The following is a 57,788-nucleotide window of genomic DNA, read 5'->3' as shown; positions in this document are numbered from 1 at the left end:
GAGACTCAACTGGGAGGTAACCCCAATATTTGACATTCATCAGAAGCTTATGAGAGCAGGTCTCTTTCCAACCTCCTCAAATAAAGGGACTGGTCTTGTGTTCCACAATATGAGGAGTTTTTTGTTTGTTTGTTTGTTTTTGAGGATTTAAAAAGTGTAGGATAAATGAATGGTGAATTTGAATATTAGAGTAACAGAGCACATTCCTCCATGAAGATTCTCATTAAAAGAGAATGTTTTCAGTAGTTCATTATCATTTTGTGCATATATTCCCTGTTCACTTTTTAATGTAACATGAAAAAATCATTTTATGTTGAACAAAAGATTATTTTTTACTGAATTAGAAGAAACCCATGCTTCTAATATTGGAACGGCTGTAATTATTCAGGGTAGAAAAAAAATCGCTAGTTATATTTCACAAACATCCTTCTAAACATTGCCTAATAGACTGCTAATTTTGGCTAGATTTTAAATAAAGCAGACTTCAATGAAATGATATTAAAAGCATATTCCCAGGGATTAGACACAGTCTCCAAGACTAGCACTCTTAATGCTGTTTTACTGTGTTGTGGAGGACTGTTACAGATATCGTCATCATGATTATTATTCTTATCTTTTAAGAAAGGGAGAGAGGCAGGGAGGGGCAGAGAGAGATGGAGAAAGAATCCCAAGCAGGCTCCACACCCAGCTTGGAGCCCGACACAGGGTTTGGGTCTCACAACCCTGAGATCCTGTCCTGACCCGAAATCAAGAGTCTATCGCTTAACTAACTGAGCCACCCAGGTGCCCTGGAAATTTCTCTTTTTTAAAAAAACTATTTATTTAGACTTAAGCAGACTCTGCCCCAAGCAAGGGTTCGGTCTCACAACTCTCAATCATGACTTGAGCTAAACCAAGAGTAAGGACGCTTAACTGACTTCACCCACCAGGCACCCCTGGAAATTTCTTAATTTGATGACCGTCATGCATAGCCAGTTAGTACTGCAATGTAGATTATTCAATTTACAACGTATTTCAACGATTAAGACACTTGTATCCTCCCTTTAAATTAAATAAAATAATGCCCCCCCCCCCACCACCAGTTTACACAAGGAATCCCTGTGTAATCCCTTCCCCCTGAGGCCAGGGGGCCCTATTCCCACCTCTCACCTCGACCTCACTGCTTCTCACCCTCCTGTTCCCAGACTGGCTGTTCAGGTAAGCTTTGATTATTTGCATCTATCATTTGAGAATTAATGACAGAATGCTGACAGAAAGGGAGGTGCTGGGGTCATTAGTAAACCTTTGTTATCATTCTTACTCATGAAAGCTTGGAAGGACCCCAAAACCTCACATCATCCCGGCCTATAGCCGGCTCACTGCTTCCCAGGGCCTATTATTGAGGAACCTTCTGGGCTGCCCTAGCACCCTTCCCTTCTGTGTTTGCTCACCCAGACACCATCTTTCCCAGGGAGATGGAAGGGTGTATCAAAGCAAGGGAGAGCGTCAGTGGCTCTTTCCTCCCCTTCTCTCTTGGGTGAGTATTGTTTTGGCATCTTGCATACACCCATATTAATTAATTCTGAAGTGTATGGCTTGCAAGGCAGCTCTTTGCCTTCTGCAGGAGACTTTTTTTTTTTTTTTTTTTTAGGGGAATAGCATTGTGAAATTAACGTGGTGATTAATAAGCAAAGCAAGCCCGCAGTGTCTTGTACCGACTACCAGTGCTTACTTGTGAAAGGAAGAGTCTAAATTCATTTCCAAAAATGCCATGGACAGCTCATCTGGGCCATTACCGCTTGCCCTCTGCCCTCTTTACAAGTTATAAGCCACTTTGTGTATTTGCCTCAGAGAACAATCGGGCCCCACCCTGGCGATTCTCCAACGATTAACTAATTGAAACGTTTGCCAATAAGGCAGGCAGGCTTCCTCCAGAACCTCAGTCTTTCTCAGAGCATCTGCTCTTTAGGTGTCAAGGTGCTCCTGAGGCCCTAAGACAACCCAAATAAAGAGAATTTTCATAAAACTTGGTTGAAAGGCACTTTCTTTTACTGCAGTGTCTTATATTTGAGGTAAGGGCCGAGTGAGGCAAGAAGATTGAATCAGGGATAATGACCTGGAGCTGTAGGGTTATGAGAGTTGAATGATTTTTTGGAGGAAAGCAGGATACTCGTGTTGAAATGCATTTCCACAGGAAGATATGCATAGATCAGAATATCACAACCCCATACAATCCAACAGTTTGATTCGGTGAATGTTTATGGAATTCACCAAGGCAGAGTACTTAATTTAGGATCCGGGACCATTGATGACATTCAGGATTTTTCTTTTTTTTAATTTCAATTCAGTTAGCCAACACACAGTACCTCAGCAGTTTCAGATGTAGAGTTCAGTTATTTATCAGTTTCAAACAACACCCAGTGCTCACCACATCACGTGCCCTCCTTAATACCCATCACCCAGTTACCCCATCCCCCTACCTGCCTCCCCACCAGCGACCCTGTTTGCTTCCTACAGCTAAGGGTCCCTCATGGTTTGTCTCCCTCTCTGGTGACTTCCCTTTCAGTTTTCCCTCCCTTCTTCTATGATCCTCTGCGCCATTTCTTATATTCCACGTAACCATAACCATGTAATTATCCTTCCTGATTGACTCCCTTCATTCAGCCTAAAATCCTCTAGTTCCATCCATGTCGATGTAAATGGTAAGATCTCATCCTTTTTGATGGGTGAATAATAATTAGGATGTTTTTTAAAAATACATACTCCTGGGACCCACTCCAGACCTATTGAAATAATCTCCCAGGGGAGAAGCTGGACTTCTGCCTTTAAGTAGACTTTCTGGGTGAATCTTAATCTTTCTTCTTCTTCTTCTCCTTCTCCTTCTTCTTTTCTTCTTCTTCTTCTTCTTCTTCTTCTTCTTCTTCTTCTTCTTCTTCTTCTTCTTCGTCTTCTTCTTCTAAGAAAGAGGGGTAAAGAGAGAGCTGGGTAGGCAGGGAAGGGGGAGAGGGAGAGAATCCTAAGTGAGCTCCATGCCCAGGGTAGAGCCCAAGATGGGGCTTGATCTCACAACCCTGGATTGTGTCCTGAGCCAACATCAAAGGTTGGATGCTCAACTGCCTGAGCCATTTCTGGGTGATTCTTAAGCACACTCAAGTTTAAAGACACCAGAGACCTTTGTCAGTTTTATTCATTGATGTATCTGAGTGCCTAGAACAGCAATTGACACAGCTTAATAAATACCTGTTGAATGAATGAAGGCCTTAAGCGTTCGAGGCACTTGGAGGCTCCAATTATGGTCATCTTCCGTACCATCTAATCCACAACACTGTCACAGAGCAAGTATAATGTCACACTCCACAAGGGATCTTCCTAGCTAGGCTGTGGGGCGGGGAAAGCTCTCCCATCCCTGCTCAACAGCGTCAGCAAATTGTCTCCGCCCTAAAAGGTGCCTCGATAGGTGCCACCCTGCCTATATTTAACTGCAAAAGCTGTAACAGAGACCAGCCTCATGACTTCGCATCCGTAAAAAACAAAAATGGGAAGAGAAAGGGAATAAAAACAATTATGACATAAGTAGGACCCCAGACCCAGCATGTAAGTCTCTCTCCATTTATCTCCCCTAAATGAAGCTAGGCAAACTTCTAAAAGCCATAGTCTTATTTGTAAGCAGAACAGCCAAGGAATCAAGTTTCCTTCCTAATCATTCAAACCACAGGAAAGACAAGACAGGGGAAATGCAATCTTGTGTTTGTATATACAAAGTGCTAAGACTATATTTAATGATTTATTAAGGAACCACTGCATCTTTAGCAGGTAGGTGGATAAAGAAATTGGGACATCTATACAACAGAACATTACTCAGCAATAAAAACTATTGCTACACACACCACATGAATCTCAAATGCATTATGCAAATGGAAAAGAGCTAACCTCAAAAGATTATGTACTATATGATATTCTTTACAGGACTCTCAGGAAAAGGCAAGACTATAGGGAGGAGGCAGGGAACAGTGGTTGCCCAATTACGGTTAGGAGTGGGGGGCAAGTTTAACTACAAAAGGACAGCACAGGGATGCCTGGGTGGCTCAGTGGTTGAGCGTCTGCCTTCAGCCCAGGGCGTGATCCTGGGGTCCGGGGATCAAGTCCCATGTCAGGCTCCCTGCGAGGAGCCTGCTTCTCCCTGTCTTTGTTTCTGCCTCTCTGTGTGTCTCTCCTGAATAAATAAATAAATACATCTTTTAAAGAAAAACAACAAAAGGACAGCACAAGGGATTTTTTGGGGTGATGGAACCATTCTGTATCCTGACTGTCCACCTGACTGTGGTGGTAATTACAGGAATCTATGCATGTGTTAAAACCCGTGTAACTGTACACCAAACAAAGTTAACTTACTGTATATAAACTGTATTTAAAAAAAAAAACCCATTGCACAAACAGCATACACTCATTAGGTCCCTGAGACACTTCTCCTTCCCTGGATCAGTTTATCCAGGTGGGAAACACGAACAACTGGTCTTGGAGTATATATGACAGTGAGGGAACACTGCTATACCCTATGGTTTATACCAAGTGCATCAGATCTGGTGCCAAATTCAGCATTTTATCCACTGGAAACCATTTTGTAGAAAATTCCTTTATTATAGTGCAAATAACTTTCAGCAGTGACATAATAATGTAAGAACACATTTAGCAACATTTTACACCACGCAGTAAATAAGAAAGTGTTTCTTTGAAAATATGTCATCATAAGAACATTATTTCTATGTTAATGCCGGAAAATGCGAAGGCTGTTTCTCTCAAGGCAACAGGGCTCCCTCCCTCTTTTTGGATATTTTCTTTTTAATAGAAACGAAAGGATTTGCCATTTTAATAAGTCGCTATCATTTCCAAGAGTCATTTTCTTAGGGGGCTCTGAACTGAGGTTGGCAAGATTTGAAATGGGGTATCAGATTTTAAAAAAATAATAACTTTAAGACAATTCTGGGACAGCCCAGAAAGTAGAAGTCACTTCTATTAATTTTTAAGTAGATATATACATTCACTCCAATTTTGATGCAGAAGTGGACAGATTGTCTAAAGCCTGCCTTTCATTCCCCCAGAGCCTGATTGTTATTTATACTCCTTGGTTTTGGTCATATTGCAAAATTAGGGCTCTGGACAGAAATAACTCCTTACATACCCAAACGCTTTCCCGTGAAGCTTAAAATTGCACTTTCCACCCTGAATTCCCACCTTAGACCTCACATGCCAATGAGAGTCAAGAACACAGTCTCCAGTTAATGATTAACACAGCCCCCCTGCTAATGTGGCTCTACCTGGATCAAACCATCCCATCAGTTAGATTAATTCCAGTGGGCTTACCCAAGAGGTTCTCACCAGCCTCCCAGAGAAAGGAGGGGTTAACAGTGTCTCTTTACACTAAGCTGCCTAAGGGCTTGGCGGCTAAGCAGGTAGCTGATGGGTAGAGAGAACAGTGTCACTTCCAATCAGCCACAAGCCTAGCTCCTCTGGTTTCTGCTGAATTATGCAGTTGCATGGGGATGGACAGCCACTCAGAGGAAACCTCCCCATGGGGGTCTTCCACCAAACCCCTACAAATATAGTTCAGGGTGCCCTTGAAGTGTCTGCACAGACACTCCTCAAAATCTAGTGGCTTTCTAAGTCACGAGAAGTTAATCCCAGGCTTGAAAATACCTGAAGCCACAGAACAGCCCTCTTGGCTGAATATGGCTGATTAAGTCAGCTAGTACATAAAGCTTTTCAAGGCTCAGCCCGTCTTGTTGGATAGAGTATCTCCTTATGTAACACAATTGAACTGTGCTAAGTAGTTCCAAAGTTGAGAAGAACCCAAATATATCACCTATAAAAAAATTCACAATTTTCGTTTGCTTTTTCTTAGACTTTGGTACTGAAACACTGTCTACATTCTCGACACGTGAAAATGACGTGGCCACTTCCGTGCCTCTGCATGTTGTGTAAAAAAACTCAAAAGCAAAGCAGGACAAGGACATGTCATAACATGATGCAGTACGCTATACAAACAAAACCTAAATTATATATAAATACACCCCCACCCCAGCACCCCTCTGTCCCCTCGCTACTACCTGACCAAAGCAATGCCAAGGGTCCTTCTCTCCAGGGCCAGTGCAGTTTGTGGAGTCCAGCACCCAGGACTCCAGCCATCCCTTGTTGCCGGAAGGTGCAACTCCTGGAGATGCTGCTCCTGGAGATGAAGGTGCTGCTCCTGGAGATGCCCTGCTGTGGGATCAGCTCCACAAGCACAGGGAAACAAACTCTTACAGCTTAATTTGACATTCACACTACTGGCTGGGCTCAAGAGATGTGGAGTTCTGGGAGTTAACCTTCCAGATAAACTAACTGGATCATTTCCTAATCTGCATCTCTCCCTTATCCTAATGTCTCAGCACAGCTAACACAGTAGGAAGCATCCTCTCCTCTGAAGCTCCAAAGGCATTGCTTAGGGATATTGGTGAGGGTCACATAATAAAACTAATACAATGAGCTAACAGCTTAAGTTGATATAAATTATTTCCAAGTTAAGTTATTTGGGGCCATTTGCTTCTGTTTACACTGCATTCCAGAGTCATTTTCATAACATACTTTGAAAAGTTTATGTAATAGTTATTTTAAAAATTGTCTATGCAATCACCTCTTACATGTTTTCAATTAGCTTAATAACAACTTAATGAGCTGTTATAAAGACCTAGGGAAAAGTAATTAGTCTTAAGGAAGCCAATACTGTGCCAATTCACAGGAAGGAGAAAAAGTGATATCAATAGAACTTATGTAATCGTCAATTACCTGAAAAGCAGTTTTATCGAACGGTTGCAAAGTTTTCCCAAAAGCACTTACAGAAATTTGTATCAAGAGATCCTAAGTTTAGGGGTATGGAAGATACAATTCTTTTATGATTATAATATGTAATTTTCCCCTTCGGACCCAAGATATCTGTACATTCAAAAGTTCATAGCTTGCTGTTTTTGAGACATTAATCATTCTCTAATACATACACTGAGTATAAATAAATAACTACGAGAAAGCTTTAAAAATCTGAATTAACGTTATGCTGTGCAAAAACAAAAACAAAAAAAACAAGAAAAAAACCAAAAGAACAAAACCAACCAAATCTTGAACAACCTACATTCTATGTAAATACCCTGACTAAAATGTTGGTTGTGCTACACACTCCCACTTCAGTGCAGAAACGAGTTGATTTCGGTGTACCGTCTTTGTTGGTGGTGGTGTTTTAAGTCTTTAGCACTTTTGTTTCTAAGTATCACCTTGCTTTGAAAAGATGAATAACTTGCTACCAAATCACAAATGATCACAAATCCATGTCAGTTTAGTCTGAATAAAATCCAGCATAAATGTATTACTTTGTTCTGGAAATAATGGCTCGGTGTCTTTGTTCTGACAGCTTCCTAAGGGCAAACCACAGTTTGAGGTTGTCATTTTGGGTTTAAACTGCACAGAAGGAAGAGACAGTGAAGCTTGCCTTTTGTTTTTTTCTTTTTCAGTGTCCAGATCTTGCTAGGACACTCCTTCCAGACCAACAGTCCGAGAGTTGTGGCACCTGATCCTATTTGAAATAGAGGTGGTTTAGACAGTATCAGCCAAGCTTAGTGATCTGGAGGTCCCCATTTATCTTTATGGTGTCGATTGCAGATAACGTTTGAATGCGGTGGTAAAAATCAAAAAGTTGGTGTCCATCCACAAACACTCTGAAACGGGGGTGCTCACAAAGAATTTCCACCTGGAAGAAACAAAATCATAATCTCATTTCACAATTTCCATGAACCCTGCTTGGGGAAAACAAACCAACAATACTTTGTTTTAGAGAAAGGCAACATCTTCAGGGGCTCTCAAACACGGGAGTCATACAGAAGGCCGGTTGCGACACAGACTGCTAGACCCCACCCCCCAAATTTTCGATTTAGTAGGTCTAGGGTAAGATCTAAGAATCCGCATTTCCATCAGGTTCCAACATGTTGCTGATGCTGCTGGAATGAAGAACACACTTTGTGAACTCCTGCTCTACACTCTTCAATATCCTTTGAAGAATTTATTTGTTCATGCTTGAACACTTCTCCCTTCTCCGTGTACTCTGGAAAGTGATGTGAAGCAGCATAGATTTGGTTATATGGCATTTAGGGTCCTCCCCTGAACCATTTGGTGCCACCCTCAGAGGAGACCCTCACAAACGTAAACTGGCACCCACTTGGTGGCATGTAATAACAGTCTAGGCAGTCAAACATGGTAAACACTGAAGCAGAGAAAAGGTTACACAGTAATTACCACTGGCGCAAGGACGTATAATTAACAAGGCTTTGTTAGGCCAAACAGAAATGCTGATTCCATAGGGTAAAAGCTTTTTCTTCCTCTTTTCCTTAAATAATTCAGCATAGATTTTTTAAAAAAATTTTTTTAAAGATTTTATTTATTCATAAGAGAGAGAGAGAGAGAGAGCAAGCGCGCGGCAGAGACTCAGGCAGAGGGAGAAGCAGGCTCCATGCAGGGAGCCTGATGCGGGACTCGATTCGGGGTCTCCAGGATCATGCCCTGTACTGAAGGCAGGTGTTAAACCACTGAGCCACCCAGGGATCCCCAATTCACCATAGATTTTAATCACTGGTTTTGCGCTATGTATTTATTAAAAGCATTGGTGGCCACCACGTAAGAAGAGCTTCATATGCGGTATTAGTCATATTTAATTCGTATTATTACTAAAATTATATCACCAAGAAGGGCTGATTTCATTTCAATTTGGTTGTTGGGGAGCATTATATTCCTCTCGGAAAACGGAAGCTCTGGTTACTCATACTCATGAGCGACGCATTAAGATTCATCATTAAGAAACTGTCACAGTCAAAAATAAATAAGTAAAAGAAAGAAAGAAACTGTCAGAGTCAAGAGGAGCCTAAGGGGCCATTACTATTCTAGAGAAGGGGGAGGGGACTATGACGAGACTATGACAAGACTATGACGAGAAGGGCAGCAATCTCAATTCTATCACTGACGTCAAAGTCATGGATTCTTATTCCCCCACCAGATGGTAAGATGAGAAGAAAAATGATTACTTCTTTGTAAGGCCCCCGTAAATTTCTAGATGAAGAGCAACAACGGGTTAAGGGTCGCTGTGCTTTATCAGACGCATATGCGACATGGAGCTTTTAACTGAGCTGTGATCATTGTGACATATGTTAACAAGGTGTAATACAGGCTTCATCACCAGGCCCAACATTTCAGTAAATCCTTTCCTAACACGTTACCCACATTATTTGCATCTCTTACTCGGCATTTGTCCTTCACAGAGAAAGATGCTACTAATATTGATCGGTTGGATAGGAAGTTTGGCTTATGCTTCCTGCCCACTAGATGGTGGAGAGCCAAGTTATACCCATCCAGGCCCAAGGGAAGGAATTTGTTAGCCACACAGCCTGTGACAGTAAAACAGACCGAGGTTACTTAACCCAGAGGGAGAAACAAGGACCAGACCTCACTGGCAAAAGTAACAAGAGAAAATGAAAAGATTATTACTGTTATTCTTTAAAAAAGTCACAATTCATAAGGTTTAGAACTCCTTAAAGGTTGAAAAAAAGTGAGGAAAATTCTAGCACTTGTTATTATTTATTAATCAGTTGGGATATTTTGGGACAGGCACAGATTATGTGGCTGGTACTAGGTTGAGTACTACATGGAAAAGTATTTATTCTTAACAATCTGGACACGGGTTTATTATTTAACTGTATTGGCTAAACAGAGCCAAGAGCTACTATGACCTTAGTTTCTATCAGCAAACAGGACTCTTTTGATCTTGTTTCTTTTTTTCACCATCAGGTGACAAATTTCCTAGACATGCAAAAATTCTGGCTGCTTAAAGCTTTCTTGGCAATCGCAGGAGGAACAGAGCATCATCACCCTGCCAGCGGTTAGAGTTGAAGCACTCGAGGTACTTACCCTGAATGGCTGGTCTGGGATGAATGGAAAGTAAGGGATTGCAGACTGTTCTTCACCTCTTTCGCCAGATATACAAGAATTTCTGAGTAACTGCCGGTCTGTGAACACAGCTTTGAGTTCAATGGCCACATCGGCAGGAGGGTCTTCTGAGTCACCACAGGTCAGGCTGATCGCAAAGCTGGAAAGAAAATCATCTCATTTATTCTGAGCCACTATCAGCAACCCAGGCTCCCAGAGTTCCTCCTCCTTCTTGGGGTTTGTCTGCTCTGAATGGGCCACTATTCTTTACACAGCAGATTAGACTATGCATGGAGAAAGAGGATTACAATCAAGCCGGGGATTTTAATACCTAAAGGAGGCTCTGGTAAAAACTTTGGTGGAGTTGAACATGGCTAACATTAGGGATTTCAGAAAGCCAAAACCACCGACACATGTGTGTCTTAACCCATTTCAGATTTCTCAAAAAAACCAGCCCCAGAAATTGACCAGGGGAAATAATATCTTGTAATGTTTGCTTGTCATTTATACTGATAGATCTCGCTCCGAGCACCATGTTTAAAAACCCTTAAGAGAAAACTGTTTGGCCTCTCTAAGGGTCAAAGAGAAAATGATGTGGGCCTATATTTATCATCTCTGATATAAATAGCTGTCTGGAGAAATGATGGCTGGGATTCATACACATTCTTTTCATGGGAACATGGTACTTTCTTGGCACTTCCAACTAGCAACACTGGCCACAGGGACAGGAGGAGGAGGAGCAGCAGCAATAAGCCACAACAAGAGTGGGCAGGGCCTTGTAACTGCCAGATAATAAGCCTTGGGGTGACAAGCACCGTCTTACCTCTCTGGGTTGAGGTCTACGATGCCCATCACCAACACCTTCTTGCCCGGTCTCATGCCACCTTTAATGTGCCCACAAAACGGAACTATCTGCAAAGGATGACAGGAGACACAGGGCGTTTACAGCCTGTCCGGCAAGAGCCAAGTCCTCCAGATCCCCAGGACCTGACCCGCTAGAAAATGCAATTAGAAAGGAAAAGCGGGCGGGCGGAGAAGAGCCCAGAACTCAATCACTTACCAGTCGTGGGAAGTACACGTCGGCTTGAACTGGAGAGCCCAAGGAGTTGTTTAAATGCCCATCATCTAGTTTCTAAAAATAGAAGCACACAGATTGGCTTTCCAAAGGCTCTAGGTTTTTCTTTTTTGGGGGGGGGGTGTCGGGAGGGGCAGGGGAGGGAGTGGAGCAGCACCTATACGAATCCGGCTGAATCCAGCAGCCCGCACAGGGCACAGGCAGCGTCTGCAGAAGCCGCCGCCTCCCAGCCCCGGGACGAACCCCGTCCTGTCCCCCGAGGCCGGTGGCCGAGCTTCTGCAGCTCCCAGCCCTGCGGATCTAGACCAAGCTCCAGGTGGAGGCGCGCCCGGAGGGGAGGGGGGAGGCCAGGCCCCTCCTCGACCGCAGACGCGCCCAGGCCCGGCCTGCAGGACGCCGCGGGGGTGCAGGGCCGCGCTCAACTTCCTCGGGGCCCCCACCCCGGCCCCAGCCGCTTCCCGCGGGGAGTCCCCGGGACGCCGGCCGCGGGGCGCGCGCCCCGGGCACACTCACTCACACGCGCGCACACGCACACGTGCCCCGGGCACACACCTGGCCGCCGGCTCGCCCCCCGCGCTCCCCCCGCTGCACCCCGGGCGCCCCGCCTGCAGCCCCCCGCCCCCCGCCAACAGGTCCCCGGCGCCGTCCCACGCGGGGGCGCCGGGCTGGGCCTCGGCCTCGGGCACAGCCGGGCGGGCGGCGGCGGGCCCCGGGGGCACCCCTGCCCCGCGCTCACCCCCGCCGCATCGCTGTCGGCCACCGATCCCGCCATCTTCCTGCACCGCGGCGCCCGGGGGTGCGCGGCTGGCGGCGGCGGCGGGGACGTGGGACGCGGCGCGCGGGCGGGATCCCGGGGCGGTGCTGCGCCGCGCGGGGGCGCGGGTCCGAGGCTGGCGGGGCGCGCACACACACGGGGGCGCGCGCGCACGCCTGGGGCCCGGCGCCGGCCGGCGGGCAGCGAGGGCAGGGGGAGGGGAGCGGGGGTGCGGGGGCGCAGGGGAGGTGCAGGGGGGGGTGCAGGGGTGCAGGGGAAGTGCAGGGGGGGTGCGGGGGGTGCAGGGGTGCAGGGGAAGTGCAGGGGGGGTGCGGGGGGTGCAGGGGTGCAAGGGAAGTGCAGGGGGGGTGCAGGGGAGGTCCAGGGGAGGTGCGGGGGGTGCAGGGGGGTGCAGGGGGTGCAGGGGAGGTGCGGGGGGTGCAGGGGGTGCAGGGGAGGTGCGGGGGGTGCAGGGGAGGTGCAGGGGGTGCAGGGGAGGTGCGGGGGGTGCAGGGGAGGTGCAGGGGGTGCAGGGGAGGTGCGGGGGGGTGCGCCCGCGGGGTCGCAGGTGGCCGCCGCTGCCCGGGCCCGGCTCCGAGTCGCGGCCGCTTCCTTCCTCGGGTGCTGCTGTCGCCTCCCGAGGGGGGAAGGTGGCGCGGGCCGCGTCGCGCTGGCCCAGGGCGGCATTTAAAGGGAACAGGGCGGGGACCCGGCCGGGCCGCCGCGGCTCGCTCGGCCGGCCCTGCCCCTCGGCCGCCGGGAGGTGGCGGCGGGCGGGGGGGGGGGGGGGGGGGGGGGGGGGAGGGGCGGGCCCGCGCCGTCGGGGTGCGGCGGGGCGGGGGCCCGGGGCTGCGGGGTGGCAGGTGCCGTGACCCCTTCGCCCCCCCGCAGCCGGCCCCTGGGTGGGGGCTGCCGGGGCGCCGGTGCCTTTCAGAAAAAGTCCAGCCCGGCGGAGGAGAAGATCCTTTGGGCCTTCCAGGGCGGAAAGCTAATGACAGGACTCGGACTCCAGGCTTGTGGGAATAAATATCTGGCCCGAAAGCGGGAGGCTGAGAGGACTCGTGGGAGGGACTTTTCCAAATGCCAGGGGGTTAGGGGCCTGGCCCTGTCCCCCGAGTGGAACCGCCCAAGCGCATCCCTAGCGCTGCCCCCAGCCCTTGGCACCTGTGGGTGTGAGGTCACTAATTTCTCACTGGGAAACTCCTTGTATCGTTTGTGGAGTGATTCCTGGGGTACACCCCTTTTATTCCAAGGCAGGAATTCCTCTTTGGCCTTTCCGCACTAGGATGATTATGTAACTTCTCAGATAAAGCTGTATCAACATACCCTCCATTAAGTGGCATCTGGGCTTAAACATTCCATTGTGTGAATCACCAGGGTGTTTTACACTAATAAGCAGGGAGCATGTGTGGCGGTCCCAGAGGAGCCCTCGGAGGCTCCCTTCCAGCCAGTGCTGTGGGCTGTGTGGCCTGGAACATCACTGCGGCTTTTGTGTCTTTTGCCCTCCCTTTATGGACCAGAGCTAATCGTGGTCATCTCAGTCCAGGAGGGATGATTACCTGCACACGTCTGTATGCACACGCCCGCTCCTTTGTGTGCTCTGAATTAGAGACCCAAGTGCAACACAGTTGTGGTTCACAGTTTTGATCTTGTTTACGCGTCTTAGCTCAAAATCACACACCTTAGCGGTTGTTTAAAATAGTAGGCAGTTATAGGAAACTATTGACATTTTGAAAGCACATTGGGATATATCTCAGTTTCTGAGAGTCTCTGGTATGGGGGAAAAAACCATCGAAGTAATTTTTCGTCATTAGGTAAGCGTGGCACAATTACATCTCGGTGGTTAAAGAAACTGTGCCCTGGGTTCAAATCCTGACTCTACAATTTACTAGCTGAGTGATCTTGGACGAGTTTCTAAGCTTCTCTGTGCCTTAATTTCTTCATCTGTGAACCAGAGATGACAGTGATGAGGATAGTGGCGTCTTTGTGGGAAGATTAAGTAAATTGGTTCTTTTTTTTTTTCTTAAGATTTTATTTATTTATTCATGAGACACACACAGAGAGAGGGAGGCAGACACAGGCAGAGGGAGAAACAGGCTCCATGCAAGGAGCCCGATGCAGGACTCGATTCCAGGACCCCAGGATCAGATCCCAAGCCAAAGGCAGACATTCAACTGCTGAGCCACCCAGGCGTCCCAAGTCGATGGGTTCTTGTACCTTCCTTAGAATAGTATCTGGCACATAGTAGCTTTACCCTGCAAAAATACTCAGTGTCTGCCATGTACCAGGCACTGAAGATCCAGCAGGTATTTTTTTTTTTCTGTCCATCTTCTAGTGAGGAAAGGCAGTCAGAAACAAATAAATATATGTCAGATAGTAAAAATGTTAGAAACAATAGGAAAGAAAGTGAGGTGCGCGAGACATAGGACGTGAAGGACGTAAAGTGGTGTTATTTACAGAGGGGTCGTCAGGGAAGCCACTTCTAGTAAAGTAGGTTTGAGGAAACCCCTGAGAAAGGGAGGGAGGGAGGAAGTCTTTTGGAAGAAGAGGTTTCTGGTGGAGGGAACTGCAAGGGAAAGGTCTCATGTGAAGTATGTGAAGAGTGTTGGGTGCTTTGACAGAAAAGAAAAATAATTAGGCCACACAGACCATGGGAGGATGATCGGCTTTTACTTGAGAGAGGTGGGAAGACGTTGGAAGTTTCTGAGCAAAAGAGGGACATTTGTAGATGCATCCCTTGTAGATGCCTCCTTCTGGCTGGAGTGGCCTTTGTGGGGAGGGTAGTGCCCAGGAGGGAGGGTAGAGGCAGGACTCCGGCACCAGGCCGGCAGGACATAAAGGCAGCTGAGACACAGTGAAGTGATAAAGATGTGAGAAGCCACAGGCCTTTGGTAAGTCCCAGCTGTTATCATTAAGCAGCTTGGAGAATTCCTATCGACTTCTGAGCCTATTTCCTCACCTGCAAAATTAAGGGGTTGGGGCTCATTCGTCATTCCTCCTTAGCTCTTAGAAAGTTCTTCTGGTTCCTGAAAAGCTGAATAAATACCATCCGAATTTGGATGAGATTCCAGAGTAAGTGCTGCTGAATGAAAGCAATCTTGGGTTGAATCTTGGCTTGATAAGTGGTTTTATAGGGTAAAGAATAATCCTTTGATTTGTTTTGTAAGTGGAGTTGGAGCTATTTGGATTGCTTGAGATGTGTTTCTTACATTTTGGGAATTTAAAGAATAGGAAGGTACTGAACCATCTTAGAATACTTGTAACATGAAAAATTGCCTTTTATTCCAAAAATGCTTGATTCATTCTCAGTCTACAGGATGACTCATTTTAAATATGAAGAGGAAGGAGAAAGCCTAAATGAATTTTTTATTACGATCAAAGCTGAGCAGAGTCAAACTACTTTTTACAGGGAAAAGCTACTAGCAAATTAATGAATTAGAGAGCATTAATTTATTGTTATTTTTAGTTGTGCAAGTGAAGGATAGGCAGACAACCCTGCGCTTGGATTTCAGGCATTTGTGTCTAAAACAACTTTAATCAAGACTGTGACCCTTTTATGAGACGCAGCAGTGAAATTTCAAGATGACCTGCATCCCTACTGGAAACCGCTAGAAAGCCTAAAGAAGAGGGGAAGGCAGTCAAACAGATGGTGAACATCAAAAAAGAAGTATAAACAGGCCTTTGAAGATAGATTTTGCTAAATGATCTTTCCAGATGAAACCAGTAGATTGCTTGCTTCCTTTTTTCCTTCCATTTAAATGTCTTTTATTCACATGTGTGCGTGGGGCATTTCTAATATTGGGAGGAGACTACAGCATTGATGTCAACTCAACAACTCTTTTATGGGTATTGTTTTGTTTTATGATATCATGGATCAAAGAGAAGATTTGAAAAGGCCCAAGTCTTGTCTTCGAGGAGCTTACAGCCCGCTCTGGGAGCCAATGGCAGAAAGGTGCGGTTGGTAAGATAATAAAGGCCGCGGACCTACAGCCTCAGCACCCAGGGGGGAGACTCACGCTCACCTGGAGGATTGAGGCGGCTTTTCTGGAGGGGATGGCAAATTTCTGACCAAATGTGTACAGCGGCTCCCACGGTCCCACAAAAGCACGTCCTCAAATAGGCACATCGCAGCTCCATTTATGGCCCGAGCTCTAACTCCTCTCTTCCCTCTGCTCAGGCAACTACCCACCCCTGTCTCCGGAGGCTGCGTTGTGTCTCCTGCCCTGGTACAGGTGCACACGTGCCTCCTTCCCCTGCGCTGGGCCTGCCCCGTAGGCGTTCTGGGGGCCCCGGTGCCCTAAGGCTTGACTTTGACCGCTCGCCTGCGTGTGCACATACACCCTGACTGGAGCAGGGTTTCCTAACCTCGGCACTGTCGACATTTTAGGCTGAGAAATTCTTCGTTGGGGGGGGGGGGGGGCCGTGCTGTGCATTGTCGGATGTGGAGCACGAGATGCCAGTGGAGCACCCCCCACTCCAAGCTGTGATGACCAGAAACGTCCTGACGTTGACAGATGCACCCCATGGGTGCGGGTGGGGAGTGCAAAGTTGCCCCCGGTTCAGAACCTGTCATCTAGAAGGGGCTTTCAGATTTCCATTATTCATATTTTTATACACGATATGAAATTTATCCAATCTAATCTAGAGTAGAAACTTGCACGCCAGGAACACCTTCCTTTGGACTTGGCAAGTCATCGCCTCCTGACACTACTAAGAGCGCTTGGCGAGTGGTTCTCCAAAGAAGGCCTGCGATGGGGGAGGCCCTCTGAGAGCCCCGGAGATGCCACTCCCAGCTCCAAATGTCTCGGTAATATTGGGAAATTTGCATTCTGTTTTTATTATATTGCCTTGTCTGTTTTTGGTATAAACCTAATGTGTTCCCTACACCCTTAAACACAGTAAAATTGGAGCATCCCAAATGTATACCTTGTTTTATCCCGTGGCTTCATGCCCTCCTCACCCCAGGCCCCAAAGGTGGTTGCAGCCTATTTTGAGGAATAAGACACTGCACAGCTTTATAGGAGCGCCAAGCTTTCAACTCTCTGAACTCGTTTTTATCAGGCCAGTCTCTGCTCATGATAAATATGTACGTAAGGGGAAAAACATACAAAGTCAGTGTTCTTTTGTTTACCTAGTTAGGTAGGAGGGCAAACGTTTATCAAGCTATTTTTCTCTATTCCAATACATGGTTAAAGTTCTTAATTATTGGAAGAACTGTGGTCGCCGTTATCAAATAATTATTTTAGACATGCGCACATTGGTGTTGCCCCAAAGTAATTAGGGGACAGCCATAAAACTTGGCAGTCGATGGCAGCTCCTAACATTTCATTATTTTCGGTTTATTTATGAGGAAACCTAGAACCAGCCTCCTGCTCGTGTTTTAATTACTCAGCACGGGAAGGATTGATTTCCGAAAACCTCCCCGCTGCAGAAGGTAATGATGAGCCCATTGCCCTGAGGCGCTCAGGGCCTCAGAGGTAGGCAGCTTCCCCCCGGGATGTCACTGCAGGCCCTTTAGTGTGTCCCAGAGTCCCTGGAGTGTACCCTGTCCTGAGAGCTCACGTGGAAGCATTCTACGGAGGAAAACAGAGAGAACACTGCTTCCAGCGTTTGGACCTGGCAGCCTCAATGAAAGGTAATTAAAAAAAAAATTATTTATTTATTTATTCATGAGAGACACAGAGAGAAAGAGAGGCAGAGACACAGGCAGAGGGAGAAGCAGGCTCCATCCAGGGAGCCCAACGTGGGACTCGATCCCAGGACCCCAGGATCACACCCTGGGCCAGAGGCAGCGCTAAACCCCTGAGCCACCCAGGGGTCCCCAATGAGGGGTCTTTTAAGCTGCTTCTTTCCAAGCATGGCATTGGGCGTGTCCTGAGATCCCGGGGTGGCTCCTGCGCCTTCCCCCAGCCTCACCTTTGGGCCCTTCCAGGAGGCCAATCTGGTGTGAGCCAGTCTTTTCTTTTTCCAACAAAGAATGGGACAGGCCCCGGGCCTCAGTCACTCTCCTCATCACGTCTCACGTTTCTGTTTTCTTTCTTTCTTTTTTTTTTTAATTTATTTTTTATTGGTGTTCAAATTTGCCAACATATAGAATAACACCCAGTGCTCATCCCATCAAGTGCCCCCCTCAGTGCCCATCACCCCGTCACCCCCACCCTCCGCCCACCTCCCCTTCCACCACTCCTAGTTCGTTTCCCAGAGTTAGGAGTCTCTCATGTCCTGTCTCCCTTTCTGATATTTCCCACTCATTTTCTCTCCTTTCCCCTTTATTCCCTTTCATTATTTTTTATATTCCCCAAATGAATGAGACCATATAATGTTTGTCCTTCTCCGATTGACTTACTTCACTCAGCATCATACCCTCCAGTTCCATCCACGTTGAAGCAAATGGTGGGTATTTGTCGTTTCTGATGGCTGAGGAATATTCCATTGTATACATAGACCACATCTTCTTTATCCATCATCTTTCGATGGACACTGAGGCTCCTTCCAGAGTTTGGCTATTGTGGACATTGCTGCTATAAACATCGGGGTGCAGGTGTCCCGGTGTTTCACTGCACCTGTATCTTTGGGGTAAATCCCCAGCAGTGCAATTGCTGGTCGTAGGGCAGGTCTATTTTTAACTCTTTGAGGAACCTCCACACGGTTTTCCAGAGTGGCTGTTTCTGTTCTCCTTCGCTGGTTGCCCTCCCTCTTAGGGCCTCTGCGATCTCACTTTCCTGTTGTCAGCTGCCATAAAGGGCCTCTCCTCTTCGTGGTTTCATGGAAACTCGGTGGCTCGGCCGGTGGGGGAGAGCGAGGGTCCGAGTCCGCAGGCCCAGGGAGAGGCCACCCGGTGGGGAGGGAGCCTCAGGAGGCCTGCCCGTGGCCATTCAGTTTCTGGAGGAGATGAGTTTGGGTAACACAGACTTCTGGGTTTCTTAGAAGGTCAACTGCACGGAGTAGGGGGTCAACACAGCACAGCATCAGCCAGGGGAGAAATTTCAACTTGGCATCCAAACTTGACCTACCCAAGAGATTCAGAGAAAACAGACTACATTTATCTATTCATTCTCTATTATTTACTTATTATTCTTTATCAAGCTAGGCTACATTTTGGTTGTCATTATGATGATTTTTGACTTTCAAAAAAAAAAAAAAAAGAAGAAGAAAAACAACGATACACATGCTTGTGCTTACCATACTCAGCCTCATCTTTCGTGTCTTTCTCAGGAAATCTGTGGTCTCCTCAGATTGTAGATTCCTCCCCTGTACGTTGCCTCTTCCATCTGAAAATATTCAGAATGGGTCTAAGAGCTCCCTGCCAACCTGGCAATATAGCCCAGGAAATATAAATAAAAGGTTTTGAATCCAGAGGCTGGTTACATTCCACTTCCAATCAGCTAACACATTTTCTATCTAAATTTAGATTATCTGCTCCATGTTTATTTTCGGTCCGAATTGTTCCAATGATTAATTTATCTCACAGAAAAAGATTAAATGAAGAGTTGAAGGAATGTTTTAAATGGCAGAAGTTCATGTTGGTCGTCTACGCTGATGAAACTCATCACATTTCGTTCATTCACAGCCTTGTCCTGGGTTGGCTCGGTGTTGCTCCTACACCTAAGAATTACTTGGAACTCTGTAAATTCAGCAGGCTTGGACTAGGCATGACTTTTCAAGATTGCTGGTGTCTGCATGCTTGTGTGTGTGTGAAGGTTGGGTTGAATGGGGAGGGAGGGAAGTTTTCAACTTTTCTTAAAAACCAATCCTCAGGCAGCCCCGGTGGCTCCTTGGTTTAGTGCTGCCTTCAGTCCAGGGCGTCCCAGGATCCTGGAGTCCCAGGATCGAGTCCCGCGTCGGGCTCCCTGCATGGAGCCTGCTTCTCCCCCTGCCTGTGTCTCTGCCTCTGTCTCTCTCTCACTCTCTCTGTGTCTCTCATAAATAAATAAATAAAATCTTAAAAAAAAAAAAAGCCAATCCTCGTTTTAATTACCAGGAATCAACACAAATAAGTCAGGGAGAGGAAATGGAGCTGCCTGTGCTTCGTCGAAACTCCTGCTTTAAAAAAAAGTTGGATGTTTTTGTTTTGTTTTGTTATGTTTTGTTTTGTTTTGTTTTTGAAATGAGTGAGGCAGGGACACAAGTATTAAATTTGTATCTTTTAGGGGCACCTGGGGGGCTCAGTGGTTGAGCGTCTGCCTTTGGCTCAGGGCATGACCCTGGGGTCCTGGGATCGAGTCCCACATCAGGCTCCCCGCAGGGAGCCTGCTTCACCCTCTGCTTGTGTCTCTGCACCTCTCTCTGTGTCTCTCATGAATAAATAAATAAAATCTTAAAAAAAAATTGATATCCTTTGAAGCTTTCTCTGTTAACCAGTGTTCTCTGTAACACTAATCCGGAATCTGCCCTCACACAAGTGGATTCTTGGCCAGTTGTGTCCACCTCACACGTCGGTTGTATGGCCACTTCGTGATGCAAAATAGCTCATTTCCCTGGTCACCCCAGCTTCTCCCCTGGACAGGTCGGCCCACTTCCTTCCTGGCCTTTCAGGTTCCTCCCTACTCCTCCTGGGCTCTCCTGGGCAGGTACTTCCTCCACTTGTCTTCAATGATAGGTTCTCAGCCTGAAAGAAAATTAAGAACAAACACATCCTGTTTACATCCAGTCCTTCCTTGGAAGCAGAAGTCCCTGTCTTTCAGGAGGCCAGGACTCACCCTATTCTCTCTCTCTCTCTCTCTGGCAGATAAAGGTTTGTTTTATCCAATAGCTGATCTGTGTTACTGCTGAGGCCACTAGGTACAGACCAAAGAGAGGGAGTTTTATTTCTTGCTTTCTTCCTCCTTGGACGGTCTCGATGATTTCCTCCTTCTTGGCCTGGAGCCGCTCTTCACAGCCCTCGTGTGCTTCCTCGGTCTTAGATCTGCGGGCCTCAGCCTGGGCAGCCAGAAGCTTCTGGGGTGCCTTGTCTGCCTTCAGCTTGTAGTTGTGTTCCACAATAATCCACTTGTTTTTGAACACGTAACCCTTTGCTTTCCAGTACAGGCCATGACACATGTGGAGGGCAACCTTTGGCACAGAATTCTCATCCTCCTCATCCAGGTTACCTTCTCAGGCATCCTGGCATTAGCAGTACCTGTTCCCTTACCAGCGCCCTTCTGGCGGGCCAAGGTGTGGGCATTGAGCTTGGGAATGGACCGTCACCGGCTTCCAGAAGGGCAGCCCGTCTTTGATTAGTTTCTGGATCTACTGACGGGAGCTGGGGTTGGCGATTTCATTGGTCTCCTTGGGGTTGACCAGACCTTCTTTTGGCAGAGGACGCTGGAGGCAAGCCTCTTCTAAAGCCTGAGCATACATGGCTGTAGCCACCGAAGGAAAGCCATCCTTTTTAATTTTAATTAATCACTGTTGACAGACTGATGCCCTAGTCAGGACAGGCCAAAAACTGAGGATCATCCCATTTCAAGCCAAAGTGATAGAGCTAACAATTATTCTGCAGAAGTTACAACCAAGGATTGGCTCTAGGTGATGTTTACAGACAAGCCAATGCCAGGTGATATGCTATAAATGGAAATAAGGAATGGGCTTCGTGAGGACAGGTGATGGGCGCAGTGTCTGAGTCTAGGCAGGTCTAGTGATGGTTTTCATCTAGAACGTTGTTCGTTCTCAGCGGCCTCCTAGTGGCACATAAAATAGTCGCTGGTTAACCGAAAAGCCCTCTGAAATAATTACGCAATGCCAAAATAGAGCATCACCCAGGAATCAGGAGAAGCCATATCTTTTAGTAAATTGTAGCTCAGCTCCCTTCTTTAATGTTGAGCTGGGGTTTAGTCGGGATGGTCTTTTAAAAAATAAGTTGTATCACATCAACCCTCCTTAAGATCACTTGGTGGGTTCTCAAGGTATTTAGAATGAAAGCTAATCCCTTTCGTGGCTTTTAAGGCCTACAGGATCTGGCCCTATGTCTCCAACCTCACCTGGCGGGGCCACACGCTCCCCTGCTCTGCTGCTCTTTGGTCAAAACTGGCCCTCCTGGGGTTCTCCCAACTGCCAAGTGCACTTATTCCTCAGTCTTTTCATTTGCTGTTCCCCCCTGCCCGGAATGTGCTTCCCTGAAGCACTTTTCTGATTTGTCTCCTTAAATTCTTAAGTGTCACCTCCCATGAGAGGCCTTCCCTAATTTAGGCCCTGGCCAGGGCTCTTTGCTGTATCCTCATCTCCACGGGATTTAACCTCCATCTTTGTCTTGTTTAGGAGTTGGTGTGGCCTTTCCACGGCAGAGGGTAAGGGCCTTGAGAGCAGGGTGTTTTCTTTCTTCTTCATGAAGTGAAACTGGGCACAACCATAGATCCAGAGATGAAATATCCCTTCAGAGCTGTTGAGGACTCCAGGGGACCAAGGCCAGAGCCCGCTCGCCTCCCTCCTGAGAACAAGCCGCCCTGGGTTGTTGCAATGAGGACACCGAGATGTCCTTCCCTCCCCTGAGAAGTCTTGATTCTAGAAGCCATACGAGTGATACTTAAATTCATTTAGCCACGAGGAAACTTGTTGAACCTAAATTTAAAAACGTCGCAAAATACCCTTGTGAGCACTAGAAAATTGAGTCGATCAGATCAGGCACAGAAGAGAGCAGTGAAAAAAAACTCCTAAAGCATAAGCGTAGCAATACAGTAGTTACTGCTAGTGGTTTTGTTTCCTCATCCCGACTGGGGAGACTCTCAGGCTCTTTAAAGTAACCCGATAGTGACCACTAATTATAACCTCTTCCCTAAGAGGGGTGAGCCGTGAAGGTGTTGCCTTTCCAGATTCCTCACTGGCTTTTATTTAACAAGCCCTTGCCTGGTGCTCACTGTGCTCCGGGGACTCCTCTACGTACCGACAAATGCCATCTCAGGTTGTGGTCTCTGGAAGCAATAGTTGAGACAGAGTCTGGGGTGTGAGTCGCTTATTAGCAATTAACACCTTGGAAGAGAAGAGGAGAAAGCAGGACGATGTCAAACTGCAAAGGCAGGCTCGACAGAAGCTCGGCCAACCCGGCGGGGAGCTTGGGGCCAGGGCTATTGGCCTGCGTCAGACGGAATGGCCTGCCTCTACACCCCCGCCTCCCTTCCTCACCAAACCTGGGCTCCCCCAGGAAGGGCAGGGCCTCGGGCAAGTCTCTGCACCGGCCCAGCAAGTTCTCCCTTGAAGGGGGATCTGGGCAGTGCATCTCTGTGTCTGTTCGAACATGAACTCATTTCACCCTCGGGCAACCCTAGGAGGTAGGTCCTTTAGTTATTCCCATCTTACAGAGGAGGAAACTGAGGCATGGAGAAATTAGCTTGCCCAGCGAGGTAGCAGAGCTGAGATCTGACCCAGGCAGTGTGGGTCCAGGGGTCCAAGGTCAGAGCTCTTAGCTACTCAGCTCTGCTGTCTGAGCTGTTACTCCATAGAAGGTTGAAGAGAGCTTAAAAATAGTAACAGTAGCAATATTGCTAGTTATTAGTTCTTTCTAAGGTCCCGTGAGCCTGCCTCTGTGTGTGTGTGTGTATGTGTGTGCGCGTGCACGCTTGCCTGATACCAGAGAATCTATTAAGAACAACATCAAAAGAATGATAATTTTGGGTTGCCTACTACATTTGAATATTAAATCTTGCCTGTAAAAATCTAAGCATCCCGACTAGATGCCGAGGGGCAATGACTGGGCTTGAGGTCCAGAACAAGATGCCACGTGCGAAGCTTCTCGTGTTGGCCTGGGAGAAGGAAGGGCGCTTTGGAGTTTAGGGCAAGAGGGTGAGTAGGTAGGAGAAAGGCACTACAGTGCAGGGCGAGGCCAGCGCTGGGCCCTGCCAGTCACAGGAGTGAGGAGTTGGCTAAAAGCACCCCAAGGAAAAGCAGGTGCCCCATGGGAAGAGGGTAAAGGAAGGAGAGTGAGGTTCAGCAGGCGTGAGCACGGTGGGCCCTGGGTGCTGGGCCCTTGTAAGGGGTGTGAGACAGTGCAGCACGAGGACCAGAGGGCATCGGGGGTGGGGGTGGGGGTCAGAGACAAGGGTCTGGGCTGCTCCTCAGAGGGGCAGTGTGTGGACTCAGGGGAGGAGAGAAAAGAAAAAATCCAGTAGAACTTTTTTTATCCATCACCATTTTTGGCATCGCACATACACATATTCCTTTAAAGACATTTTTAAATCTTTTCCTATATCATGGGATTAGGCTTCTTATTTCTAGAGAGTAGGCTTAGGTAAGGGAGAGATCTCCCCCTGTGTGCGACTCTCTCTCTGTCCAGAAGAGCTCACAAAGTAGCAGTCATTATCCATTTTTTTAAAATGATTTTTTAAAAAGATTTTATTTATTTATTCATGAGAGAGAGAGAGAGAGAGAGAGGCAGAGACACAGGCAGAGGGAGAAGCAGGCTCCATGCAGGGAGCCTGACGTAGGACTCGATCCCGAGACTCCAGGATCAGGCCCCGGGCCGGAGGCAGGGGCTAAACCGCTGAGCCACTGGGACTGCCCAACAGTCATTATCCTTAAGACTTTTAGCTCCAGGAGGATTTACTGGCTTCGCCTTCCTTTTTCTGGAGTTTGGTAAAATCCTCTCTTAGAGCCTAATAGAGAAACTCTGTTTTAATCCCTCTCTACCTTTATTTATATGTGAAATCCTGGTCCAAAAGTCTGGAACAAAACTTGGTGGTAAGTGCTCTTTGCGAAAATAGTCATCAGGAATAACATTCAGCAACGTGCCGTGTAAACTTCCCCGCAGACCAAAAGTGTTCTCTGAGCCAGGCGGATTAAAGGATTCTGCTTGGAATCTGAATAAAGGTCATTCTTGATACCGAACTGACTCGATCACCATCATTGAGCCTTAAGTTATAGCAGGTTCTTTTCTTTCTCGCAAACTCTGTCCTGTTCTCTCGTGGATACATCAACAAGATTTCTCCATTTTCATGACACATAAAGCTGCCTTCGAAAACGTACCCTACAGCTCGCAGCTTCACAGGGCCCTAAAGACTTCACAAAGCAAAGCGAGGATGTAGATGTTAAAAAGTCGTTTACAACCGCAGGAGAAACTCTGCGTGCCAAGTACAGATCTTACTTTGAGTAGATACTCAAACTCCCTTATGACACTGAGCCAAACTGGGAGAACATAAAGAGATATGTCCGTGTTGTCTGGAGCACAGTGTGTCTCTAATGTCATCCTCTTGAAAACGAGCATGGTGTTAGAGAAACACAGCTCTTTCCTGGAGCAAATGGTTTGTATTAGGGATGGGGGACAAATAATCTCTTCCTGAACTCTAGGGTTTTGTTGAAGAATGTATCCCAAAGCCTATAGGACTTATGAAGGCAGAAGCAGGAATAAGTCTGGAGGGTCATCATCTAGCAGGAGAGGTTGAGCGATGGTGGAAGGGAGAGGAGGAGATATCTTGAAATCCTCATGGTCTCCATTTCTCTTTGATGGTTCTGAACTGCCTTTGTGCAGTCACTGCTCAGCTGCGCGTAGTGCATGGGACTCAATGAAAATGAGCCCAATGCCAGGTGGTGCTCAAAAGGTGGGCTGTTTCAGGATTTGAGATGCCTATATTTAGTCTTAGGTGCTGTTCTTGGAAGCTGCTTCTGCTTCTAGAACGTTTGTCTCTCCCAAGAGCTGTATTTCGTATGAAAAAAGTGAACTGCTTTTGGGGTGCCTGGGTGGTGCAGTCAGTTAAGCCTCCAAGTCTTGGTTTGGGCTCAGGTCCTGGCCTCAGGGTTGCAAGCTTGAGGCCTAAGTCAGGCTCCATGCTCAGTGAGGAGTCTGCTTGACATTGCCTCTTCTTCTGCATCCACCTCCCCCCCCTCCCCAAAGTCAATAAATAAATCTTTTTTTTTTCTTTTGAAGTGAACTGCTTCATTGAATGCTATTCTCACAAGCAAGATCAGGATACGTTCTTGTGAAAAATCTAAGCATTGGCCCATTTAGAGATGAAATTGCTGGATCATAGGAAGTCACATCTGATCGTTTTGTGAATGCTCCTAGGTTTCCATCCAGCATGGTTGTGTCAACTAAATACATTTTCTACTCCCCTGTGGGATGCGTCTCCACTCAGCTGAACCACCCTGAGGACAAATTCATTAGCCCCCTTCTAAAAGACAAAGACAAACGTAACGTGCAGGTCACCAACATTCAGTTTCTGAAAGATATTTGTTGGATCTAAAATGAATTTGATGGCATCCGATGTGGACCCGGCGCCGTGTGCCTCTCCCCGTGCTGCAGGCCTCATACTCATACTCAGACTCATACTCTCCAGCCCGGTGTTGTCTTAGAATTAGCTGCACGCTTCTTTCATGCGATGACATTCAAGCCACAAAAAGACAGCAAGGTCAGCGAGGGCTGGAAGAGAAAGTGAGTGTAGCTCATAAAACCAAGAGGCACTTAAGACTGAACAAGATTAACAAGTGCTGTTGAAAAGACCTACTCGGCCAGAGTCACAGAGGGGAGAAGGGCGCCAGCTCAATTCTCTTGGCTTTGCTGTCACACCAGTGGAAAGCACCCGAGTGCCTTGCATGAGACTGCAAGAAAGCTCTTTGGAAAATGCCTGCGTCTTTCATGGCTATTTCTCTGAGACCTTTGCAGAAGGAACCAGGGGATCTTTGTCGCTGTCCCAGTTATCTGCTGTGGACGTCCTGTTGTCTGCCTGGTGGGAATGGTTATGTCTGAGGTTTGCTCGGGTTCTTACAATCAAGTCATTTAATATCCAGAAAACTCACAGTGGACTTTTCTAGAACAATTTCTACTAAAAAAAACCCAACCAACCAAAAACAAAACAAAAACAAAAACAAAAAAACAAAAAACAAAAAACAAAAACAACTGTTGCAGATTCAGTCACAGCAAGCCGAGGAAGACGATCCATGCCTTTTTGCAAGCTGCATGTAAATACATGAATTGGTGGAATTCACAAAAAAACTTGTCATTCAAATGCCTACGGAACTTTCTGTTGCTGGGCTAAAGTAGTTTTTAGCTCTTATGACAACTGCCACTTTCAGGACACACCATGCTTTCTATTTCAGGACATGCATTGACTTTAAATGCTTAATAACTGAAAGATCTCAGTAATGTTGGGTAATTCCTGGGTAAGCAATTTGCTAAATGCTATAAATATGGAAGGGACTCCCAAAGGCATGCTAGGTGTACATGCACGTTGCAATACAGACAGGTAAATAGAGCCCCGATGTTTACTTAGATGCCTCCTAATTTAAGGCATTTAATTTAAGGTTTTCACGTCACGTCCATACAGAAGCTGCAGGTGCTCTGGTGGAAGGCAGAGGGAATGTCTTGGACGCTTCACCCTCTTGTGTTATGTCCGTATAGAAGCTACAAGTGTGGGCAGCCTGGGTGGCTCAACGGTTTAGTGCCGCCTTTGGCCCAGGGCGTGATCCTGGAGTCCTGGGATCAAGTCCCATGTCAGGCTCCCTGCATGGAGCCTGCTTCTCCCTCTGCCTGTGTCTCTGCCTCTCTCTCTCTGATGAATAAATAAATAAAATATTTTTTTTTAAAAAAAAGGATCTATAAGTGCTGTCTGCCTTATGGTACAGGTAGCTTGGTGCTTCCGCTAGGTCAAACCCTTCTGGCTGCTTACCTAATTTCCAATCTCCCCTTCTTTGTTGCAAGCAGAACCAACTTTGAGTGGTTGTTTGCCGGCCAATAAGCTCTAGTCCCCAGATTTCCTTGCTGTTTAAGATAGTCATGTAATGCAGTGCTGGCCAATGGGATTTAAATACAGGCCTGGTCCATGGGCCTTTCAGAAAAGCCACTGTTTCCTCCCATCAAAAGCTGGTCTGTATCTTTGGTTCTTTTTTGTCCTTCTCTTTCTTTCTTCCAGGCACATGGACATAATGAGGGCAGGAGCTGCATGCTAATGGTGGCAGAGTAGGAGGGCAGGATAAATCGGTGCTTGATGGTATCACAACCCTTGGATGGCTGATCCTGGGTGCTACCAATACAATTCTTATGCCAGGGAAATAAGCGCCCTGTTTGAGCCACTGCAGCCAGGTTTCTGTTTCACCCATCTGGAGCGCTGACACATGTTGCCTAATTTCCTTAGAGCAGGGTACTTGCCTAAGGAGTCCTGGCTCGAAACTAGAGTGGCTCAATTGTCCCATGACCTCACTACACTTAGGGTTTAAGGAAGATCAATTTTCAAACGTCTGGGGGTTTGATTTGGCAAAAAAGAGAAGAAAGGAAACTCTGAGATTCCTCTCTTAATGCTGGAGTGGCTTTCAGGGGTCACCATGACCTGAAAGGCAAGAGATATTTGTCTGACGGTCTCAACTTTGCGGAGATTTAGTGGAAGAAGATAACTTTATGGAGGCTGTCTGTGCACCCCCGGTCACACTATGTCAAAGGTGACCCCTCCCAATCATCCAGCAGACTTCTCTGGTAAACAAGAACACCAAGAACAAAAGTCAGTTTCATATCCTGCTGCACCAAATAATTAAAACTTCCTCGGTGTGTGCCCATCCGTGAATGAGCCCATGCACAAGTGTGCCTGTGGATCACTGACACTGTTCTTTAGCACAGATGAGGAGCCTAGACTTTCTTTTCTTTGAGTTCAAGATCTCGGGTATGTCATGTAAACATACATTTTAGTTTGGTAAATAGAAATGGGCCCAGGGATCGACAGGACAAGAATCAGAGTGGGAGACTGTTGCTTGACTCTCAAGAGAGAAAGAACAAGAAGTGTTGGTAGAACAGTGAATGGCTCAGTCCGAGTGGGTGCTTGTGGCCTGTGCATGACAAGGCTGGAAAGGGAGACCCGGGGTCTTGGGGCCAGGTTCAGGGGTTTGGAGTTTATCCTGTAGGTTGGCCTTTCCAAAAGGCTTCCTTGAAACTCTAGAGCAATGAGGTGTTTCATAAAAGAAGGATTCCGTGGTCAGAGAAATTTGGAAACTAGACACATGACATCTTGAAAACTCACACTCTATAATTGCATATTAAATGCGGAGAACTTTTGCGTTAAGGGCGCTGGTTAAAACCAATCCTGGATTCTTCTCTTCTGTAGTCCCTTTATATTACTTGTTAGCAGATACAGGCTTTGGAAGCTGCTGCAGGGGCAGTGGGCAGCCATAGGGGGTCTTTGAAAAGAGTAATATGAGCAGCTGCTTTATTTATTTATGTATGTGATTATGTATTTATTTAATTTATTTTTAGAGCAGCCCAGGTGGCTCAGTGGTTTAGCTTCAGCCCAGGGCCTGATCCTGGAGACCCCGGATTGAGTCCCACGTCGGGCTCCCTGCATGGAACCTGCTTCTCCCTCTGCCTGCGTCTCTGCCTCTGTGTCTTTGTGTGTGTGTGTGTGTGTCTCATGAATAAATAAATAAAATCTTTAAAAAATATATTTTTCAAAAACGATTTACTTACTTATTTATTCACGAGACACAGAAAGAGAGTCAGAGACACAGGCAGAGAGAGAAGCAGGCTCCCCGCAGAGAGGCTGATGTGGGACTTGATCCTGGGACCCAGTATCACACCCTGAGCCAAAGGCACACGCTCAACCACTGAGCCACCCAGGTGTCCCATATTTATTTATTTTTAAATTTAAATTAAATTAATTAGCATATAATGTATTATTAGTTTCCAAGGTAGAGACCAGTGATTCATTAGTCTTATATAACACCCAGTGCCCATTACATCACGGGCCCTCCTTAGTGCTCACCACCCACTTACCCTCTTCCCCCACCTTTCTCTCCTTCAGCAGCCCTGTTTGTTTCCTATGATTAAGTGTCTCTTATGGTCTGTCTCCCTCTCTGATAGGAGCCATGGCCATTGGAGAGACTGGGTCAGCCTATGGTGACCCAGCAGGGAGGGAGCAGGTAACGAGTATCCTGACCTTGATGATGTCTACTTGCCCTCCTGGGGTGCCTCTCATTGGCCTGGCCCAAATGCCAGAGGGTAGATAATGCAATTCATAAAGGTCAATCTCCTGAAGCCCTAAGTAGGACGAAAAAGAGATGAGTGGATCTAGAAGGACAGATGGAAAATATTCAGCAAAAATATTCTGACATTAAGATATTTTAGAATGGCTGGTAACATAAGCCTTCACAAATAGATACAAGATTATGGACCCAAAGTCTTGCTTAATTCAACTTGTGAATGCTATTAAAAGCTATTTAATGTCCATAATTTCACTATTAAATAGAAACAAATGTAATATTAATGCCATTACTTCATCTTTCTTAAAGAATCTGGACAGAAGAATGTATTCCTTGCTTGAAGGGCATTTAATTATGCCAGAATTTCGGAAGCAGGCAAAAAAGAGGAATTCCAAATCTCAGTCAGTAAGAAAGCAAAGGGATAAGCAAAGGGGAAACTATCCAGGAATGTTAAGAATGAAAAGGATGGTAGTGAGTGTACCCCCACACTTTCTGATTCAGTAGGTTGGGTGGGTCCTGGAAATTTTTGTAGGTAACAAGGGCTCCAAATCATTCTGATATTTGGAGCAACTGGACAATACACATTTGAGAAAGAAGGTTCAAAATCTCCAACCTCACAGACGTTATTGGAATCAATCCGAATGGAAATGGTCAACTTGAAAATGATGACAAGTCACTGGGAACAGGGATTTCCTTGCCCTAAAAGCCAGGGTCTGGACCCACGATTGTATGTGACAGCTGATAACAACGACAGTTCTAACCTTAAGCACTCCCTACAAGCCAAGCCCTATGACAAGTGTTTAATACCCCTTCTCTCACTGAATCCTCTCAACAACCTCATGAGGTACCTCTAGTAATCTGCATTTTATAGATGGGGAAATTTAAGTTTGTGAAGATTTAGGACAAACCAGAGAACTCACTGCTGTCACTCCTCAGGTCCTCAGGTTCTAGCCTGTCCACCTTCTTCTCTCTACCTTTCAGAGTTTTCTTAGTTTGTTTTATATGTAATATCCAGAGTTTTTAGAAGTACTGAGTGTGAGGAATAGAGAAAAGTATGTCTATTCCATCTTCCTAGAAGCAAAAGTACTTAAAAAAATTTTTTTAAATAAAAGGGTCGGAGTTCCTGGGTGGATAATCGGTTAAGTGCCTGAATTTTGGTGTCAAGTTGGGTCATGATCTCAGGATTGTGGGATTTAGCCCTGAGTCAGGCACCAAGCTCAGTCTGCTTGAGATTTTCTCTCTCTCTCCTCTCTCTCTCCCTCTGCCTGTCCCACTTGTGCACTCTCTATCTCTCAAATATAAAATAAAGTAAAAGAAAAGAAAACAAAAGGTTCATTATATTTTACTCTAGTACAATTACTATTCTCAGGCCTCCGTAACTTCCTAGTCTTTGGCCATTTATAAAAATACTGGTATGAAGTTATAACCACAGTTCACAGCATTATTTTTGATGGAGTGGTTAAGAATTTGGGCTTTGGAGGCCAAGATACTTGGGCCTGAGTGTCAACTCCACAAGTTACTGACAATGGGCTCTCTGATGAACACCATGCGGGGAGCCTAGAACTTCTCCTCGACCCAGTAGCAATGAGGAACCTGTTCTTCTCCTTGCTCAGGTGGTGCCACAGGAGTCCTGGTGAGAGGTCAGGACTTTCACCATCACGCAGCAGGAATGAAGCCACCCCACCACAGTGTCAACAGTGACCATATGAGGAGCTGGAACTCCCACCCCTCCCCAGCAGTAACAAAGAACCTCCCCCCCTCCCTTTTCATTGACTGAGTAGGGGACCTGGATTTCTACCCCCACCTAGGAGTAATGAGGTAACATTACTCTTTTTCACCTGCCAGTGCTGTGTCAGAAAAAGCCAGCTAAAAATAGGTGTAAATATGGGCCACAGCATAATACAAACATGTCTAAAATTCAAATAGACAAAACCTCATCATACTAAGAACCAGGAAGATTTCAAACTGAATGAAAAAAGTCAATCCATAGATGCCAACTCTGAGAGGACAGTGATGTTAGAATTATCTGACAAAGATTTCAAGCAGCCATAATGAAACTCAGCAATTACAAACGCACTTGAAACAACCTCGGCAAAGAAATAGAAAGTCTCAGAAAAGAAATAGAGGAAATAGAAGCATATGAGAAAGAACAAAATGAACTGAAAAATATATAAAATGAGAACAAAAAAACTCAGAGTGGACTCAACAGCAGAATGGAGGAGAGAGAGGAAGGAATCCGTGAAATTACTCAGGCTGAACAGCAGAGAGAAAATAGACTGCAAGATAAATGAAAAACAAATTAATGCAATGATTCAAGAAATGGAAATTAAAAGCATAAGCATAGTGAGGAAATAAAACTATCTCTATTTGCAGAGAACATGATTCACTATGTAGAATATGCCAAGGGCTCTACGCACACACAAAACCTCCTCGAAGTAATAAGTTCAGCAGTGTCACAGGTGACAAGACGCAAACTAGGTGCAAAACAACAAGCAAGAATAGATTGTATTTCTACATACTAGCAGTGGACATGTGGGCCTTGAAGTTAAAAATACAGTATTAATTGATAATTGTTCAAAGAAAAGTGAGAAAAACGCTGACGTTTAAATCTAAGATGATACATTGAGGACTTTTTGGGGAAAAAACCACACAACACTTAAGAAATCAAAGAAGGTCTATATACATGGAGACATCGCATCTTCATCGATTCGAAGACTCAACAGAATAAGGATGTCATTTCTCCCCACACTGATATATAGGCTTAGTGCAATTCCCATCAAAATCCCAGAAAGAGCTTCTGTAGATATAACAAGAGTATTTTACATTTTATACCAGAAGGGAAAGGAACTAGAATAGCTGAAATGATTTTTATACAGAAGAATTAAGTGGGAGGAATCAGTCGATCTGATTTCAAGATCTATCATATAGCTATAGTAATCAAGATTATGTGGAAATATTGGTGCAGGGGTGGACACATAGATCCATGGAACAGAAGAGAGAGCCCCGTAATAAATCCATGTGAATATGCCCAACTGACTTTGGACAAAGGTGCAAAAGCAGTTCACTGATGGAAAGAGAAACTTATCAATGAATGGTGCTATAGCAATCGGACATCCGTAAGCTAAAAAAAATTAACCTTGACCTAAGTTGCACACCTTACACAAAAATTAACTTAATGTGGATCATGGATTTAAAGTGTAAGATGTAAAACCATAAATCTTCTAGAAAGAAACATAAGAGAAAACCTTCAGGATCTTGGTCTAGGTAGAAAGTTTTTAAACTTGTCACCGAGAGGAAGGAGAAAAAGAAGAGCACCTTTGGGTGACAGGAAGTGGGAGGAGACTTTTAAAGGAGCAATTTTGGGCCCGGGGCCATTTCAGGAGTAAGACTTTTCTTTTTGTCAACCTTGACTTCTCTTTGGGGATGGAGAAAGCAAAAGGCAAAAAGAACTGCACGAAGTGGGGGGAAGACTATCTGGCTGGCCCTTCCCAACCTGTATCGGAAGAAGCCAAAGAGAAACAGCAGCCTTACGGTGAACCAAAGTTACCAGGAACCTCAACAAGTGGGGACCAAATGGAAAAGATCTATGAAAGAAGGCCAAGCTTCCTGTTCAGAAAAGACGGCACAAGAAAAGAGTACAAGAGTAAGAATTCGGAAGAAAATCCCAGTTCCTCCATTACCTTCGAAACTGCCACCAGCCAACTTGCTTCACCGAGACATCCTGCGGGCCTGGTGCCAAGAACTCAAGCTGAGCACCAAAGGCCAGAAATCAGATGTATATAAGCGAATCTGCGAATATGCTTACCCAGATCAAAAGAAGAACGTTCCTGTCACCACAGAGGACACCAAGATTCTCACACAGACACAAAGAAGATTGATGATGGACAAGGGCGAAATGTCTCTGGAAAGCCCTGGAACAAAGATACCTTCTGATGGAACCTACCCTCCTGAAGTGGCTGCCCCCCCCACCGAGGGGTCTGATGCTCTCTTGCAGGGGGTCAATACTGTTGTGGTGACAACTTCGGCCCCAGATGCCATGTTTGCCTCCTGGTCCAGAATTGCAGCTGGGGCTGGGAAGATGGAGACAGTGGCATCGCCACAGGAGGCCCATGGTGTCAAGTGGTGTGTGGTCCATGGGAGAGGTATGCCTGCAGACACAGAAGGTTGGGTTCACCTGCAATTTCATGCAGGACAAGCCTGGGTGCTTGAAAAGTGGGGGAGAGTATGCTCCCTCTTCCACCCCCAAAGCTGGAAGACGATGTGCTGTGCCCCAAATGTGTTTGCAGGAATAAGGTGTTAATGAAAAGCCTCCAATGAGCTTTCAATAGCAGGAAAAGGGACACAGCTGTGATTATAATCAACAGTACAAAGAGAACTACAATCAACTCCGTGGTGACACTGATGGCCAGACTGTAGGCTGCTCACACCCTCCATGCTTCCAGGGACACAGGCTAGGGCATTGCAGATGTTACCCTCCAACCTCCATGGGGCACGTGGTTTCATGGGTTGAGATGCAGGAGCTCTTAGATTTTAAATTGGAAGAGCATTTCAGAAATTACCATTCATTCCACTTAATAATAAGAAAAAGTCGTTCATACTATCAAACGTTTACCCTTCTGAAATAGAAGTGACCTTAACTTCTTTTAAAGTGGGAACCTGAACCTCGCCTGGCAGAGGGTTTGGGGGTGGGAGGTGGGGTGGAAAGTACAGGTGTGCTTCCACGCTGGATTTCTCTGCAATTCCAACTCCTCCAGAGACAGCTACACCTTCTTAGGTTCACAACTTCAGGCTGTTGAGCATTTTAAACCAAAGGGAAAGCTGTTATTCTTTCCCACTCCTGAAAACGTACTCTTAATATACAAAAGATTTTTTGATGTTTTCTTAATAACTTGAGACCTCTATGGTGTGTCTCTGGGATAATAATATAGAACACTTTGTGGGTATTATTTCTACTTGTATCTATCATGTGTGTTTCTACTGCTTAAAAATACTTAAGGGTACTTCTGAATCATAAATTCATAATGTATTGGATTTTAAATTGTATATAAAATCATCTATTGTATATAGGAGGCCATATGCATTGTGGGCAGATTCTTAATATTCTTAACTGAGGATTAAGCCAAAAATCATGATTTTCTTTGGCATGATTCTTTTTTAAAACCACTCAAATGAAGTATGAGTAACATTAACAAAAACTATACATTTAATGTATATAATGTGATGAGTTTGATTCATTTAGAATTTTTTGTGTCCTTCCTAAATTTATAGTCCTGTGGTTCTTAGAAAAGATGGTTTTTTTTTTTCACTTGTGTTCTTATGGCAGTTTCCAATGTTGTTTTATTGTTGTGGATTTGGAGATTATGAATTTTTCCCCCCTCTAATGTACTGGAAGGAGTAGTAGAGTTAGAAAGTTTGTAACCATTAGGATATGGACAGATTTGGGCAAGAATCCTCAATAAATGTTAAAAACATTAAAAAAAAACTTGTCACCAAAATCACAATTCGTGAGAGTAAAAATTAATGAATTAGACTTCATCAAAATTAAACATTTTTGTTCTGCAAGAGGCCTGGGTAAAAGGATGAAAAGACAAATTACAGACAGGGAGAAGATATTTGTAAATCATCTATTCAACCAAGGACTAGCATCTAGAATAGAGAAAGGACTCTTGAAACTCAACAAGGAAAGAGTAAACAATCCAATTAGAAAATGTGTAAAAAACATGAAGATATATTTCGCTGACGAAAACATACAGATGGCAAATAAGCACCTGAAAATAGGTTCAGCATCACTAGCGTTTAGAGAAAGGCAAGTTAAAAACCACAGTGAGAAAAATAAAATAAAATAAAATAAAATAAAATAAAATAAAATAAAATAAAATACCACAGTGAGATATCACTATACACCTATAAGAATGGCTAGCATAAAAAATTGTGACAATAGAAAAAAAATAGAAAAAAAATTGTGACAATACCACCAGATGCTGGCAAAGATGTGAAGAAACTGGATCTTCCATGCATTGTCGGTGGGGATGTCAAGTGGCACAGCCACTCTGGAGAACGGTTTGATGGTTTCTTTAAAAAATAAAACGTGCAACTGCCATACAACCCAGCAACTGTACTCCTGGGCATTTATCCCAGAGAAATCAAGCCTTATGTTCACACAAAAACCTGCGTGTGAATGTATAAAGCAGTTATATTTTATGTAAGTGCACTTTTAAGTCTCCTGGACTAATCTTTTTAATCCAATTTACACCTCCTATATAGAAATTCTGGAGTCACTACTCCTGCCTTCGTAGACTGAAAGAGAAAAAAAAAAAAGATAGAAAATAAAACCAAGTAAGTGCCTGATTTGAAGACTTGATACTAAGCCTTCTAGGGAAAGGAGAAGTTCTACGCTATATAATCCCCCAGGAATTACATTGCTGCTCTTAGAATCATTGATCTGAACCTGAACACTATTGAACATAATTCGGTCCCCGTCAGTCTTGGGAGAGGTGTCCTGCCTCCGGGTTTCTCAAGTCTCTGGCCATCATTAGGGAGATGATCACAGGAGTGGCCTGAAGTTGGCCTTCCACATTAGGACAGTGAGTTTCCTGGAGCTGTTCATGAAAATGTGCAAAGAAGGGAGGTCTTGAAATAGTAACCTTTGTGCTGTTCCTTCTCCCCCCTCATTCTGGGTCCTTTCTTTAACGGGCTTGTCATGGTCAGAAGGCAAAGAGAAGAAAATACCAATTTGAGGTTATTGTAAGCTTCCAAATCAGGTTTCTGCAAATGAAAGGACAAGGCTCTGAGGGCCTTGGGACAAAGACAGGGAAAAAGGTGAGAAAGGAAGAGCTATCCCTTGCATGGCTGCCTCCCCTCCAGGGAGAGATCTCCTGTGCTGGAGGGGGAGAGGGCTGGGGGAACTTGCCAGAAGGGCTACTCTGGATGACTTGACTGATAATATCACTTGTCTGCCTGGAGGGAGCCACGCGACAGTTCTCCTGCTCTTATAGGCTGAATGGTGTCCTCCTAAATTCGTAGGCTGAAGCCCAGTGCTTCAAAATGTGACTGTATTTGGAGACAAGGCCTTTAGAGGTGATTAAGTGGGCGGGCCCTGATCCAATCTGACTGGTGTCCTCACAAGAAGGTGAAATTTGGAGACAAAAAGAGGCACCAGGGATACATGCCCACAGAGGAAGGACCACACGGGGACAGAGAGAAGGCCGTCATCGGCAAGCGGAGGACAGAGGGAGGACCCAGGAGAAACCAGACCTGCTGCTACCTTGATCCTGGGCTTTGAGCCTCCAGAACCGTGAGAAAATAAATTTATGTTGCCTAAGCTGTCAGGTCTGTGGTATGTTGGCATGGCAGCCCGAGGCCATGGCAAGACTTAAGTACTTGGCATCTAGGGAGGGTCTCCCAACAACCACAGAAAAGACACTTTCCCACACCCAGGAACTTTGCTGAGCTGCATCCACGCCCCCTTGACAAGCTCGCCCAACAGCAGCCCAGGGCACTGGTAAGCCCCTCCACAAAGGAAGGTCCTTGGCCCAAGGTGGGGGCGGGGATTGTGTGGGAGGGAAGGCCCAGCAGAGGAGCTTGGGTGAGGCTGGATGATGGTAAAGACCTCCCTGCCTCCAGGTGCAGAAGTTCCTTGTGGTGGGTCGAGCTGCATCCCTGTAGAGGAAGATTAACCCGTGCAGCAGCCCGAGGCCCTGGGAAACAAGGGTGAGGGGACATTGGTTTCTTTCTCTCATGGGGCCCAGGATCCAGAAGCTCTCTCAGTTGACCTGGTGGGGAGCATGTCTTGTCTAACCAGACTCAGAGCCAGTTATAAAATGGCCAGTGACCAGCGTGGCTCCTGGGTAGCAGCCAGCCACAGTGGGACCCATGGGATCATATTCCTGAGATGTCCGGAAAGCTTCGGGTAGAGGATCCAGGGAAAGGCTGGCCTCCTCGGGTATTTGGTTCAGGGGCTCAGGTGGTGTCTGCTGGGCACCAAAGGGAAGTGAAGGACATCTGGGGGACAAGAGGCTCTGCTTGTGACCTACGTGTTCTCACTTTGCTTCGAGCCTCAGCTACCAGAGCAGTCTTGTCCTTGGAATTTTCAGACGTGGATTTGGTGCTCAAACTGAAAAATAAACAATGAGATTGCAAATGTTGGAGTGAAAGGAAGGCCATGGTTTTATGCATGGGTAACGAGGGGAAGCAACACATTCCTTCCTTTTTGTTTTTTTCTTTAAACTTAAGTCAAAGTAACAGTTGCACAGATGAGGGTGTGTGTGTGTGTGTGTGTGACTGGGGCTGCAGTCTTAACCACTGTGGATATTTTTAAAACTTGAGGAGAGGCAGCGAGGGCTGCCCTAGCACTGAGGTCTAAGGGAAAGTTCCAGCCTGGGAATGAGAACAGACACTCCTACTTTCAGCTAAACTTACCAACTTCTTTTTATTTTTTAAACCCCAACTTCTTTGCCTGTAAAGTGGAGAGGTTGGATTAAATGATTGCAAAATATTATAATTGTAGGATTTGTCATTTTAGTTAGATTCTTACACATATTTAAGTCACACTCTCCCTACCACTAGGTTCTTCTTCCTGAATAGTCAGATATGTGTGCGTGTGTGCATGCGTATATATGTGTGTGGCGTGTTACGTGTTGTGTGAATAGTGTGCGATATAGGTATCGTATTTGTGGGCAATGTGTAGGGGTGGGTGTGCTGTGTGGGTGCAGTGCGTCCGGTGGCGTGTGTGGTGTGTGGTTGTGTGTCTACTCTGGCGGGGTTTGCTGGCCATGTGCCCTTTACTCCCGCCGCCCAGAACCAACCGCCCACCCCGTGCCCCATTTATGCTGGATTTCCAGGCCCTTCGGGAATCCTGTCTCCCACAGCAGCCGAGTAAGCAGGAACACGGGCGGGAAGCCGTTGGGCCCAGCGCCTCCTGAGATGCAGCCAAACAGCTGGAATTACACGCTTTGTGGAGGCCGGGCCTGGGGACAGGGCCGGGGACCGGGCGTTAGTGTGTCCCTGGCAGCCGGATTCCTTGTGCCGGACCTGCGAGTGCAAGGCAGGTGGAGGCTGGGCTGTGTCTGGCGGGCAGCGGGGGCCGTGTGCATGTGCGTGCATGTGTGTGCGTGTGTATGTGCATGTGTGTGCGTATGTGTGCGTGTGTGCCCTTGTGTGTGCACGTGTGTGTGCGCATGTGAGTGTATGTGCGTGCGTGTGTGCACGTGTCTGCCTGTGTGCATGCATGTGTGTGCGCGTGTGTGCATGTGCGGGCATGTTTCACGGAAACCTCCGTGTTGTCTGGCACCGGCGCCCCCCTGCGCGTTGGACCGACTTCAGGCCGAGGCCCTGCTTCAGCCCCGCCGGCCCCTCTCCCTCCGGCCTCACCGCGTGCATCAGCCTTGTGCAGCTGCCAGGAGGCCGAGGAAGGTTCCAGGGCCCGTGATCGCCGGGCTGCGGGTCCTCGGCCGCTGGTGCTTCCAGCTCTGGCCTTGGGAGGGCTTCCTCCCGGGCTGGCCCCGTGCAGGGTCCGGCTTGCCCTGCTCCCTGTCACCTGTCGCCCTCGGTCGTTCATCTCGGGGCCTGTGACCTGGGCCGACGCCACCTGGTCCCACAGGCAGCCTGAGGCTCGGGGTTCGGAACACTCCCTCACTACACAGCCTTTGGGGCACCGTGGCCGAGGCCAGGCTGTCCCCGGCCCCGCACTCTCAGGTCGGCCAGGTGTGCAGGAGGGAACATCCGAAGAGGTGCGGCGGGAGGACAACTCATTCTTGTGACTTCACCCCCAAGTCACTCAGCATCACCCCTGCCACAGGCTAGCGGCCAGGCCGCTCCGGGTCCACCCAAGTCCCAGAGCGGGTGACATAGACCTGGCTCTCAACAAAAGACGGCTTCACTGTCCGTTGCAAGCACAGCGTGTGCACTGCGTGTGTGTGTGTTCACACGTGCGTAATGGGCGAGGCACTGTGTGTAACAGTGTAGGGTGCATGCGGTAAGTGCAACGAGCACGCACTACATGGTAGCAGCCGTGCTTGCAAGCACAGTCTTCCACACCTGTCTCCGCCTTCACTGTCCCTCTTACGGTCCTGTTAGTTTAAGCGCGTGGACAGAGATGCAATTTGCAGGAAGGGAGGTGTTATCACGTGGGTGCTAAGCTTGCACTTTTTTTTTTTTTAAAAAGATCTTATTTATTTATTTGACAGAGAGAGAGAGAGAGAGAGTGCACAAGCAGGCAGAGTGGCAGGCAGAGGGAGAGGGAGAGGCAAGCTCCCCACCGAGCAGGGAGCTTTCCTCTCCTGGGGCGCCCGGGTGGCTCAGCGGTGGAGCGTCTGCCTTCGGCCCAGGGCCTAATCCCGGGGTCCCGGGGTTGAGTCCTGCATCTGGCCCCTGCAGGGAGCCTACTTCTCCCTCTGCCTGTGTCTTTGCTTTTCTCTCTGTGTCTCTCATGAATAATTAATAAAATATATTTTTTAAAAAAGCTTTTGTCTCCTAATTTGGGCTCCTAGGAGCAGGTGACATTCAGGGACCATGGCTGTTAAGGCCTCAAATGGCATCTGCTTTGTTTGGAAATTAGCAGCGTGTGTCCTGTTCTGGCTGCTAATGTCAGGAGGCCCCAGTGCAGGGCTCCGTCCCAGGACCCTGGGATCATGACCTGAGCTGAAGGCAGATGCCCAACTGACTGAGCCACCCGGGCGCCCCAAAGCTTACACTTTTGCTTGACTTGTATGATAAGCAGAATGGCCTCAAACTAGGCCTAAAGGTTTTTGCTCCCTGGGGTACATGCCCTGAATAATCACCTCCTCTTGAGTGTGTGTATGGGGGGGTTGCCTGTGAACATGATGGGATTTTACTGGGATGAATACGTGATGTGAGATGGCAAAGGTGAAGGGATTTCGCAGAGGTTGTTAAGGTCCCTCATTAGTGACTTGGGGGTAATCGTCAGGGAGGTTACTCAGGCTGGGCCTGACCTAGTCGGGTAAGTCCTGTACAGGAAGGTTTAGGCCTTTTCCTAAAGAGAGAGACTCTCTTGCTGGCTTTGAGGAAGCAAGCTGCCGCATGGTGGGAAGGCCATGTCGCTGCAACACGGAGTGGCCCCCGTTGCTGACAGCAGCCCTCAAACAGCCAGCACGAAAACAGGGACTCTAGTCCTACGACTGCAAGAAAATTCTGTCCCCAGGCCTGAATGAACTTGGAAGAACTGCAGATGAGAACCTGGCCCAGCTGATATTTTGGTTTCAGGCTTGTGAGACCGTGAGCCCAGAACCCAGCTACTCAATGCCCAGGTTCTTGGCCAACAGAAACTACACTACGATGCATGTGCGTTAAGCCAGCCGGTTTGTGGGGATGGGTCATTCCGCAGTAGAAAATGCACACCCGTCACAAGCGTGAGCTCCAGTGACGACAAAACTCTATTGAGCGGGTAATTGGAGGAACACGTGCGGATCCAGTCGCAAGACTGTGCACGTGTTTGAGACCCAGCTCAAATTCACCTTCTTTTAAGACCTTCATGGATTCCCTTCGGCTCAAAGTGATCTCTTGCATCTGAAATTCTAGAGCTTTGTTTGTACCTCTTTTGTGGGACTTCTCAGATTCTACTTGTACTTGCCTGTGTATGTGGATTGTCTCCTTGACTGGATTAAAAGGTCCTCTCTGCGGAAATGGTGTCCTGTTTTTTTCGGGGGCACCAAGGAACTTAGCGTAATGGTTTGCATATCAACTGACGTTTATTGATAATTTATTAGGTAATTTTGTTGATGCAGTTTGAGAATATATTTTAACGTAGGAAAGAATCAAGAGATGGTCTTCGTTATTGTTTTCTGGGTTGAACATATCAAAACTAGCGAAGCATTCTGGTCCTCATTTGCAATCAGTAGGAATGTTTCTGTCATTTGAGATTCTGAAATTATGCCTCTGAATGTTCATCAGACAGAGTCTGGTTCCCAGACTCTGAAACTCTGTCAAGACAGAATCACACAGATCTATCTGAGTAATCTTTATCTTGATCCTATAAATGGAGAAAAGAATTTCCTAAGCCACTGGGACAAGCTGCTAGTTAGCTATTATCTGTAGGGTCAGGAGCACTCTGTGCATGAAGGTAGTGATGAAATATCTTCCGGGAGCACTAAACATAAGTCTATTTAGAGAAACAAGTAGCCTTTTCTCTTTTGAATTTGGTTTTGGGGACAACAAACACAGAGGAAACAGGAAGGCCAAGGAACATCAGATAGTCATGAAATGTTTTTAGGATGGTGAGGGAAGCCGGCAGCTCCAGGGAACCCCGCGCAAGCTGTGCCTGAGGACCTGCACACCATAGGAAACTGTTTTTGGCAAGCTTGATTGTTAATAACGAAAAGCATTGCCATTAATAATCTTCCTCGTAGCTCTTATAAAAATAGAATTGTAGAGCCGTGAGGGATTCTTCTGGGGCCAAGTTATTAGTCAGGTCCATGCGTGTGTGCTTTAGGGGAGTGCCAGCTGATTACTCTGGGCTCAAAAACATCTTTCGAGAACTTCCAGATCTGGGCTTATAAAAATAGTGAGTGGAAACACTACATTTATATCGCTCCTGAGGATTTGCAGAGCTTCATATACATTATCTCACTATGCCTGGAGAGAGGCAAAAGCTTTCCTCTCCTGGGGCGCCTCGGTGGCTCAGTGGTTGAGCCTTCGGCCCAGGGCGTGATCCTGGAGTGTGGGGATCAAGTCCCACATCAGGCTCCCTGCATGGAACCTGCTTCTCCCCCTGCCTGTGTCTCTGCCTCTCTCTCTCTGTGCCTCTCATGAATAAATAAAATATTAAAAAGAAATAAAAAGCTTTTGTCTCCTAATTTGAGCTCCTAGGAGCAGGTGACATTCAGGGACCATGGCTGTTAAGGCCTCAAATGGCATCTGCTACGTTTGGAAAGTAACAGCGTATGTCCTGTTCTGGCTGCTAACGTCAGGAGGCCCAGACATCTGGAGCCGACAGGTCAGATCACGACTAGTTAGCATCGAGGTGGCGTCAAAGGCCTGAGTCGGAAATTAATCACACTAGCTAGTCGGTGGGTCACCTGTGGTTATCCCCAGGGCCAATCATGACACTGGATATGATAGGTCCAGGTTTTACATTCCAGGTGGAGGACGAGAAAGCATTTGTGAAATCTACCAGGAATTATTTTCCAAAAATCCTTCTATGGGATCTGGGGTCTTTTTGCTGTTTCGACAATCTTTGGAGCTCACTGGGTATTTATCCTTATAAACGACTTCAAGCTAAAGGTGTTAGAGAAGAAGGCTGTAGTCGTGTGTGTGTGTGTGTGTGTGTGTGTGTGTGCCTGGAGGGAAGTGGGACGGTGAGAAGCTAAGAAGAGAGCTGGTGTCTGCTGCTCCCTTCCCCCACTGTATTGGGAGGGCGAGTGGCTCAGAGGAAGGAAACAGTGCAGAGCGTGAGGAGTAAGAAGGTTGGGATAAGTAAGGTAGGCCCATCCGTCTCTGTCTAGCTGCACTTGGAGAGCAGGGTGCTTAAAAACCCAGATTTCTAGATCCAGCTAATGAAGCGTGAATCACAATCTCTGAGGGTGGTGCCCAGAAACCTACATTTCAAAAAATCAGGCAGGTAGGTTCGCAAATCACCAGGATAACAAGTAACAGAGTGCAAGCAGCACCGTAAAGGGCACTGGACTGGTCAGGGCCCTGTACTTAAGTTCCACCACCAGCCTCCTGTGTGACCTGGTAGAAGCTGCTTTCCCCTCTGGGTCTGTGTCCCCATCAGTAAAATGGGTGGAGGCCAAATAACTGCTAACATCCCACTCACGTTCCATCCACAAAACTGTCCTGGACACAAATGTCTGGAGCCACTGAGGGATTCTGTGAGGGTCTCTCTGCAGGTGCAAGGAGGAAAGGCAGTAGGAAAGAGAACAGAGGCGTGAGAGGCAAGAGGGGAGAGTCTCGGCAGGCGGCCTGTGCCTCAGGTTGGATCCTGGTTCTGGGAAACATAAAATTGGAAGGATCCTCTTTAAGAAAAAGAATACATAATTAACATAAAAAATTCAGTAGCGGGGGCGCCTGGCTGGCTCAGCTGGTGGAGCGTGCAACACTTGATCTCAGGGTTGCAGGTTTGAGCCCCACCTTAGGTGTGGAGATTAAAAATTAAATCTTTTTTTTTTAAGATTTATTTATTTATGATAGAGACAGAGAGGCAGAGACACAGGAGGAGGGAGAAGCAGGCTCCATGCTGGGAGCCCAACGCGGGACTCGATCCCGGGTCTCTAGGATCGCGCCCTGGGCCAAAGGCAGGCGCCAAACCGCTGAGCCACCCAGGGATCCCCTAAAAATTAAATCTTTAAAAGAATTAAGTATAAAAGTGAACGTTTATTCAGGGTAATAAAAGAAATCACCGCAAACTGCATATTTTATGAACTATAGAATCTAGAAAAATAGCATAATACTTTTTTTACTTTTTTGCCTGATACTCCTTTATTTATTTATTTATTTATTTTTTCTGATACACCTTTATAATACCATTTTCCTCCCGCTTTGGTCTACATGTGCTTTGGTTACTCTTCACCGGACTGTAATTTTGTGTTATCGCTTTCTCTGGAGAGAATAGAAAGACAGTTCAGTCTTACCTCTGCATATCTGCAGTTTGTTTTTCTAAGCTCTTGGTAGTTGCGTAAAGTTTCTTTCAGCTTCACAATTCATTGGTAACATTGATAACATTTTGGGGATAGTACTCAAGTCTGGGAAAGAACTTAATTGAGTTTCTTTCATTTCTGAACTTTAAGAATTGGAAGAATTCAGGGGTGTCTGGGTGGCTCGGTGAGTTAAGCATCTCACTCTTGGTTTCAGCTCTGATTGTGATGTCAGAGTCATGGGATCAAACCCCATGTCTGGCTCTGTGCTCAGCGGGGAGGTTCTTTCTTCCTCCTCTCCTTCCCCATCTCCTCCTCTCCCTGAAATGCACCACCCACTTGCACATGGGCTCCAAATAAAATCTTTTAAAAAAATCATTAAAAAAAAGAATTGGAAGAGTTTTTCCATATACTAGCTTGTACAGTTTTAATCCTTGGTTTTGTTTTCTTTTTCTTTGTGACCTGATGAGTTCTGGAGCTGGGTGTCACAGGTCACGGTCATGGCACAGCGTACCCCTGACCTTCTCATCGGGACACTGGCTGACCTGGTGGAGTGGCTGGCTAGCCATCACTGAACTGCAGGTGGAAATGACATGCAAACATTCGCTTAAACCCATCCCAAATGTACTTCCAACTAAATTCTTCTTTGCCAGATCTCCCCAATGCCCATGGCTGCTCCAGGGCTGCTGACCCTGGGGGGGCCACATGACAGAGGAGGAGGGAAAATGGTCATGAACTATTCTGTTAGAAATATGTTATATTTATGTATGCGTATCGTAGAATATATATTACAGGTGAACCCTGTGACTTGTTCATTTTATATAAATAAATATACACACACATACAGTGTATATCCGTGATACATATATGGTGCATATATATTACATATGTACACATACACATTGTATATTATAATATATAATGTACATGTGACTATATCATGTTATACATTGTATGACATAATAAAGTATAATATACCCATACCTGTGTACTATGTGTGTATACGCACATACACAGACATGCACTGCCAATTTTATAAAAATATATGGCCACATGAACCCATTGCTAGAGCCCTCAAGAGCCATGAGGAGCCAGCATAAGGAAAGTCCCTGGATCTAAAAGTTTCTCTGACTTTATAATAGATCCACCTCTACTCTGGTGCTAGGACAGAGAGCAGGGTTGATGGGTGGGAGTCACAGGGTTGAGAATCTTCCTTTGAGGGTTCTGAGTAATTTGAAAGACTCAGGCACATACCTCTAGGGTGCAGTGCTGTGAGTATGGTAATGGTGAGCGTGGCAGGGGGTTCAACTGTGTCCCTTCCCTCACAATGCCACCTGGGAGTCAGGGAGTTTAGAGTCACACCTGTCCAACCAGCTCGGCTGCTAGTCTCCGGTTAGTTACCCTCACAGCTCTTGCCCCACAAATAGGCGAGGGTTCATTTTCCAGAGAAGTGGGGAGAAAAATTCTAAGATGAATAAGTATCTCAAGAAAGGACTGAGGGAAAGCGGCACTTCCTCGGCACCCACTTGGAGATCCCAGGCAGGGTTAGGCTATCAGCAGAAGATCCAGCAGAAAATAAGGCTCACCATGTCGTGTTAGGAGCAGGGCAGGCAGAGGAGTCCAGCAAAGAAGTGAGAAGAGACCCTGCTTGAGATTGGGGGGTGTGGTGGGATCGGGCAGTGAAGGTGCCTGTCTTGGTGATTAACTTCAAGAGGCAAGAGATGACTGGAAACTTTCCAGAATACCTGAATATGTGAATAATCAAGAGTAGGGTCTATACCCAATGGACTGTGGACACAAAGACAGTAAAGGACAACACATTCTTGTGCTGTGATTACTGCACAGTTGGCCAGGTCTGCTCACACTAGCTGAGTGACGTTCTGGAGCACCAAGCCCCCAGAGGGAGATGGTCACAAAGTGAGCCTCATCCAGAGGACACCTGCATCCTAGGCATTCTGGGTCATGAGGACTTGTAAAAACCCTCATAATTAAATGAATATCATGAACTTGCTTTAAAATTCTTAGTTCTGCCCAGAATTTTGCAAGTGACTTCTTTTTGTAACTAGACGAGGAGCGTGTGGGGCAGGGAAGTGCACATCAACCAAGGGAGGGCTGAGGAAATTTACTAGAACCCAAATTCTGGGATTCTCCACACGCTCTTTGCTGGAGATTCAACTGGATGTAAGACTGGTGAAGAGATGGACAAAGGATCATCCTTCAGAATTCTCTCTCCCCCTTCTTATTTTCTAAAATTTTCAAATCAAAGAATACAACAGTGTTCTTATAATAGAGTGTTTAGAGCGTATTGTTCTTACGTGTACAGCTCAGTGAATTTTTGCATACATACACATCCACGTGCACAGATCAGTGTAAAGAACATTTTCAGCATCCCAGAAAGTAACCCTTGCTCCTTCCTCATTAAAAATCCCTCCTTCACTTTAGAGGTAACCTCTATTCTGAATTCTATTCACCATTGATTAGGTTTTGTTTTTTTCTCTTCATGAACTTGGAATCATTCGGTATATTTTCTGGGTTGGTTGCCTATTGTGGTATAACAAATTACAATACACCTAGTAGTTTAAAATAGAACATATCTACCACCTCCCATTATCTCTGGATCGAGACTTAAGGCACAGCTCGGCTGGATTATCTGCTCAGGATCTTACAAGGCTGCAATCAAGATGTTGGCCGGGCTGCGTTCTCATCTGATTGCTTGACTGGGGAAAGATCTATTGGCAAGCTCATTCAGGTTGTTGGCAGAGTTCACTTCTTTGTGGTTGTAGGACAGTTGGCCAAAGGTCACTGTCAGCTTTCATTTTTATTTTTCTAAAGATTTTATTTATTTATTCATTTTAGAGAGAGTGTGTAAGCAGGGGAAGGGGCAGAGAGGGAAAAGGAGAGGGAATCTGAAGCAGACTCTGCACTGAGCTCGGAGCCCCATGTGGGGCTTGATTCCACAACTGTGAGATTTTGACCTGAGCCAAAACTAACAGTTAGATGTGCAACTGACTGAGCCACCCAGCACCCCTAATCCCAGCTTTTGGAGAACACCTGTAGTGCCTTGCCACACAGCCCTTTCATGGGCTCTCTCACAATGTGACAACTTACTTCAGGAGAATAAGGAGGAATCTGTCTCTAATTTGCAGACAGAGTCTTAGATAAAGTAGCAAATCTATTTAAAAAACAAATTAAGTAAGAAATCGTGGGAGTGATATCTCATTACCATGGCATATATCATAACGTCACCAAGGAAGCAACATCCCATCACCTTTGTCATACTCTATTTGTTGGCAGTAAGTCGCTGTCCTCATCTGCAACCACAAGAAGGGGCTTATATAAGGATGTGACTTGCTGGGGGCCACTGTAGAGTGTGTCTGCCACGTTTTATTTAATGACTGACTTCTTTGGTTCCTGGTATGTATGAGATTTATCTTTTGTTCCTAATGTGTAGGAGATTTATCCATGTTGACAAGCGTATGCACTGTTCATTTCATGATGTGTGGTATTCCTTTACATAAATAGACCACAGTTGATTTACCTATTCTACTAATGATAGATATTTGGAATGTTTCTACTTTTTGGTTGTTATGAATAATGCTGTTTTAAATATTCTTGTACATGTTTCTAGATGAACATTTGCATTTGTTTCTCTGGAGTATATAATTAAGCACGCTTGGGTTTTTTCCCTGTAACTTAATTCATTCAACACGTATTTGCATTAAGCCCTTCTTGCCACAATTTTAAAAGCCATGACTTGGGACTGAGCTGGAGGATAAAAGAGTTTTACTCTCATTGTGATAATTACACTTACCTCCTCCCCCCTTGCCAAGGGTGGTGGTGATTAGATCCCTATTTTATGAATGCGTTCCTGATGATTCCTCTTCCCCTCCACCTTTTCTTTCAGCAACCAATAAAACATAACATGGCAACCGCCCACCCTAAACTTGAGAGACTGCCTTGTGGTTGCTAGCTAATCTGGTTTCAGTGGGATAGAGGTTTCCAATTCTCAGGGACACCGCTTTCTGTGCTTTTCTCAGTACATAGTTTCGGCATGCACCTGTCTGAGAGTCCTGGACAACAGAGGACCCCCATCGAACCCCGTGGAGCTCTCTAGGGGGGGCTTGAGCCTAAATCTGTAACCTTGGGAGGACAGCTGGAGGAACATTTCCCCTTACAGTGTAAAAGAAATGGGAAGATTCATTCATGTACGAAATAAGACCAGACAATGAATAAAACTTAGAAATACACAAAAGGGAAAAACACTCCAGCTTTCCCTATTGCTTCGGATTGCTTTTACCCACTGGCCAGGAAGTGAATAGGTCTTATTAGGAATTCTTAAATACCAGTAAAGCCCATTTTAAGGCTATCTGGAGCTAAAAAATCAAGCAGTGAGTTATCTGAATTCAAAATCCTTTGTGGAGCAGCTTTTGTGTGGAAGTGTCTGTTGACGACATGACAGCACATGACTGCACAATCATCTGGCTAGAAATTTCAAGTTCCGTTCAATTAATGTTGCTTCATCTCTCACACTCAATCCAAATAATTACAGATTTTATCAGTGCCATCTCATAATCATGCATTTAATTTATCTCCTGTTCTTTGCTTCCATGACTCTGCTCCAAAGTCCTGCATCGCTGCTTCCTGGGTCCAAAATAATGGCTGCCACTCAGTCACCTTCACCATGTGTGGAGAACTATGTTGGGCACCTTATTATGTCATTTATTTCATTTCAATTTTTTTTATTATGTCATTTAATCTCAGAACATTCCTGAGGGGTGGGTCCCTTTCTCTCCAGTCTACCTGTAAAGGAGAGGGAGGCTCAGGGAGTTTCGACCTTGCTGGGCCATGCAGCTTATAATAGCAGAGACAAGATTCAAACCAGTTGAGTATGTCAATGCCAAAGTCTGCGCCACTCCAATGTGGCACTCGAATGGCCAGCTGGTCCTGCCCTAGACAATTAAAGGGGCGTGCTCTCCTCCACTGATGAGATGATTTAGTCGTGGGGAACTGGAAGCGTTTTCAACAGGAAATTGCTCCTGCTCTTCCACTATGGCCACAAAGGAAGGTTCAAGAACAACTATTCTACATTAGTCATTTCGGCAGAAGTCTTTGAAATTTAATGAACATGTATCCAACAATGTTATACGACAGCAAATCATTCAGTTCCTTGGGGGGCCATTTTTGCACATAATTTACTCTGGCACGATCACACATGCAGTTAGTGTTTGCAGAGCACCCGTAGTATGCCAGGCACTCTTCCAGGTGCTAGAGAGAAAGCCATGGAAAGGAGACAAAGTCTCTGCCCTCATGAAGCTCACATTCAAGTAGAAGAAACAAAAAATGGGCAGAAAGTAGATGATCCAACAAAGGGACAACGGTCATATGTGAGCACCGTGAAGGACGCTGTCACAGAGAATAACCAGGTGGGGGGACATTTAACTTAAGACAGGAAGACTAGAAAGGGGACAGGCATGGGACACGCAGCAGGAAGGAACTTTCTGGCAAGCACACCACGTGTACAAATCCTCTGAGCGGTGTAAAGGCTTGGCTTGCCCTGGGAACGGAGAGAAGTTGGGTGGGATGGCGGCGTGGTGGCTGACGGGGGAGGGACACGAGAGGAGGCTGACGCAGTGGACTGGAGCCAGGCCCTGCAGGCCAGGGGGTCGGGTTTTGTTCCAAGTGGGGTAGGAAGGCACTCAAGAGTTGGAGGCAGAGGAATAAGATGGTAAGATTTATATTTTTAAACATTCCCTCGGGATCCTGCGTGGAGAGCGACTCGGAGAGGGGGCAAAGACGGAAGTGGGGAGAGCAGTTATCAGACATTTGCATCTCCCTTTTCTCTCACATTGGTCCAAGTGTCAGGGGCTGGATTGTTTCCCTACAATTCACATGGGAGGTCCGAGGGCCCAGTACCCCAGTACCTCAGAATGGCACTGTATTTGGAGGCAGGGCCTTGAAAGAGGCAGTTCAGGTTAAATGAAGTCATTAGGGTGAGCCCCCACCCAGGATGACGGGTCTCCTTAGAGGAAGAGATAAGGACACAGACACGCACACGGGGAGAGACCGGGTGGAGACACAGGAGGCGATAGAATCAACGTGTCCAGGAGACAGGCCAACCCCCCCTTCCCCCGACGCATTGGTCTCAGGCTTGTGGCCTCCAGACCTACAAGAGAACACGCTGCGGCCAGGCACTCAGTCCGCGCGGTACCCGGGCCGGCCGCCCTCGCAGACTGACAGACCGTGGGGCCTGGCCTCGGTGGGGACAGTGAAGATGAAGGGATGTCGTGGGCCGGCCCCAGGCGGCTGAGGGAGAGCTGGGGGACTTAAAGGGGCAGAGTGAGAAGGAGGCAGGAACCAGGACAACTCCTGGGTCTCCGACCTCCTGGGTGGAGTTTGTAAGGCGACTCTAAATTCCCTTTAATGATCTGTGGCATATCCCTGGCTTCCCTGCCACCCCCTTTCCTCCTCTCGGGTGTGGGGTTGGGGACCAAGCTTCTGAGGTACTTCGGAGGGATGGGAGCAAGGGCTGTCCTGGCCTCTCAACCCAGCCCGTTTGGCTCGAGCCCCGCTCTGCGGTGCGGCCACCAGCGCACTCAGCCAACTGTTGGTGGATGACCTGGCCCCGGAGAGAGGCCAGCAGCTTCTGCCCGCGTGGACACCTGCTCCTGGCAAGCGGGGGAGGGGCTGCGGGGGTGGACGGCACTTCTGCACGGCCTCTGTTGTCGCGGCCAGGGCGCCGGCGGCCTCTTGGGGACACCTGTGCCCCATGGCAGGGCCTGACCCCCCACCCCCACCGCCCTCTGTGCCACCCCTCACCCCAGCCGCGGGGCGGGAGGGGGCCTCCGTGGGAAGGCATCACCTGCCCGCCCCTCTCTCAAGCTCGCTGCTGAATTCCCCTCCATACGGCCTTGCCTATTGACTTTCAAAAGCATCCTTTGGAAGAAAGGGGAGATTTCGGAATATTAACCGTGTTTTCCTCTTTATAGTTCTGCTAAGAACCCTGGAATTCTCCTGGGCAGTCTTCAAATTTCTGACTGGCTGGGGAAGAGGGAATAGAAGAAGAAAAGCACGGCAACTGGTGTATCTAGGTTTATAGGGGTGAAATATAAACACATATGTGTATTGAACGTGGGTATATACTGAGAACTTTTAGATATTTTCATCAATTTTACTTCAGCGGTATCCGTACGTGTCTACAGTACGAATGTGCGTAAATATATAAATATATGTTTAGAGGTGTGTGTGTGTGTGAGTGCAGCTCTCAGATCTGATCAGGTCATGCCCTGCTTTAAAAACCTTCCACAGTTCCGTCTTGCTTATTATAGGTCAGGGTCCAAACTCCCCTTGGTGTGGCCTCCGTACCTCTGGCCTCTCCACGCTCCGTCCCCAGCCCACCTCCGATGGGCCACCTCCCTGCCCCACACTCAGACTCCAGCCCTGGCAACCGGCCTAGGCCTTGCCGTGAACCTTGCTCTTTCCGGCCTCTCAGCCTTTGCATAGGCAGTTTGCTCTGATCCTAAGCTCCTGCACCCCTCCCGCTCCCCATCAGGTGCCAGCCTTGGAACCTTCTATTCATTCATGTCCAATGAGCTCACTGTCCCTTCTGCACTGAGGCCTTTGAGATCCTAGCATGGGGCGCAGTGCACTGGACCCCGAAAGGGCTCTCGAGGCCACACGTGGTGAAGGAGGGCCCTCGCCAGGGGCCCCAGAGCTCTCAGCCCAGTGATTCCCTCCAGGAGAGCCTTTCTTGGTCGTGTGCCGTGCCTGCCTCCTCCACTACAACCTGCAGGGCAAGACCCTGCCTTTCCAGCATTTTCCGTGGCCTGCACAGGGCCCGGCACATGGTTGCCGCCCAGGGTGTGTTTGCCAAATGAATGAAAGTGTATTTATAGGTCACTGTTCATGTGACCAATAGGCTGAAGCAGAGACACCGGAAGCAAAATGGGATTGCTCAAGAAACGGGAATCAGAAACAGTGATAGAACCTCCCCACACAGAGGACTGGTTGGCCGTGGAAAACCGAGTTTGATTTGGAGACACATGGACGTTACCACAGCTCTCGAGGAAGGCAGTGGTTGCATCGTTTTGGGGCCCTCCCCATTCCCATCAGCATGGCTGACCTGTGGCTATCATGGTGTCACGGCCCCTGTGACAACCAGAGTAGCAGCACCAGGCCGGGAGGCCAAGGCCCCTGCCCCAGCCTGGCGAGACCATCGACTGCCAGCTGCTCCCCAGACATGAGCAGTGACATCTGTGGCTGCTGGGCCCAGGCCCTCCCCGAAGCCTCAGATGGCCCACCTCCTCCCACACATGTGTTGGGGGAGATCCAAAGCCACGTTCCCAACCTCCCACTCCCACTGGCTGTCACTCTCCTGCCCGGGTTTCTGGCCCTGCCGCCTGCCGGGTCTGGGCTTCAGGCCTAGGGAGCTCTTTGTGCGTCCGCAGGACTGCAGCAGGGTCGGGGACATCGCCGTTCTCTGCACCCAGCAGCCTCCTAAGGTTTCTTTCTGTGGTTATGACCACAGAAACTTCTGACAACTTCCTATTCCTTCCTTTGTAGGAAACTCCTGACGGCCTCAGTCCATAGGGTCCCTGGGGCCGCAGAACTGTGAACAGCAGTAGGCCGTAGGCCTGGCCGCGTCACTGGGGAGCCAACGAATGGACGCGCCAATCCAAGCATGAATGGGCACCTTCTGCTCAAAGGCTAATGTATTCAAGCTAAGTGAATGGAGGCTCTAGACCCGCCTTCGGTTGTTTCTGATCAACTGGGTGTCTCCCTGTACTCGTGGTGGCTTAAATCTGGCCCGATCGAGGGCCTGGCTGGATGAGCCATCTAATCCCGGCCTCGGGATTCCTGCGTGGAGGTCGGAGAAGATAGTGGGGGGCCGAGGCGGCTGGAAAGCCTTTGGGAGCCTCACCGCCCGGCGAAATTTCCTCTGGCAGCTTCCAGGCCCTGGCCAGGAGCCTGTGCCTGTCTGCCCCACAGAAGGAGGTTGGCTTCGGTTACACCCTGGACTCCAAAGTCCAGAATGGTGAAGGGAGGGGGGGACTGCTCATGGGGCCAGGGGCAGGGGGTGGAAGGGCAAGGAGCCCAGGCGCCGTGTGGCATCCGGCTTTAAACAGCTCTGCTTAGGAATGGAAGAGAACCTCTCCGGAAAATGGGAGGGCCCTGGCAGGGCTCCCAGGGCAGAGGAAGGACGCTGCTGCCAACTCATGACGGAAGTAGGTTTGTGGGAAGGGAGGAGGGACGAGGGCACTGAAGGGAGTGGACGCAACCCGGCAGCATTTTTCCTGGTAACAACCTTGCATGATTCTTCTGAAAATCAGGAGAGTTTTTATCCCTCCAGGCTCTCGTACCCATGGTCGGCCTACCTCCGTGAGCGCGGTTTTCCCCAAGTGTACGTGCGCTCGTGTTTGTTTGTTTGTTTGTTTATTTTTTTGTGCTCATGTTTAAAGAAAGAATATTATAAGCTGCTCGTGGTCCCCGCCAGGGAACACACTGGGATAAGAGAATGCAAGAAACTCAGCTTTGCCTCCTTGTGTTTCCGAGGCAGGAACAGGCCTTCTCGGTCCTCTCTTCCAGGCCCGGCCTGGGAAGCTCACTTTTTCTCTTGGGAAGCTCCTCTGCAGCCCAGTACAGCCAGGGGGCCCGGGAGGGCCTCCTCGGGGCCAGACAGGATGAAGACTCTCGGGGGCGTGCAGAAATCTGCCCTCGCTGACACTTTCAGCAAGGTGAACTCAGGGGAGGAAGGCTTGGGTGTGTGTGGGGGAGCCCAGGGGCTTAATAGGAGGGGGAAACTGCGACCATTTTTAGTTGCAGGAAGATCTAAAAGCAACACGGTTCCTATGAGACCCAAAGAGTAGAAACAAACCACCAGGCGGCAATAATCCCTTCTCCTTTCCAGAACTGCAACCCACAGCTGTCCTCAATGAGTTGGGGGCATCTCCCAATTGCTTTGACCTCAGCTCTGGTTCACCTGGAGAACTGGTTGGGTAGAGGGAGACAGAAGGAAGAAGTGGATGCTTTCTGCCACTTATTTATTTATTAATAAGACTCCAAACCCAGGGTGGGGCCCAATGGGGAAGGTTGGGGGCGGGGAGGCTTGAACTCACTACCCTGAGATCAAGACCTGAGCTGAGATTAAGAGTTGATGCTTGACTGACTGAGCTACCCAGGCACTCCTGAAACAGATGCTTTCTCAACCCACCCCCTTCACAAGGCTTTCTGAGGTAGTAGAGCACCTGTGCCCCTGTAGGAAGTCTCATGTGTTGGTCACGGGAGGGGGAGTTGATACAACCACTTGGGAAGACTCTTGTGACATTATCTAGTAAAGTCCAAGATGTACATAAACTATAACCCAGCAATTCCATTGGTAGCTACATATCCTAAAGCAGCAGTTCTCAAGCCTTTTGGTCTCGGGACCCCTTTGCACTCTGAAATATCATTGAGGACACCAAATAAGGATATTTATTATACTGGAAATTAATACTAAAAATTTTAAAAATCATTAATTCATTTAAGAGTAACAGTGATAGAGCTGTAGCATACCAACATAAATTAATATATTTATGAAAAAATAACTATATTTTCGAAAACAAAGCAAATTAGTGGGAAGAGTGACATTGTTCAATGGTCTTACAAATCTGATTTCATAGAAGACGGGCATTCTCAGCTGCGTCTGCATCAGTGTGTTGTGATATCTCTTGTCATGTAGCTGCTGGAAAATTCCATCATTCTCTTGTGTGAGAAGGAGGTTTAAAAAGACAAACAACATCTTATTATTATGAAAATAGTTTTGACTTCGTAGATGCCCCTGAGAGGGTCTCTCAGAGGTTCCCAGAAGTCTCCAGACCACACTTTGAGAACTGCTACTTTAGAAAAATTTCATATATCTATGCCAGCAGATGTACAAGCATAATCAGAGAGGCATTGTTCTTAACAGTGAAGAAACCCAACTTAACTGTTTATTAATAGTAGAATGGATAAGTTGTGGCGTATCCTCAGTATTGATGAATCTCACAAATAACACCTTAAAAAAGCAAAATATGATTTCATATTTATAGAGTTCAAAAACACATACAAATATTTTTTAGGAATATAAATATGTGGTAAAACCTTAAGAAAAGGCAACGATGGTGGTTGTCCCTGGAATACCATTGCTGAGGGCCACATGTAAAGTTTCAAAGATGTTTCTGTTTCAGTTATGCCGAAAGTAATAAGCCAGAGCTGAAATCTTAATGGCTTAAGGACAGAAAAGATTCATTATGGGCCAGCTAAGGAGGCCTCCGTGTCTCCGGTAAGGGTGGCGGCGGGAGGGAACACGACAAATCATGTCCTTCAAGGCCATCCCAAAGTGGCGCTCGTTGCTTCTGCTTGCAATCTATTGGCCAGAGCAAGTCACATGGCCATGTGGGGAAGTACAATCCGATCATGTACCCAGGAGGGAAAATGAGAAGTTAGGGTCATTTGGGATTGTTTCACTTCTTAAGTAGGGTGGTGGGCTAATTATTATATACTACATATATATTTATAGATAAATTTATGCTTATTATGATATACTGTGTGTATACATCTTATTTAAATAAAGAGATATGTGGATCATTTTTAAGTATAAAATATTGGAAGAAAGAAAAGAGAGAAAGAAACAATAGGCCCATAATTGCATCAAACAAATTCATGTATTTGGATTAAAAAAAAATGCAGGTGCTGAGAGAGGGGAAGGCGAGGGCTGAGTGGAGCTGAGTGTAGGAGCATTTGCGATTTCTGGAACAGTGGTCTGTAAACTGGGGTGAGCATATGCCAGGGACCGCGAAGACATTCTAACGGGTTGCACTGCAGGTGACCTTAAAGACATCCATTTCTAGATGCTCACATTGAGGTGTCCTGCTAAAGCTGGTGTCCCTGTGATTGCTCCTGTGTTTGGGTGGCTCTCCCCCTTTCTCTTACAGAAGATGTCCTTTCCCCATGTTTTGCAGAAGAAGGGTGCAGCCCGTCTCGTCATCTTGTCATTTGTAAAAATCTTCGACTCCAATCAAAGAGACAATTCAAAGCTTTGGTTAAGGCTAAGTGAACTACTCTAGTGACTGGACTACAGATCCTTTGGCAAATCAGGCATTATCCCATCATTTTAGCAAAGGTGAAGGAGAAACTAATAAATATTTATTAATATCAGATGATAAATCACTAACAGTAGTCTTGTCATTATGTGTGAGGTTGGGCGCACTCCTCAGAAAGAGTTCACACAATCAAATAATACCACTACCATAAGACACGTCCATTCTGAGCACATTTTCTTGGCATTTGTATTTTTAAAAGTGAGAATTAAGGATAAGAACTGATGTGGAAACTGTGCTCATTCTAAAGAAAGTAATATTCATCCACGGATGCATGAAAAACAAAAAAGCACTAACCGTCTCATTAAGAGAGGCATTTCTAATAAAATTTTACCTTTTGGGGTCATAGTATCTTACCCAAATGTGTCAATAAACAGATGATACATTTATGTTATTTTGATGCATTGTGTGTTACTATTAATTGTAATGATGACTAATTCTGGGGGACAACCTTTTCAGGCTGCAGACCAGCATTATTCAATAGAACTTTCTGTAATCATGGAGATGTTTTCTGTTTACTCTGTCCCATGCGATTCCATGAGCCACACATGGCTATTGAGCACCTGAAGTGTGGCTAGTGGGAATGAAAAGCTGAAATTTAAATTTTATTTAATTAAAAAATGTAAATAGCCACCTGTGGCTAGTGGCTACCATATTGGATAGCATAGTATTAGAGCTTTCTGACCCCAGAAAAAGAAATTAAATTTGCGTTTATATACATTTTAAGAGAAATGTGATAAGATGATTAATACAAGCTTTTAATCATAAATGTAATATTATATCAGGATAAAGTTCTATAGGGGAAGGGAAATGGAAATATAAATTCAAGGAGGAAAGGAAATAATGTAAAGTTTCTGACCTAACGAAGAGCTCATTCACTGTATTTTTAAAAGGACAATGGCGGGTATGAATTGCTATCACATTTAAAATTCTACTTAGATACGTTTAAATGAGTGACAAGAGTTATTTCAAAATGTTTAAACTGTTAAAATATTTCACATTTACCATGGAATTTAATCTTCTGCAGCTATTTAAACTTAAGATGAAAAATTTTAGATACCAACCCACGAATGCTTAAGGGGGTGCACATAAGGTTTCAAAATTCTTTGAAAGAGGTACGCAAGCAAAATGCTTGCAGACCCCTGAACTAGATGGCATTCGTTGTTCCTTTCAACTCTATGGGTTTTGTGGATATGATCCAAGGGGTCACTCATGAGTGGACACTGTGAATAGCGTGGGAAGACATCCCTAAATGTACAAATTCGCTTGTAAATAAGTGTTCTAACAAAAAAAGAAAATAAGCAAAGCCAAAATACATACCTCTTCCCATCTCTCTCTCTTTTTTTTAAAGATTTTTATTTATTTATTTATGATAGACATAGAGAGAGAGAGAGGCAGAGACACAGGAGGAGGGAGAAGCA

The 57,788-nt window shown here is 46.6% G+C and overlaps 1 protein-coding gene and 2 pseudogenes across 1 annotated transcript; 1 reads left to right on the top strand and 2 right to left on the bottom strand.

The window, feature by feature from the left end:
* Positions 1 to 4,596: 4,596 nt before the first annotated feature.
* Positions 4,597 to 11,964, bottom strand: LGALSL (galectin like). Its single transcript, XM_072743077.1, has 5 exons — positions 11,787 to 11,964; positions 11,036 to 11,107; positions 10,799 to 10,887; positions 9,958 to 10,135; positions 4,597 to 7,753 (listed from the first exon to the last, which is right to left on the bottom strand). The coding sequence occupies exons 1-5, from the start codon at positions 11,820 to 11,822 to the stop codon at positions 7,610 to 7,612; spliced, it is 519 nt and encodes a 172-aa protein (XP_072599178.1). The 5' UTR covers positions 11,823 to 11,964; the 3' UTR covers positions 4,597 to 7,609.
* Positions 11,965 to 20,608: 8,644 nt separating this feature from the next.
* LOC112915357 (large ribosomal subunit protein eL19-like) lies at positions 20,609 to 21,139 on the bottom strand (annotated as a pseudogene).
* Positions 21,140 to 30,307: 9,168 nt separating this feature from the next.
* On the top strand, positions 30,308 to 33,983 carry LOC112915307 (developmental pluripotency-associated protein 4 pseudogene; annotated as a pseudogene).
* The last annotated feature ends 23,805 nt before the right edge of the window (positions 33,984 to 57,788 follow it).

The sequence above is a fragment of the Vulpes vulpes genome, chromosome 16 (assembly GCF_048418805.1).
Source record: "Vulpes vulpes isolate BD-2025 chromosome 16, VulVul3, whole genome shotgun sequence".
Classification (NCBI taxonomy): domain Eukaryota; kingdom Metazoa; phylum Chordata; class Mammalia; order Carnivora; family Canidae; genus Vulpes; species Vulpes vulpes.
The sequence above is the reverse complement of the archived record's forward strand: the minus strand, read 5'-3'. Positions and strand labels throughout refer to the sequence as shown.

What these genes read in the sequence shown, in the direction of transcription:
- LGALSL (XM_072743077.1), bottom strand. Translation starts at nt 11,822, where the DNA reads ATGGCGGGATCGGTGGCCGACAGCGATGCGGCGGGG. An exon ending in GTAGACCTCAACCCAGAGAG is followed by an intron (nt 10,136 to 10,798) that starts GTAAGACGGTGC and finishes TTTTCTTTCCAG; the next exon opens with CTTTGCGATCAGCCTGACCT. An exon ending in TCCCAGACCAGCCATTCAGG is followed by an intron (nt 7,754 to 9,957) that starts GTAAGTACCTCG and finishes TGTTTCTTCCAG; the next exon opens with GTGGAAATTCTTTGTGAGCA.